Source organism: the organism of the source record quoted next, unplaced genomic scaffold (genome assembly GCF_019419815.1).
Source record: "Pyrus x bretschneideri cultivar Hongxiangsu unplaced genomic scaffold, Pyrus_bretschneideri_v1 Contig4, whole genome shotgun sequence".
NCBI lineage: Eukaryota > Viridiplantae > Streptophyta > Magnoliopsida > Rosales > Rosaceae > Pyrus > Pyrus x bretschneideri.
Window position 1 is genome coordinate 1986319 of NW_025999723.1, and position 54715 is coordinate 2041033.

The 54715-nt window shown below is 37.7% G+C and overlaps 10 protein-coding genes across 13 annotated transcripts; 5 read left to right on the forward strand and 5 right to left on the reverse strand.

Moving 5' to 3' along the window:
- Positions 1–9184: 9184 nt before the first annotated feature.
- LOC103958210 (uncharacterized protein PAM68-like) lies at positions 9185–9955 on the forward strand. Its single transcript, XM_009370453.3, has one exon. The coding sequence runs from the start codon at positions 9229–9231 to the stop codon at positions 9781–9783; it is 555 nt and encodes a 184-aa protein (XP_009368728.2). The 5' UTR covers positions 9185–9228; the 3' UTR covers positions 9784–9955.
- Positions 9956–13253: 3298 nt separating this feature from the next.
- Positions 13254–14454, reverse strand: LOC103958211 (heavy metal-associated isoprenylated plant protein 39). Its single transcript, XM_048565541.1, has 3 exons — positions 14293–14454; positions 14038–14113; positions 13254–13851 (listed from the first exon to the last, which is right to left on the reverse strand). Exons 1-3 carry the CDS (start codon positions 14299–14301, stop codon positions 13538–13540), a joined length of 399 nt encoding a protein of 132 aa, XP_048421498.1. The 5' UTR covers positions 14302–14454; the 3' UTR covers positions 13254–13537.
- Positions 14455–19598: 5144 nt separating this feature from the next.
- Positions 19599–23001, forward strand: LOC103958216 (protein REVEILLE 6). Of its 2 annotated transcripts, none has more exons than XM_009370458.3 (8): positions 19599–19901; positions 20657–20714; positions 20877–21000; positions 21085–21261; positions 21374–21487; positions 22047–22156; positions 22366–22425; positions 22531–23001. In XM_009370458.3, exons 1-8 carry the CDS (start codon positions 19672–19674, stop codon positions 22627–22629), a joined length of 972 nt encoding a protein of 323 aa, XP_009368733.2. In that variant the 5' UTR covers positions 19599–19671; the 3' UTR covers positions 22630–23001. The 2 variants fall into 2 exon arrangements, with proteins under 2 accessions (XP_009368733.2, XP_009368735.2); XM_009370460.3 differs by having other exon boundaries at positions 21383–21487.
- Positions 23002–23565: 564 nt separating this feature from the next.
- Positions 23566–26672, reverse strand: LOC103958215 (heat shock protein 83). Its single transcript, XM_009370457.3, has 4 exons — positions 26381–26672; positions 25986–26127; positions 25399–25679; positions 23566–25312 (listed from the first exon to the last, which is right to left on the reverse strand). The coding sequence occupies exons 1-4, from the start codon at positions 26516–26518 to the stop codon at positions 23762–23764; spliced, it is 2112 nt and encodes a 703-aa protein (XP_009368732.2). The 5' UTR covers positions 26519–26672; the 3' UTR covers positions 23566–23761.
- A 3380-nt stretch (positions 26673–30052) lies between these two features.
- Positions 30053–32943, reverse strand: LOC103958214 (probable polygalacturonase). The gene is made up of 5 exons (XM_009370456.3): positions 32797–32943; positions 31884–32207; positions 31370–31665; positions 30922–30992; positions 30053–30803 (listed from the first exon to the last, which is right to left on the reverse strand). Exons 1-5 carry the CDS (start codon positions 32818–32820, stop codon positions 30100–30102), a joined length of 1419 nt encoding a protein of 472 aa, XP_009368731.2. The 5' UTR covers positions 32821–32943; the 3' UTR covers positions 30053–30099.
- Positions 32944–36068: 3125 nt separating this feature from the next.
- LOC103958212 (beta-carotene hydroxylase 2, chloroplastic) lies at positions 36069–38745 on the forward strand. Its single transcript, XM_009370455.3, has 7 exons — positions 36069–36582; positions 36694–36753; positions 37015–37086; positions 37389–37523; positions 37771–37896; positions 38299–38355; positions 38499–38745. The coding sequence occupies exons 1-7, from the start codon at positions 36181–36183 to the stop codon at positions 38574–38576; spliced, it is 930 nt and encodes a 309-aa protein (XP_009368730.2). The 5' UTR covers positions 36069–36180; the 3' UTR covers positions 38577–38745.
- Positions 38746–42836: 4091 nt separating this feature from the next.
- LOC108868011 (UDP-N-acetylmuramate--L-alanine ligase-like) lies at positions 42837–44492 on the forward strand. Of its 2 annotated transcripts, none has more exons than XR_007251302.1 (3): positions 42837–43183; positions 43425–44078; positions 44151–44492. XR_007251302.1 is itself a non-coding variant. In XM_048565799.1 (3 exons), exons 1-3 carry the CDS (start codon positions 43166–43168, stop codon positions 43831–43833), a joined length of 231 nt encoding a protein of 76 aa, XP_048421756.1. In that variant the 5' UTR covers positions 42837–43165; the 3' UTR covers positions 43834–43872. The 2 variants fall into 2 exon arrangements, 1 of the variants encoding a protein (XP_048421756.1); XM_048565799.1 differs by lacking the exon at positions 44151–44492 and having other exon boundaries at positions 43425–43630; positions 43827–43872.
- A 475-nt stretch (positions 44493–44967) lies between these two features.
- Positions 44968–46348, reverse strand: LOC103958218 (septum site-determining protein minD homolog, chloroplastic-like). Its single transcript, XM_048564894.1, has one exon. It carries the CDS (start codon positions 46202–46204, stop codon positions 45221–45223), a length of 984 nt encoding a protein of 327 aa, XP_048420851.1. The 5' UTR covers positions 46205–46348; the 3' UTR covers positions 44968–45220.
- Positions 46349–48260: 1912 nt separating this feature from the next.
- LOC103958217 lies at positions 48261–51031 on the forward strand. 2 transcript variants are annotated; one of them, XM_009370461.3, is made up of 2 exons: positions 48261–48443; positions 49633–51031. In XM_009370461.3, the coding sequence occupies exon 2, from the start codon at positions 50044–50046 to the stop codon at positions 50686–50688; it is 645 nt and encodes a 214-aa protein (XP_009368736.3). In that variant the 5' UTR covers positions 48261–48443; positions 49633–50043; the 3' UTR covers positions 50689–51031. The 2 variants fall into 2 exon arrangements, with proteins under 2 accessions (XP_009368736.3, XP_018505635.2); XM_018650119.2 differs by having other exon boundaries at positions 49636–51031.
- A 277-nt stretch (positions 51032–51308) lies between these two features.
- On the reverse strand, positions 51309–54439 carry LOC103958220 (deSI-like protein At4g17486). The gene is made up of 4 exons (XM_009370465.3): positions 53872–54439; positions 52957–53218; positions 52519–52586; positions 51309–51871 (listed from the first exon to the last, which is right to left on the reverse strand). Exons 1-4 carry the CDS (start codon positions 54004–54006, stop codon positions 51587–51589), a joined length of 750 nt encoding a protein of 249 aa, XP_009368740.2. The 5' UTR covers positions 54007–54439; the 3' UTR covers positions 51309–51586.
- Positions 54440–54715: the final 276 nt, after the last annotated feature.

The window sequence follows — 54715 nt, forward strand, 5'->3', positions numbered from 1 at the left end:
TAGTAGTTGTGATTTTTGGATAGTTGACTCAGGAGCTTCAGATCACATGACTAACGATGCATCTTTACTAAATGATTTTCAAAACTTTTCCACTCCTTCTTTTGTCTTCGTAGCTAATGGCACCAAAGTTCGTATAGTAAGCAGAGGGAAACTCAAAATCTTCTCGAGTCAAAAAGAATCCCTTGTCATGCATGTCCCTTCTTTTCCTTTCAAACTATTGTCAGTAGGAAAAATAACACATTTGCTAAATTGTCTTGCAATTTTTTCAACTCACTATGTGATTTTCCAGGACCAAGTTTCGAAGGAAACGATTGGTAAAGGGTTCTTCCTCAATGGACTGTACTATGTCAAATTCTCTTCAAGTTTCCCAAAAAGTTTCTGCGTAAACTCAAGCACTGTAAACAAGGAGCAGCTATGGCACATGAGATTAGCTCACCCTTCTTCACATGTTATGTCTTTTCTTTTTCCTAGTTTCTGTATAGTGATTCCAGATTGTGAAGTTTGTCAAAAATCTAAGTTCACCAGGTTACCCTTTCCCCGCTCTCTCTCTAGAGCTACCAAAGCCTTTGAAATAGTCCATTCTGACATTTGGGGACCTGCCACCTTAGAGTCCTTTGATGGTTACAGATTTTACATATCGTTCATTGATGATTTCTCTAGAACTACTTTTGTGTATTTACTTAAATTCAAGCATGAAGCTTTCCAGTGTTTCAAAAATTTTCATAAATTAATTCAAAATCATTTTAACTCTAAAATTGGCATCTTAAGGTCTGATAATGGGTCTGAGTACACTTCCAAAATCATGACAACTTACTTAAGTGAGCATGGAATTTTGCAACAAACAAGTTGTGTAAGAACGCCACAACAAAATGGCATTTCAGAAAGAAAGAACCGAGATTTGCTTGAAAAAACACGATCACTAATGTTACAAGCAAAAGTTCCAAAGAAGTTCTGGTCTCAAGCTATACAAACCGCTGCATACATCATCAATCGCCTTCCTAGTAGAATCTTGAAGTTCAAATCTCCTTACCAAATTCTCAAGGGGAGAGAAATTGACATAAGTCATCCCCGTGTGTTTGGATGTGTATGCTATGTGCACATTCAAACTATTCACCGAGATAAACTTGATCCAAGGGCTATCAAATGTGCATTCGTAGGTTACTCAACTTCCCAAAAGGGATACAAATGCTACGACTCTAATACCAGAAAGGTATGTGTATCCAGGGATGTGCGTTTTGATGAAACTCACTCATTCTTTCAAATGCATGATGATGAACCTCAGGGGGAGCTCTCATATGAAGTGTTTCCTACCCCTCTCTTCCTTGATGATACAAGGCTGTCAACACCGCAAAATGAAGCTGTTGAGATAGAGTCAGCTCCTGAAAGTATGGAAGCAGATAATGAAGAAGTCATTCTCGAAAGGAGAGAGCCTCAACTTGAATAACCTCCTCCTCCACGAAGGAATCCTTCTCGAAACAGACAACCTCCAGCCAGGCTTGATGATTTTGAAATCTACACGCCTAGACATCCTATTGGACAAATGGTTTTTCATAGCAAGAGTTCTCCATCTCATGTTGTCTTTGTGACCAAGTTATCCCAAAATTCTGAGCCTCGATCATTCGAAAAGGCACACCAATCTCCTGTATGGAGCATGCTTGAAGAACTGAAGGCACTTGATGAAAATCAAACTTGGAGCATTGTTTCTCTGCCAAAAGGTCAACGTGTGGTTGGGGCAAGATGGATTTATAAGACCAAATTTCACTCAGATGGAAACATAGAGCGGCACAAGGCAAGGTTAGTTGCAAGAGGCTTCACACAAACCTTCGGAGTAGATTACAAAGAAACCTTTGCCCCTGTGGCAAAGATGAACACAGTTAGAGTGCTTCTTTCGGTGGCTATCAATTCAAACTGGTCTCTACATCAAATGGATGTAAAAAATGCCTTCCTACATGGAGAGTTAGAAGAAGAGGTATACATGCGACTACCACCTGGTCATGAACGAGAGAAAGAACAAGGAATAGCCTGCAAGCTTCACAAGGCTATTTACGGTCTCAAGCAATCTCCAAGGGCTTGGTACTCAAAACTTAGTTTTGTCCTTATGTCATCCGGCTTTAAACGAAGCAATGCAGATTCTTCAATGTTCACTAGGATTGGTACGCATGGAAGATTGGTGGTACTTGTTTATGTTGATGATCTTATTGTCACGGGAGATAATCCAGAAGAAATAACTGCTCTCAAAGCCACATTACATTCAACCTTCAAAATGAAAGATCTTGGCAGACTTCGATACTTTCTTGGAATCGAAATGGATCAATCTCCAACTGGTTTGTTTCTAAATCAACAAAAGTACGTTCTAGATCTTTTAGAATAAGCAAATATGATGCATTGCAAGCCTGCCAAAACACCACTACCAACAAATTTCAAGGATGAAACCTCAGGCATCCAGCTTGAAAATGCATCGGAGTATCAAAGGTTGGTAGGAAAACTTATTTATTTGACTATAACCCGACCTGACATTGCTTATGCTGTTAGCTTTGTCAGCCAGTTCATGCATTCTCCCTCATCTCATCATTTGTAACTAGTTAAAATGATCATTCGATACTTGAAAAGCTCAATATCTACTGGGATTTTCATGCAAAACAACGGACACTTCACCATTGAAGGATACACAGACTCTGATTGGGTAGGCAATGTCCTTGATCGCAAATCCACAACTGGTTACTGCACTCTTGTTGGTGGTAACCTCGTTACGTGGAAGAGCAAAAAGTAATCTGTTGTAGCTCGGTCAAGCGCAGAAGCTGAGTACCGTGCAATGGCATCGACTGCATGCGAACTAATTTGGCTAAAGAGGTTGCTACGTGATCTTGAAATCATCTCCTCCAAACCAATTCTTCTTCACTGTGACAATTAAGCAGCAATGCATATTGCTGCCAACCCCGTCTTCCATGAACGCACAAAGCACATCGAGGTTGACTGTCATTTCGTTCGCAACCAAGTTCAGTCCAAGCTATTACAAACTGTATTTGTTCGTTCCAGTGATCAACTTGCCGATGTGTTCACCAAGCTTCTGCCTTCTGCACAACTTGATCGTCTTCTCTTCAAGCTTGGATCCAGAAGAACTCTCGATCCAGCTTGAGGGGGAGTATTGAAGTATCTATTATTATTGGTGGTAGGGTTTGTCTAGTTGTCATTGTTTAGTTGGTGATGGATAACAACTCATTGTCATCTTACTTTCGGCTAGGGTTAGCTGCTTGTTTGTTTACTTTAGGCTTATTTAAGAGCAATATTCCCTCATCATGTAAAGCTAGGTATTAGTTTAAGTTAGAGATAATGGAGGTCAGGTCTTCACTCATGCTTGCTGAGCTGCCATCCCTGTCCGCACCATTCCTCCACTTTCTTTCTTGTATTCCTCTCCTATTTATGGTTGATGTTGTAAACTATTTTATACATGATATATACATAAAATTGTCCATAGTTTCTCTCCCTTTGGTTGATTGATGAGCTAATGATGACATGGATCAGGATCTCTGGGACACAATCGCTTTGACTCACTGTGAGTTTTGCTTATATGCTCGTATGCACGCTTTGGTTGTCCCAGATGAATTATGTACGCCTCTTCATTTCTCAATCCGATATTATATATTTCTTCCTTGGTTGTTTTGACCAATAATTTGTTAAAACTTACTCTTCGATCAAACCAAACCAATAACAGAAAAACATGAACAACGGAAGCACACTTTATTGATTGAATAAAGGAATACAAGAAAACTCACACATACAAATAGTTTTCTTGTCACATAAGTCTCTCACACACTATATCCACATTTTTTATACCCTAACGTTAAGGACCCTTTTTATACTAAATCAAAACCTAATCCAAACTGAGTTGGAATCCTAAACCTATCTGAAACTTGCGTCCAAGTTTCCCATACCTATTACAATTAGAACTCCCACACCAGTTAGGAACCCTTCTCGGATTCTATACCAACTTCTAACAAACTCCACCTTGGTAAGAACTCCGCCTCGAGACTTCTTCTGCTTCCATCGCTCCACCATTTTCAAGTATCAAACCTGTCTTACATGCACCAAACCCAGACAATGACTGAATTTTGATGCACCAACCACCTTTGTTAACATATATGCAGGATTATCAGCTGAAGCAATTTTCTTTACAAGAATCTCGCCTTCAACTATAATCTCCCGAACAAAATGATATCTTACATCTATATGTTTGGTTCTTGCATGATGCACTTGATACTTCGCCAAGTAAATAGCACTTTGACTATCACAATGCACATCTATCTTGCGCTGTTTAACTCCCAAATCTGCTATTAATCCCAGTGTCCAAATAGCTTCCTTAATTGCTTCTGCCATTGCCATATATTCAGCTTCTGTAGTTGATAAAGCAACAGTTGGTTGTAGAATTGATCTCCAACATATAGGACCATTCGCCATGGTAAACACATATCCTGTGGTAGATCTTCTTTTGTCTAAGTCACTAGCAAAATCAGAATCTACATATCCAATAGAGAACTTCTCGATTCCTTTATCATTCCGCTCAAAACAAATTCCCGTGCTCCTTGTTCCATGCAAATATCGCAGTATCCATCGAGCAGCTTCCCAATGCATTTTTCCAGGATTATGCATAAATCTACTTACTAATCCAACTGCATGAGCAATATCAGGTCGAGTACACACCATGGCATACATCAACCCTCCAACCAAACTAGAATAAGGAATGTCCTTCATCTTAGTCCTTTCTTCATCAGACTTAGGGCATAACTGCGTGCTCATCTTGAAGTGAGAGGCCAGAGGTGTACTTACAGGTTTGGTTTCATCACGGATGCCAAACTTGTGTAGCAATCTTTCCACATACTGTTTCTGTGATAAACACACCAGCCCTTTCTTTCTATCCCGTGTGATTTCCATCCCCAAAATTTTCTTTGCTTCGCCAAGGTCTTTCATCTCAAACTCATTTTGCATCTGAATTTTGAGTTTTGAGATTTCTGTTTGATCACTAGAGGCAATGAGCATATCATCTACATAAATCAGTAAATATACATATGTACCTTCCCTTGTTTTCTTGTGATATACACAGTGATCGTATTGGCTCCTAGTGTAGCCAAAATCCTTCATAACCTTGTCGAACCTCAAGTACCATTGCCTCGGTGATTGCTTCAAACCATATAGAGATTTGTTGAGCTTGCATACTAGATTCTCATTTCCTTTCTCTTCGTATCCTTCTGGTTGACATATGTAAATTTCTTCAGACAAATTTCCATGCAGAAACGCAGTTTTTACGTCCAATTGTACTAATTCGAGATCGAACTGTGCCACCAATGCTAGGAGGATTCGAATGGATGAATGTTTCACCACGGGAGAGAAGATTTCATTGTAATCTATTCCCTCTTTCTGAGCGTAGCCTTTTGCTACTAATCTGGCTTTAAACCTTACTGAACTTGCATTATTTATTCCATCTTTCTTTGCATACACCCATTTGCATCCAATGGCCTTTCTTCCCTTAGGTAGCTCCACCAGATCCCAAGTTTTGTTCTTCTTTAGTGACAACATCTCATCATCCATAGCTTCATGCCAATTTTTAGCTTCTTTACTCCTTGATGCTTCTGTGAAATCTGTAGGGATGTCTACTTCGATTACTGGCAATGCGTAGGCTATACAGGAGACTCAATCTTTGAATTTAGCAGGAAGCCCAACCTCTCTTTTTCCTTTTCTCTTGGCGATACAATCTTCTTGATCTGGTACATCATTAATCATACAGTCCTCTTCTTGTTTTTCTTCTTGATCGACACTGATTTGACCCTCATTGTCGTGTTTGTCTTCATCTCTTGAATGTTCAGTTTGTTCTTTTGCTAGCTCCACCTCTTGCACAATCTTTCGATCTTCTCTTAGTTGCATATGGGTTTCATTAAACGTCACATTTCTGCTTATTACAACCTTCTTGAGTTCTGTACTCCACAATCTGAATCCCTTGACGCCACTGTTAAACCCTAGAAATATAGCCTTCCTTGCTCTCGGGTTTAATTTATTTTCTTTCACATGGTAATACGCATCACACCCAAATACCCTTAGTCTGTCATAATCTTGAGCAATTTGTCCTGACCATACTTCCATTGGAGTCTTTCCGTTTAAGGCTGAAGAAGGAAGACGATTTAGAATGTGGCATGCATAACTCAATGTTTCTGCCCAAAAACGTTTATGCAGTTTTGCTTGTGACAGCATACATCTGACCTTTTCTAACAGTGTTCGATTCAACCGTTCTGCAATTTCGTTCTGCTGAGGAGTTTCTCTAACACTGAAATGTCGTGTTATACCTTCCTTTTTGCAGGTTTCAAAGAAGGGATCAGACATATACTCTCCCCCATTATCACTTCTTAAGACTTTCAATTTTTTTTCAGTCTTCCTTTCGACTGTGTTTTTCCATTCTAAGAAAATATCCAGCACCTCATGTTTGTGCTTCATCATATAAATCCATGCTCTTCGTGAATAATCATCAATGAAGGATACAAACCATCTCTTTCCTCCTAAGGATTCATTCTTTGCAGGCCCCCAGACATCTGAGTGTACATAATCCAGGATTCCCTCCGTTTGATGTATTGCCGTGCCAAAACTTACTTTGGTTTGTTTGCCAAGGATGCAATGTTCACAAAAATTGATCTTCCCACTTTTGGCTCCCTTTAGGACCCCTTGTTTAATCAATCCTTGCAATGCCTTGTTTCCCACGTGCCCTAGCCTCATATGCCATAGACAAGATGTATCTGATTGATCACTTGCTGCTACCATAGCCATCGAAGATTCAATAGTGGTGCCTTGTAACAAATAAAGCAAACCCCTTCTTGGCGCTTTCATTATCACTAATGCTCCTCTTGCAACCTTCAATGTTTGTTTTTCTGAGTAGAATTTACAACCTTGATCTTCAAGAGTTCCAAGCGAGATTAAATTCTTCTTAAGATTTGGGACATATCTCACCCCTTGTAGCTCTCGGACTACACCATCATGGTGTCTGATTTTAACACTACCAATTCCTTTCGTTGCACATGGATTATCATCCCCCATATACCATTCCAGTGAGGGTCTTGAACGAAGAAAACCAATGACGTTGAGAGGTCATATGATGCGTGCATCCAGTATCAAGCACCCAGTGATTCATATAATTTATTCCGTCTGATGCAGTTAGGGCACAGACGAAATCTTCATTGTTAGCCTCGACAATGTTTGCCTCTGAGTCTTCATATTTCTTCTCTTTGTTCTTGGCTTTGATTTTGGGACAATCCTTTTTCCAGTGCCCTTTCTCATGACAGAAGGCGCACTCATCTATATCGAGAAACTTTCTGTTGCTTGAGGCACCTCTCGAACGAGACTTGCCTTTCTTCTTAGTTGATGGTTTTCTTTCCTTTGATCTTCCTCTTACCATTAGTGCTTCGGAATTGTTTCTCTCTTGTCTGTCTAAATTGCGGACTTCATGATTCATCACTGCGCTTGAGATTTCATCAAACTTAAGAGTTTCTCTACCATAAATCCATGTCGTAACAAACGACTCGTAAGATTCAGGTAGGGAATTCATCAGAATCAACGCTTTATCTTCATCTTTGATCGTCTCTTCTAGGTTCAGAAGTTCAGCAATCATCTTGTTAAATTCTTCAAGATGGTCAATCATCTTAGTTCCTTCCTTGTACTGAAAACGATACAATTTACTCTTAAGATAAAGTCTGTTTTCTGCACTCTTCTTCAAGTACTTCGATTCCAACGTATCCCATAGTTCTCTAGCTGATGAGATATTCATTACACCATATTTTTGTGCTTTTCCAAGACATAGTCTAATCGTGGAACATGCATGTGCATTCAGCCGCTGCCATTCCTCCTTCTTCATTGTTATAGGCATGTCTTCAAGCACCACCAGTAAACCTTGTTGAATCAGTACATCCTTTACTTCGCACTGCCACATAGCGAAGTTATTTGTCCCAATGAATTTCTCGATCTCAAACCGAGCACTTTGCACCGAAGTCTTGGTTACCTCAGTACCCCTATCATCTCCACTTTCAGTTTTTGTCATCGTTTTGATTTGACCACTCAACCTATGGCTCTTGATACCACTTGTTAAAACTTACTCTTCGATCAAACCAAACCAATAACAGAAAAACATGAACAACGGAAGCACACTTTATTGATTGAATAAAGGAATACAAGAAAACTCACACATACAAATAGTTTTCTTGTCTCATAAGTCTCTCACACACTATATCCACATTAACTATACCCCAACGTTAAGGACCCTTTTTATACTAAATCAAACCTAATCCTAAACTGAGTTGGAATCCTAAACCTATCTGAAACTTGCATCCAAGTTTCCCATACCTATTACAATTAGAACTCCCACACCAGTTAGGAACCCTTCTCGGATTCTATACCAACTTCTAACATAATTTTCGAATCGACTTGGTCTTAGAATTGAGAGAGTAAAAACCAAACCTAAAATTAAAAAACAGAAACAACATTAATACTATATAAATCACAAAACATCTCAAGGTAGACATTTCTCTCTGGTAGTACTACACGATATGAAGTTAAACTAGGAAGTATCATGGATTGACATCATAATTAAGTAGGTTGAGTTTCTTCATATCAGAAGCAGAGTTGTAGAAGTATTATGGATTGACATTTTAAGTTGTTTTTCATTTTTTCCTCCCTCAGATCATGCTTCCTCATCCATCATTTTTCTTATACATTTTTGTTGTCACATAGCTCAAGCACAAAAAGTAAAATTAAAATCTAAAAACGAAATGGTTATAAAATATGACCATTGGTGTACGTCGTTTGCAAGAGCACAAGTAAGTCAAGTTGTGATTTACTAATTTGGTTCCTTTCTCACTTTATTATGAGTTTTGCTTGTTCAGTATAGAACAAATTATCCTAGCTTAATTTGGTGATCAGAAAATTTAAAAGGTAGTGCGCACTCATTTTTGCCTTTTACACATCTTTTTAATTTTCGGCCGTCGGATCGAATGAATTGAACAAGAACAAGGGACAAAAATTAATGATGTTGGGACATAAAAAGAGATGTTTGAATAGCACAACTAATTCAAAATCTCAAAATAAATCACAAAATATCTCTAGAGACCATGTCACCACCATTCATTTGTGATAAGGTTTATAGCAATAAGACCATACAACTTAACTTTGACGTCATAAAGAAGTAACCTAGCCTAAGCCATGAAAACTCTGATTTTTTCCTCCCAACCATCTCTCTATCTTTCAAGCTCTTCGCCATGGAAGCCCAAAACCCTAACCTTTCACCCCAGGACCTTGCAGAACCAAAGCCACCCTGAAAGAAGGACGTACGAAACACATGCAAATGCAAAAGGCTTTGGCAGTGCGCAACCAGCCACCACAGAAGAAACGCCGACAAGCAAAAACTCCGGCAAAATTGATAACAACGATGGCGACGAGGAAGTTCCACAGGTTGTTTTCGAGAGAATGCTAGTGAGAATTATCGCCGCCGTGGGGCTGCCTTTGGCCACGGGCTTTGCGTTTTTGAAAGTTTTTGACGCGGTGAAGGAGAACCACTTGTGGGACGTGCCACTTTGGCTACCATTCTTGACGACCTTGTTGACTTTTGGGACATCGGCTCTTGGGATTGCGTATGGGGCATTGTCTACAAGTTGGGATGCAGAGAAGAAGGGTTCAGTTCTTGGATTGGAAGAAGCTCAAAGCAATTGGGTTGAGATGTGGAGGGAGGAAGACGAGAGTAATAATAGTAATAAATGATGGTTTAAGTTTGGTTTATGTAATTAAATTGATAGATTTTGGTTACCATAGCTTCAAGCACCATTAGTTAGTTTTTGTTTTCCCCTTATTCTCTTGACGTAAATTTTTGAGTGTGTCGATTACACGGTATTATTGATTCACTTGTTATAAAATTAGAATGATGTGCCATAAATTTATATGCATTATTTGAAAATAAATTTGCACGTACTATAACATAAATAACTTAATAATATATATATATATACACATACACATACGACATGTACGCTAAAATGATTAATGCTAGAAAAATTAAATTTGCAAACTAAATGATGTGTCACTAATAAAAATAGGCATGTTTATTAACGCTTAAGTAATAATCTAATCATCAACTTTCATATCATTTAACTTTCAAAAATATTATCTACAAATTTAATTTTCCTAACATTACCTTGTGCTAAAATTAAACTTCTCATATGTATATATGTTAACGTGAGTAGGTGATGGTTTGCACAGTTTTACATTCTTCTTTCTATTCATTTAACTTCAATTTAATTGAAGGCTGTAGTTGACTTGCACATTAATCCATGAAAAATATTAAAAGGAAAACTAATGAAAAGAACTTGAAAATTTTGAGTTTTAACGATAATGACAAAATAAAGTGTAAAGTGAATAGTACCATGATTGACTTTTTAGTGTAAAAATATGATTTTTCATTAAAATGAACAGTACCATGATATTTTCGGTTCCCAAATATTAATCATTGAATTGAAAGTTTAAGAGAAAAGCTGTAAGATCTCTAAAATTTATTTTAAACAGTCCAATTGAGCATATTCATGTCGAAAATACTTTATATAATATTAAAGTGAAAAGTTACTTTATAAATTTATAGAATCAAGATTCAAAACTAAATGGTTTAACAGTAAATCAAAGAAAAAAAGAAGAGAGCGAATATGATTTTAAAAATTGAGTGAGTTGAGTTTGAATTGTTAGTAACAAAATATTTAAAGTTTGTTAAAATAAAGAACTGGCCTATTTGATTAATCTGGATTTGACTCTTAATAAGAATAGAAAGATTAAGTTTACTTGATCAATCTGAGAGTAAGGATGTACGAGAGGAAGGGTCAAAGTAACTCAGCTTAAGGAAGATGGGACCTTTTTTGAAAAACAGAGAACGAAGAGATGAAAGAAGTCAAGAATCACTGGTAATATTTTTCGATGCACCCGAAGAAAGTACACAGCAGGTATCCATCCGCTAGAATGAGGATTTTTTTCGGATCTTCAAATCGTGTCCTTTTATCATATATTATACGGTTAGTCATGTACTGTTTATATTTAATTTTAAATAAAAGTATTTAAAATAATTTATGATCGCACAATGTACGATGAACTAACATGATTTGAGGATCCCTAGATCGGAAAGGATCCTCATTCCATTGGCTAAACAGGGCCAGGAGCTACGAGCCTAGGAACTGAGACTTCAATTTTCTTGGTTGCCTTACTTGTTTAGGGCTTAGTCTGACTCATCATGAAATAGTGTAGAGTCATGTGCGAATTTCCAACTTGTTTAGATTCAAATATGTTGTATGAAAAATAAAATAAATTAAGTAGCTCAAATAGTTTTTTAACATTGTTCGCTTGTTAATTTAAAAAATTTGCAACTTTTTTGGAGAGTTCCTAGGTATGTTTAACTTAAGCTACTAAGCCCACTATTAAATAATGAGTTGATGTCACTGCAAGTTGTAATACAAGGAGGTGCTTAGATCTGAGCTCTTACATTGCATATGGATTGATGTCATCTCAACAATTATAAAAAGCTTCTAATGAATCATTTTAAAAGAAAAACTAATGAAAATAACTTGAAAACATTGAGTTTTAACTAAAAGGATAAAAATATGTTATAAGTGAATAATACCAGGATTGACTTTTAGGATTAAAATGTAGTTTTTTGTTAAAGTGAATAGTACCAGAAGCTTTTCGTTAAAGTTCCTCATTTTAAAATGAACTAGACTGACAGTTATGTGTTAATCAGTGTTTAGTGATCATATTATATTCTCTAATTAAGTACTATTACGTTTTCTATTTTCTTTTTATGTGGTTCAATGTGCTAGCTAGAAGAAGTAAAACAAAATACACAACTTAAATTTTTTTTCCTCTTAGTATTACGGTCTAGTGGTTTTCTTATTTACTTGTAAGTGAGAAGTCTTAAGTTCGATTCTTGTCAAAAACAAACTTAAACCACATTATTATTAGTTTATTGTGAGGCTAAGTTTGTCATCTTCCTTGTAGATAATATCGTTTGTTAAAAAATAAATAATCAGTTTGTAGTTTCACCACGGTAGCCCACTCATTCAAGGGTTGAAAAAACTCACAGAAGTATTTCAACCTCCTCTAATCATTTTCGTGTCATTCACGATTATCAAAGATTGAATCCAATATATATTGTATGAAATACAAGTATGTAATTCGTTATTAACCATCAAATCACCCCGCAAACAAATGCACAACTTGATTAGACATAACAAACTCTGCAAACATTAACCAAGCTGCATTGGGAATTTAAAAAGTAACGATATATATGTACCACACAAATAATGGTTAATTAGTACCGACATTGATGATAACATAATGGAACCATCTACTGGCCGGCGACGACGTTTTCCATTCGATGTTGACGTGGGGAGAGATCACTAGAATAATTAACGAACCAACAGGAAGCCTACTGTTATACGTCTGCTTATATCATTACATCATACAGAATCCTAACCTTCTGTGCCGATTGAGACATTTTGCATCTGTATTTGTTTTGCACACACGGAAGTCTTCATCGCATTTGATTTAAGAAATGTGTTATTCACACATTATTTTTTACTTTTCATATATTTTTTTTAATTTTTGACCATCGAATCGAATGAATTGAAAAAGATCAACGGACAAAAATTAACAAATGATATGTGAGAAGTAAAAAGGAATGTGTGGATAACACATCTCTTGATTTAATTAATCAGGCTTTTTAGATAAAAATTGTTATTGTGATTAATATAATTTTTCACATACATTTTGATCACGTCGATAAAAGTAGTTCATGAGTTTGTTCATCGTCAATTATTTTGATCATTCTGTGTAAAAATTTATCAAATTTCTTATTAAGTTAAGAAATTAAATTGATAAAAATACCCTTAAAAAGATATAGTCACTGAGATCGATCAAAAATGATATGAAAGTTCTCAAATTTATGATCAAATATAGAAAAAGTATTGTCCTCTCGCAATCACGCAATCAAACACGTAATATTGCCCCTTAACTTTTAGTGGACGACGATTACAATGTGTGTCGCATGATGTAAACGTCAACGTTGACATTAAGAATCAACCATTAATCTCAACTTTGCATTCTCAAAATCAACAAGTGATTAGCAGATAATAGTGCACTAAAAAAGAAGCGCGTAATCAACAAGTGATAAGCAGAGTGTTTTACACTAAACAAAAAAGTGCGAAAATCATTTTCACTTAAATATTACTTTTTTTTTTTTTTTAAGGAAGACAACTGGTGGCAAGTCACGACTATCCATTCTTTTCGGAAATCGAAAAGACTCACAGAAACATTTTAGCCTTCTTGATCACAAGTTTGGCGTCCACACCAAAAAAAAAAATACAAAATAGTACATAAAAATACCACAGAGACTTCTAGATCATAAAAAGCCAATACCAAATATGTACATCCGATTTCTCCTCTTGAAAAACACCATGCATGTCAATAAAATTTTACCAACCATTCAGCAAATGACGCAAGAATTGGGATCCTCTTCTGCACTTCTTACGCAGTAATATGCAGGCATTGGAGGATACTGAGCTTGGTAGGCCCTCATAGCCTCAGCCAATTCCTCCTTTGGATCTTTCTTCTTCTGCTCCTCCTTCTTTGGCTGCTCCTTCTTTGGCTCCTCCTTCTTCTTCTCCTCCTTTGCCGGTCCGACTGAGACTATCTCAGTATGGTAAAGCTTCCTTAATCTTGCCACCAACTCCACCGGATCTATGTCCCCTGTGACCGTCAACTTCTTGTCCTTCATATCCATGGAAATTGAATCAAGCCCTGCAAAAAGAGAATTCCATTAACAAAATTAAATAAGTTCGTCACTTAATACATGTGGATTCGAACTTGAGAGACTAGCAAACTGCTGTAACTAACTTGGCTACGCATAAATCTGCTAGTTCGAAAAACTATTGAAATCGGAGTAAAATGTTGAAGAAGAGAGTAATATGGCCATGGATTTAGTACCTTCAAGCCCCGACACGGCCTTCATGGCTTTCTTCTTAGACTTCTCGTTGTATACTTCCAATTTCAACACTACTTTCTGTCATGTAACAAAATAGTATAGTTTAGACCCGCAGCAAATTATAGTCAGAAAAAATAAGCAAAGATCAAAAGTAGTAGCCTTGGTCACGCATGCATATCTTTTATGTAAAAAGCATCACATAAAAAAGTTGTCTGCAAAAAGAAAGAGCTTTTGAGCAGAGTAAAAGCCCTAATTACCTTCATCATTTTCTGTGGAGCTTGAGAGATCTGAGAGCAAGAAGTTGAACAAAAAGCTTCAAATATTTAAGCAGAATCCAAGAGATTAAGAAAATAAAAAGAGATTATATTATGGTATAAGTAATTAAGGGGAAGAGAGACGTTGAAAGTCTCTTGGTGAAGTGAAGAGTCCTGGGACTGCAATTTATACCGAAGAACTGAGGAGGGAAGGAAAGAGAAAGAAGGAAGTTACAGAGGAAGGAGCCGAGTCAACGTCATTATGGTCAAGACGCAAGCTACACAACAGAACCGCAGTCTCCGGTCAACAAAATCATGTGCTATTTTTGGCTGCAAGAGAAAATTAATTAAATTTTAATTGGTATTTTGCATCTTCAAGATATCAAATAATACTAATTCAGACCTTGAAGAGAAGGGATTTACATTTTTTTTTTCTTTCCAAATGTGGATTATTCATGTGATTCACTTCACATTAAATTTCAACAATTCGAAACATTTATTTGGTAAGTCTCGATTCATATATCATCTTTGCAAAAATTTAATTCAATTCGAAATTATTTGTCTATTTAATTATCACGATAAAATTGCATTAGTTTTTTAGAAACTAGTGTCTGTTAATTTACTATAACTCAATTATATATCTCAAATATTTTTGATTTGATTAATATTTTACAAGAATGATCTATACAGTATAACTTAAAAAAAAACATTCGAATTGTTGAAATTCGATATGATGCATACTTCACAATTAATCTACATTTAAAAATTAATTAGAAATCGAAGATCCCTACTCCGAAAAGTTTCCGAATACTAATTAAGGCTTACGAAACTTTATTACATCATCAGTGATCTGATCTCCCACTGCCAAACGGCACCCTAGTGGCTTCTTACACTTTTTGACGAGTAGTTCAGTGGGTTTTGAAAAGTATTTTGCAATCATAGAGTTCGTATCCAATTTCCAGGAAGGAACGGTTGGCATTTGCATGAGCAACTTTTTTGTACGATTCCAATTTCTCTGTGGGTCGCCGTCGTTGGTAGGGCTTCCACATCCCCACCATAGCCACCTATTTATTTCTACGATCTCCACGCGTATTTCAGATCATGTCAGGCGATAAACTGTAGAAAAGACTTGACTTTGGTTCGAATTTTGGTTTGATACACGTATCACCCCAACCAGTGACGGATTTAGAACTTGACAAGATCAGGATCTAAACATGATTGAAAAAAATTTAAACGATAATATCAAAAAAGAATTAAACGGTAGTATATTCATTCACGATTCAAGGTAAAAGTAATATTAAAAGCTATAATTGTTCACGGCGCTTCTTTATATTTTGAAAACATTGCATTATATATTTGTTATCAATACAGAGGACCACAAGTTCATCCGAGGTGCTCACCAGTCATATTTCCTATGTTCACGAGTCACCTGAAGACCCAATTTAACCCTTTGTAGCTCCGCCACTGACTCCAACCATGTAGAAGACAAATTCAAGGCATTTTTTTCATTGAATCGACCTTAATGCATGTCAATTTCATACTCATTTAATGAGTGGCCATTGTCCGCACCTAAAAATCCTTCTACGTCTTTATCTATCGCGTCACATGACTATGAAACCATGTACCTCTTTATAAAAAGGAGCTATACTTTACTGCCTTTTCTTCCGTTCCCATCCGTGGTCCCATGGGCTATTTTTAAAATTGTATACGGCCAATCGGACATGAAGGTTTTCTTTTTATGGTAGGGGCGCTCATGGTGTGAACGGTAATTAAGCTAAGGTATCTGGTGTCACATGGGTGGAAGGTATAGTGTCTTCTAAATGGCCTATATCTTTTGCTGGGTTTCTACTTCTGCCTCTAGTAGACTAGTAGATCCTCTATTTTCAAGATTCTCATTGCGTTAACCTGAGCTAGATTAACATGCTTAATTTAAGCAGCAGATAGAAAAGTTTATTATTTGAAATATGAAAATTAAACTAATCATCTCGGGATGATTCAATGGTTAAGAACAAATTTCGAATCTTATTCCACGACACTTTTTGAGTTTGATCCTGGTGCTCGTGAATCACACGATGATGATCAAAAGAAGATTGAAATGTCTTTTTGAATGTTTTTAACTCTAAAAATTGTGAATTGTTGTGTCGAGCCACCAGCTCGACCATTAGTTGCCTTTAAGAATTTATTACACTTGCGAGACGAAGCTGGATTTTGTAAATGGATTGGGCTATTTTCTTCTAATATTGGGCCTTGATAATACCCCAACTTTCTACCAGCAAAACTTGCTTAAATATGAAAAACATATAATTTGATACCATTTCTAATCTTCTATATTAATTAATGAAACTCTTTTTATCAACTAAAAGATGGTGAAAATACTACTTAGTCTTCTATCACAAACAAAAAAATTATGGGCAATAATGTAATTTCACAAGTTTAAATTTTACTGTTTTTTATTTGAAACATCACCTCCAGGTGAAGTTAAAATACCTCCAATATTAAAAAATAAAAACTCAAAAATAAAAACCTCTCACTCCCTCCACGTTCTCTCTCTCCCTCTCTCCTTCTCATTTTCTAAAAAAATATGTTCATACATACAAAGTGTGTAGGCAAATGCTAGTACTATTATTAAGAGAACCCTCATTGTCAACTTTTTGCCATTTTTTCCTATTTTGCCCTCACTTTTGATACACAATATTTACATAATTAGGGAAAAATAGTAATTTTGTATCTTTTGAGAAAATGACAATCATATCCCTATTTTTCCTATTTTACCCTCACTTTTGATACACAATATTTACATAAGAAGGACAAAACAATAATTATGTAATATTAAGATAAAATGTGCACTTATTAAGAGAAATTGTCCCACCATCATTTTTTCATACTCTTTTTAAAATTTTAAAAACTAATCACACTTCTTAATAAATAAAATAAAATAAAATAAAATTATTCACACACACAGAGTGTGTGCTCATCGGCTAGTACTTGATTAATAAAAGCTTGCTGGTGACCAGAAGATTCGATTCACAAATACCTTATTTTTTATACGTGTTTTATTCTTATCCTAATATTAATGTAGATCCTAATTATATTTTGAACTTTGAAACTTCCAATTAACTATTTGTTTGCACATGTGCACTGATTTTATTTCTTATTTAATTTTTGTTTAAAGAAAATATTTCAATGCGACACTAGTCCAGTTACGATTGACAACCTTTTATCATAAAATAAGATGTTTATACACGACCACACGTGCTTTAAGTGCATAGACATGTTTGCAGGGCTGCATAGCCGATTTGTGCGATTGAGATTTTACTTTCTTTGCTCTTAGATATGTACATCAACTTCGAACTTTATCGAAGATGTAAAATAGGAGGCAAAGATTTATCCTCGTTTAAAAAACCAGATACAAAGCCACTTCATAATGTAAACATCACATTTCATATGCCAATTTCAGCAAAAAAATAAGAGGTACAAGTTATATGCAATATTTTACCGTTGTATAGATTTACAGAGGCATAGCTCTGAATGGACCAAGATGGTTCTAGGCCCATCCTGACATTTTTTTTTACGCAGAAAAGTTTAATGTTATGCTTGTGGTTTTCAAGAATTTTCATAGGCTCAAGGACCAATTCAATGTTTTTACTTTAATTTTTTTCATTGGGGTTGATTTGAAGCTAGTGACTCCTATGAAGTTCGGCAATCCGTTGCTTGTGAGCTTTGAGGAGGACTTTGGTCTGGGATTAGTGGAGGGAGAGAGAGGAAGAAAGTTAGAGAAGCATGAGATTTATGTTTAAGGAAGAGGATAATGAGGATGACACCATTTTAGACCCCAAACAACGTTGGTTGGTTACTCATCACACTACAAAGTAATTTTTGTAAGATTGCGATAGCGTTTCGGATTGAGACATTTGGGCCCTCCTAAACTAAAATTCTAACTCCATCATTGTAAATTTTATTTATTTATTTTTATATCAAAATTAACTAAATGTTTTGAATCATTCTATAAAAGAAAAATTGCTAAAGGTTACAAAAAGAAAAAATGATTAAACAAAGTGGCATGAAAAGCAAAGGTGATGGAAATATCATGTGGCCTAGTGTGCGGCCATTCATTTAAATAATACATGGAGAGGGAATGGACCATAGATTTTTCCAGTCTAAAGACCATGTGTCTGCATCATTCGGGTCCCTAATTTGCAAACCCTAATCAAATCAAATCATTTTCTCCACGATCCACACTCTTCTGTTGTCCTTTTGAGTGTTGGTTGGCTGGTAAAAATTGAGAGGTGATGATGCACTAGTTCTTGGCTCACACAAGTCCACCGTTACCACGACCCAACGTATAAAATTAATTTTGGTGGATGGGAACAAAGTTCTGTTTTTTGATGGGAGTGAATTCTGCGTTTTTTTTTTTTTTTTTAATCTTTTGCGTGCCTTTATATTTGATTTTTTATTATTTTTTTTCAATTCAACAATTAAAATAAAATATGTGTAAAACTTATTTTTCATAAATTTAAGATCGTTGATGTCATTTAGTATTACAATATAGTGATATTCTTATTTATTTATAATTGAGAGGTTTTAGGTTCGATTCTCATCAAAGAAGAATTCGAACCATATTATTATTAACTCATTGTTAGGCTAAACCCACCCCATCTATTTTCGTGTAGATAATATAAAAAAAAATGGAAAAAAAAGATCGTTGCTTTGGTTTCGCTACGCTTAACTAATGTCAATTGAATTATGATTGAATGATCAAAACCAATTTGCCAGCCATGTTCATCATGTCGTCCTCCTTTTGTGAGGTGCTCTACTTACCTCATGTCCTCTTCGTAGCTTGGTCACTAATTAGGCATGTTTCTTAATTCTATTTCGACATTGTTCATGCGTTTCGATGGACAAGAATTAAGAGGGATCTTCAAGAAATCTTTAAAATGAAGCTAAAGTCTTTAACCATCTAACTAAACCGCTATTAGATTGTTTCCAAATTTGAAAAAACTAAGGTGATTTTTTCAAAATGTGATTCTTCATAAACTTTATGTCACTTCCTAATTTAACATTAATTTATGTGCTATTATAAAATATTGTGCTAAAAATATAAGATGACAGTATAAAATCTCAATCTTAAGATAATTCCCTTAGAAATTCACTCAAAATTTCCTTGCATCATCAAATAAAACAAAACAAATCAGTCAATGCCACGGGACCCTTAAACGTGGCAAGCAACTATTGGCCAGCTCTGCACCCCCCAAAATCTCCGCCGCGTGGAAGAATCCCCAAGTCCTTATATAAAATTTCCGCCGCCTCCGGAAGAGCCGCAGCTCCTTTCGCTCTTTCAATAAAAAGAAAAATAAAAAAGGGAATCCGACTCTTCCGCAATTTATGGTATCCAAAAACCCGAACCCGCCAGAGGGCTTGTACTTGGATCCGAACGACAACGGCATGCCGTTGCCCGGACTCGGGCCGTTCGCCTCGGTCACTGCGACGACATCGACGACGTCGTCTTCGGCGGAGGATCTGAGCAAGAAGATTCGGAAGCCCTACACAATTACCAAGTCCAGAGAGAGCTGGAGTGAGCCGGAGCACGACAAGTTCCTCGAAGCCCTCCAACTGTAATTGTCATTTCTCTTCATTTTTATTATTATTTTATGCTTTTAATTAGCTTCACATTTCTCTCAATTCTTCAATTCTGCGTGTATGAATTTCTGGGGTGCGGGGGGAGTTGTAGTTCTGAATTGGGTTTTGAAATGTGGTGAAATAAATGGTGTAGATGTTATGTGTGTGTTGAATTTTGTAAGGATTTGTTTGGTTGCTGAGAGAATTTAGGAATGAAATAAAAGGGAGAAAAATGTGGAAAAGGAGTAAGATTTTTTTAGTTTTAAATTGATTTTAAAATGTGGGAAAAGGAATGATAGAGTTTTTGTTGTGTTTTGAAAATTTGTATGATTTGTTTGGTTGCTGAGAAAATTTAGGGAAGGAAGAAAAAACGAGAAGTTTCAGGAATCAGGAATGTGGTAGGATTTAGTGTTGAATAGGGTTTTAAAATGTGGAAAAAGAAATGGTATAAATTTTGGGGGTTTGTGTTTTAAAATTTGTAAGGACTTGTTTGGTTGTTGAGAAAGAGACGGCTTTAGAGGAAAAAGAGTAGGATTTTAGTAGGAAAGAAAGAAAATAGAGAAGTTTTCTCATTAAACTTCTTAATAATAATTTGGGAAAAGAGTAGGATTTTAGTGGCAATTCATTTTCTCAACAATAATTTGGATTATTATTTGTTATGATGCTGAGCCCATTTAAGTTTAAGCTCAATTTTGTTATAAATTTTGGGATGGTTCCCTAATTTTGTTCATGTTCCCTCTGTTGTATTCAGCTTCGATCGCGATTGGAAAAAGATTGAAGCTTTCATTGGGTCAAAGACGGTCATACAGGTTAATTTTCTCTAGTCATTCTATAGTTTTGGATGCAAAGAGGAATAACTGCTTGAGTTCCAACTATAACCAACTTATGCTTTTGGTTTAGTCTTACATCTACAAATTTATAGATTAGAAAATAATGAATTCCCTTACTCATAAGAAGGATTCCTTTCTCAGATACGTAGTCATGCACAGAAGTATTTTCTGAAGGTTCAAAAGAATGGGACGAGCGAGCATCTACCTCCCCCTAGGCCAAAAAGGAAAGCTGCTCACCCGTATCCTCAAAAAGCTTCAAAAAATGGTAAGGATAGTTTCAGTTTTGTGGATCATATTTTTCATATGACAAAGTCATTCAACCCTTACTCATATGTGCTTTGTTTTCCAGCTCTGGCACTTCCGCCGGTATCTTGGTCATGTCAGTCTTCATCTGCTTTACTTGAATCTGGGTTTAATCAAAGGCCAGATTCATCATCAATGCTTATGAGTCCCATCCCCGGCCCTGTAGCCCCTTCCTGGCCTAATGGTTCTGTGCAAACAGCCAATCCATCTCATGAATCCAAAGGTGCGACTATTAAATAAGTTAAATATTCATCACAATGACTTGTTCTCAGTGTTTAATAATGTTGTTGTTTGCAAACTTGATGATTTAATTGCATCTCTTTTTCATGTTGTAGTTGTTTCAGGGCCAACTGTGCCGAACAACAGTTGCAGTACCACAGAAAGCACCCCCAAAGCTCAACCAGTTGGTGGAACAACTGATCAAGTGAACCATAGCCATGCATTGAGAGGTGAGGTTTCAGTCTTCCTGCTTGCATTTTTTTCTCACCTGACAAGTATAGTCACATAATGATTCTAATTCTTTGATATTGAATTTGAACTCCTTTTCACTTGAGGTGGGATAAATTGTGGCAAGAACATGGAATTTCGTTCGTGTATGTGCACATGGGTTTTCTGTTTTGACATGTAATTGGGTACTCAACATATCAAAACTTTTAGGAGGTAAACACAGCCATATGCACTTTTCCTTCATTTGTTCTGTTGTAAACAGTGGAAAAATTAATGTCTTTGTCATCATTGCCTTGATTTCCATTTTTGTTGAGCATAGGGTATGTGTCATACATGAGGAATTGCACTATTTATGTACTCTCTTTCTTATCTGGATAAGTCTACACATGGCATGTCACAATTCAAACCAGTAAAGAATCTGGATTTGTATTAGCAAGGCACACTTGCAACTTTTGAATTTGTATGTCACCTGTTTTGTGTTGTGGCCTGAGATATTGATTGTAATTTATAGCTAGAAAAAAGCTTTCTTCCATGAATTTAATACCTAATTGTTTCTTGCAGTTCTTCCCGACTTTACTCAAGTATACGGATTCATTGGCAGCGTCTTTGACCCTAATGTTACAGGTCATCTTCAGAATCTGAAGAAGATGGATCCGATAGATGTTGAAACGGTACTCTTTTCTCCTTTATGACCTCACGTGCCATCAGTTTTAAGTTATGATTGTAGTCTATATATTTGTTTTTTATCTAATCTAGTGTTCGTGAAGAAGTTACCGCTTAATCTTGAGCATTATTACTGCCTCGTAAAGGATTCCAATTTTTTTTGTAATTGATAATGACATGGTTGTGATCTTATTATTATTCTTTCACTCCTCTTCAGGTGTTACTGTTGATGAGAAACCTGTCCATGAATTTGACCAATCCCGAATTTGAGGATCATGTAAGTTTCCATTTCACTAACCTCTGATTTGCTCTTAGCTATAGTTTGTTTAGTTGATGATGTCTTAAAAGCAAGTATATTGATGAACTTTTAAATTGGATCCAGAGACAGTTGCTTTCATCCTACAAGATGGATGCGGATACAGGGAATCTCAGTGATGCAACTAAAACCCTTTGCGACGATCAACAGGAGAAAGTTGCTTAAGTGGTTGTTCTGGAACTTCAACGCTTTCTTCTCATCCCGTTGGCAGTGCTTGAATTTCGAATCTAATCTTTGCCCACCCGGTGTTGGCATCCAGCAGATGAATTGTTGGGGAAGACCTCAATTAGTAGAAGCATCAGGTTTCATCTAGGTATTGACTTGTCGTGATACCGCGTTGTATGTGTAGCGAGCTCAACGACCACAAAGCATGTCAACTGGTATGGCATTCTGGTGTGGTTGTATATATCAAGATAAAGGTAATGGAATTTTGTATAGTTCAAGTTTATCTTGTACATCCTGTTGTATTTAAGTTTTTAGTTGTTGACTATGTGATGCTGGTGCGGTATTTGCGTGCCTGTTTGAATTCCTCTTGAATTTCTGTATACTATGATATCGGTTTTCTTTATGCGTATTATCGCGCCATAAGCCCTTGCAACTCGGGCAGCATCCTTACAGATTGGTAAAATCTGTGCGTAAGCTGATGTCCAAAAGCTCGGTTTTAATCTAAATTTCACCCCTATTTTTCAAGAGTGTTAAAACACCCAATTTTGGTTTTCACTCTACTCAATCTTTAACAATTCCTACCCTTATTTTTAAAGAGTAGTAAACATCTTGTTTTACTTTTCACACTTTTCTTATCTTTAACAATCGAGTTTTTCTTATCTTAATTTTTTATATTTATATATATATTTTTTTTAATTTCTTGAATCGAATGAATCAAATTTTAAACTCTCAAATCGAAGAATGAATCAAAATTTCAACTCTCAAATCGAAAAATTCAAGGGTTGCTCAAGTCAAATTTCTAACTCTCAAATGGAAAGATTCAACAGACGCTCAAGTTTATTTTTTCTCTTCTCAAATCTTAATTTTTGAATAAATATTACTCAAATCAATTCGACAAATACATATTAACACTACGTTAACAGTACGCGTGCACAATAAATATGAAATATGAGACTCAAATTCATATTAAATATATAACAGAGATCCGGAATTCACCACCATTATGTTTACAGACTCAAAACTAACAAAAGACACAAAATAAAGACGGCGATTGTCACACCACGCCGTCAACCTCCCACCGACAAGATCGCGACAAATACCCGAAACATACACAAACTCAAACCTAATCTCATTAGTCCACCTCCTCCATCTTGCTCTCCTCAGCAGCGTCTTCCTCCAAAGCAGGCATGTCATCATCATCGCCGGCGGTCTCCTCCTCTTCAATGCTCAGCCCCAGCTTCAACATCCGGTGAATTCTCGCCGCAAAAGTGTTGGGGTCATCCAGGCTGAAGCCGGAGGTGAGCAGAGCAGTCTCGAAAAGCAGCAGCACAAGGTCCTTCACAGACTTGTCATTCTTGTCAGCCTCCGCCCTCTTCCTCAGCTCCTCCATGATTCCATTGTCGGGATTGATCTCCATCGTCTTCTTGCTCGACATGTAGGAGCTCATGCTGCTGTCCCTCAGCGCCTGCGCCTTCATGATCCTCTCCATGTTGGCGGTCCACCCGTATTCTCCCGTCACCAAGCAGCACGGAGAGTCGACTATTCTGTCGGAAACCACCACTTTCTCGACCCTGTCGCCCAAAATGTCCTTCATTGTCTTGCAGAGGTTCTCGAATGACTTCTTTTTCTCCTCTTTGGCCTTCTTCTCTTCCTCCGTCTCATCGTCAAGCTTGAGACCCTCCTTGGTAGCAGACACCAGCTTCTTGCCGTCGTATTCCTTCAATTGCCCGACGGCATATTCGTCTATGGCGTCCACCATGTAAAGAACTTCATATCCCCTCTTCTTCAGCCGCTCCAAGAACGGGGAATTCTCCACCGCCTTCCTCGATTCACCGGTGATGTAGTAAATATCCTTCTGACCCTCCTTCATTCTGGTCACGTAGTCCTTCAGGCTGGTGAGCTCATCGCCGCTCTTGGTGGAGTGGTAGCGGAGGAGGTCGGCCAATTTCGCCCTGTTCTGGCTGTCCTCATGGATGCCCAATTTCAAGTTCTTGGAGAAGGCTTCATAGAACTTAGTGTAATCCTCTTTGTTCTCAGCAATCTCATTGAACATCTCGATGCACTTCTTCACAAGGTTCTTCCTGATCACCTTCAAAATCTTGTTCTGTTGCAGCGTCTCACGAGAGATGTTGAGAGGCAAATCATCCGAATCGACGACACCCTTCACGAAACCAAGATACTCTGGAATCAGCTCCTCGCAGTTGTCCATGATGAACACCCTCCTGACATAGAGCTTAATGTTGTTCATCTTCTTCCTCGTGTCGAAAAGATCGAAAGGAGCCCTCTTTGGAACAAAGAGGATGGCCTTGAACTCGAGCTGGCCTTCGACTGAGAAATGCTTGACAGCAAGGTGCTCCTCCCAGTCATTGGTCAAGCTCTTGTAGAAGGCAGCGTACTCCTCCTTGGTGATTTCTTCGGGCTTTCGGAGCCAGATGGGTTTCTGCTTGTTGATGAGCTGCCACTCGTGAGAAACCTCCTTGATCTTTTTCTTCTTCGATTTCTTATCCTTGTCCTCATCAACCTCCTCAACATCTCCTTCCTCTTCCTTCTTGGTTTCCTCTTCTTCGTCATCGCTGATTTCCTTCTCGGTAGTCTTCTCAGTCCAGAGATAGATTGGATAGCTGATGAACTCAGAGTGCTTCTTCACAAGGTCCTTGATCCTCCTCTCTTCCAAATACTCCAACTGGTCACAACAACCAAAAATTAGTACCCAATTTTTCTCTTTAATCATATAAAGGAAATACTTAATCAATTAGCTTGGTTCTTTACCTGATCCTCCTTCAGGAAGAGGGTGATCTTGGTGCCTCTGCCGAGCTGTTCGCCACTGACATCCCTTGTGACAGTGAAGGAACCACCGGCCTGTGACTCCCAGATGTATTGCTCATCGTCGTTGTGCTTGGTGGTCACAATAACCTTCTCGGCAACAAGATAGGCCGAGTAGAAACCGACACCGAACTGCCCAATCATGCTGACATCGGCTCCGGCTTGCAATGCCTCCATGAACTCTTTGGTTCCAGACCTTGCAATTGTACCCAAGTTGTTCACCAAATCTACAGAAACCAATTACCATCAGATTCACAGCTTATTAACATAAGCATAGACGACTAAGTCACGATCACAACTTTTAATTAACAAAACACCAAGCATAATTAAGCATTCCATAACCAATATTTTGATTTTTGGACAATTTTAAGAAATTACAAATACAATAGTTTTAAACAGGGGAGTAAGCTTAAATACAAGATGCAACTTTTACTAACAAAAATATCTATGCGAATCAATTTTCTAAGATTTTCTCGGAAGACAAACAGATCAATTAGTGAACTAAAAGAAATGAAATTTACACAAACATTTACCTGCTTTGGTCATGCCAATACCACTGTCGATGATGGAGAGGGTTTTGTTGACCTTGTCAGGCACAATCCTGATGAAAAGCTCCGGCTGAGCATCGAGCTTGCTTTTGTCTGTAAGGCTCTCAAATCGAATTTTATCCAAAGCCTACAAAGACACAACCAAATTCCATCATTTCCAAAATCCTACAAATTCCTGGTCATGCACTATCGCCGAAACAGATTTCAGTGTAGAAACAAGATCATTGAACACAAAACATTGCGATTAATCTCTAAAAATCAGGGGTTTTTAACGCAAAATACAGCAATTCATAGAAAATTAGAGAAGAAAAATCGATCAAATTAGAGAGAATCAAAACGAACACATGCAAGAGAGAGGGGGAGGAGAAGAGAAGACTCACATCAGACGAATTGCTGATGAGTTCGCGAAGGAAGATCTCCTTGTTGCTGTAAAAGGTGTTGATGATCAAACTCAGAAGCTGGTTGATCTCGGCCTGGAAGGCGAAGGTCTCAGCCTCGCCCATCTGAACGTCCGCCATCGATCGATTAATTACTCCGAGAAAACACGAGAAAGCGAGAGAAAATTGGAGCTTGTTTGGAAGAAAATCGAAACGTCGCGATCGAGGGTTTGAGATAAAGACTGTGAACTCTGATTATCTGCTGGATTAGGGGATGGGGAGTGAGGAGGCATTTATAAGGACGAGGACGATGACCATGATTCTGGATGCTTCTACTCTTCTCTCGACTTGCATATTCTCCCGCGTATGGTTGGGTTTCAAAACGATGTCGTTTCGGGAAGAAGCGTAGGGGTTTAATGGCTATTACGGCGTCGTTTGGTCGGGTTTAATCAATTCAAATCGAGAAAGTTCTGCTCCGTTCGGCAACCTTCTCTACCCGTGAAAATTATGTGACGTCATCGTGGGCTCTCCCACTTATTTAATGGCACGTTTACGTAAGGGTAATCAGAATAACGAAATGAAATTGAATTCCGATTACGGAGTATTTCGGTGTTTACTATTAAGGAATAAAAAAAGTGGTGGAGCCCACATGAAACAAGGAATCCAATTCTTGAAATTGGAGGAACGAGATTCTCTAGTTTTGTGAGGTATTTGAATTCCTTGAAGGTAAGGGAATCGGGAATGCATCTTTTATTCCTATTATGCCCTCACTTGTTTCTTATTATCCCAACATTACCCTTCATTTGACACTCATTATGTCATTTTTAATAAATAAATAAAACCTATTTATATATTTATATATAGATAATTTTATTATATAAATTTAATTAAGAATTTAATTTAATTAAATAGTATGAAAATAATTTATTTATATAAGGGCAATATAGTAATCAACCTAATTTTTATTCCGATTGAAGTGAATTAGTAAACAACTTATATAGACTCAGCATCATTTCTACTCCGATTCCATACAGTTTCAGTAAACAACTTCAACAGAAATTTGATTATGATTCCATCTCATTTCAATTCCTCCTCAATCAAATTCCCCCTTAATCCAATTCCTCTCAATTTGATTACGGATTAGTAAACGCGCCATAAGATCTAAGGCCATTTCCAACCAACTCGGTCAAAATGTCATAGACTAAAAATAACTCGGAATGACATGAAAATCATATTTAACAGAAAATTAGGCCAAAGGGTTTGTGGCTCCACCAAACCAAAACCCGCAAATTAAGCTAGCGGGCTAGCCATTTCCAACCAGCCAACTAACCTATCCCTCTAGCGTCAGAATGTCAAGCTTGACATTTTGCCAGCCCTCCAGCTCATTCCATTTGAATGCCAACGGCCATCTAGCATCAGCATGACGCCAGCCAGCAACCTCATACTATCGTCGGGTCACCGTTGGAATTTGAATTTTTTTTCCTATAAATACCTAAGTCATTCCTATACCATTTGTTACATATTTTTCACCGTTCCATTTTATTTTACCTTATTTTGCGGAGTCAAATTATGGGATTTGCTTGTCATCTTCATAGCTCTATTCACAGTTATCACTCTAATCACTCTATTCACAGTTATTACTGTCGACGAAAATCCTCCAAATCCAACTTTCGTTTCCCCAATCCCATTGTTTCCAAAACCACACACAATGTTTATTGTAATTCGTCCCTGGAGCAGAGGCTGCTCTCGCTAAACATGTCTGAGATTGAGATGAACAGCGGGAAGCTGCAGCAGCACGGGCGTGTGTTTTCCGATCAGTTGTCATGCAATAAGGCTAGTGGGAGAATCCGAAATGGTAATGTGATGGAGTTGGGACCGGTTTCTGTGCGCTCGCAAATGGTTAAGGATGTGTGGGGGGGGGCAGTAAGTTTAGTCTCAAGGAGCTTGAGGTTGCCGCGAATGGACATTCCAAACAAAATCTGATTGACAAAGGGGACTATGGAGTTGTTTATCATGGCATTCTGTCCGATACTTGCGCGGCAGTGAAGAGGCTAGTGAGTGACAGGTACTCAAGTTTATCGAATCTATATATTTTCGGTGATTATTGTCAAGGTGAATGCTACATATTCTGTATAAATCAACAGATTCCAAGTTGAGGACTTCACAGCAGCGATTGTGAGGCACAAAAATCTCGACAAGTTGCTTCGATACCGCATCGAAAGAGTGTACAGGTAAGAGAATTTTTCGACATGGCACAATTTTAGATGTTCGAAAGACAGCTAATGATTTGATTTTCCTCGCAGTAGATTGCTTGTGCATGAATATGTAGATAACAAATGTCTGCACCACTGGCTCCATGAATGCTCTTTGGACTAGTCAGCTAATGATTTTATTCAACACACGAACTTGTGGTCATATGATTTCAAGTGATGTTTTTGCAGATTGGCCTACCTGCACGAGGATATTGAACCGAAAATCCTACGTAGAAGCCTAATATCTAGCAATGTGCTGCTTGATCACCAATGGGATCCTAAGGTCTCCGAATTTGGCCTTGCAAAGCTCTACAGTCCTGAGTGGGGAATCACTATAATGGAATCATTAGGGTTAGTTGGCGGAAAAATCCGTATGCATATGCCTGCTGATGTTCACTATTGGAACATTATTAATTGTTAGTTGTCGATGATTTTCTTATCGTTCTTGAATTGCATGAAAGTTCAGTTACATTGCTCCGGAATATGCTTCTACTGGTGCTTTCACTGAGAAATCCGATATTTATAGCTTTGGAGTACTCGTAATGGAGATCATAACGGGGAGGAGCCCTACAGATCGCAGTCTAAGTATGAGTTCTTAATTTCGAAACATGTAAGGGTTTGTTTTTTTTCGTTCAAATGTGTGATACTTACATAATGACTACTCAACTGCAGCCATATCTGGTTGACTGGTTAGAATCCATGGTTGCCGGATAGAAAATTGCTTGCGTGGTTGACCCTCAAATGCCGGAGAAGCCATCTTCGGAGGAACTCAAAAGTGTACTTTTGGTTGCTCTTCGTTGTGTTGATCCCGATTCAGAACATAGGCCTCGATTGGGAGAAGTTATTCACATGCTTGAGCTGCGTGGCTTGCTGCTTTGCAATTTAAGGACAAGTATTTCCTTTCAATTAGCCCAAATTTGCAGATACGAACTTGATTTTCTGCCTAATTTTTGAATATATTATGTTTCATTTTTTTTCTCTGCAATGAGAAGGATCAATGGCTTAAGAGACAAACTTCTTCTCGTTCTATTTGCTGAGAAGAGAGCTTCTGCAAGACCAGGTGATCGGATCCCTAGAAAAACAAACGTGCAAAGCAGCTGCAAAATCGCTACAAGAAAATCGTGTTGAAGTTAAAACAGTAATCCTGAAACTCCGTTGAAGTTAAACGAATAATCCTGAAACTCTCTCCAGACATAACATTCATCAATCAGGGATTTTCATCCAAAGGCAAATGGAATAATCGGAAATCTTCCCAACAGAACAGAGATTTCTTGTACATTCGTTTTATGCAGTTGAGATTGTTAATTTTCTTAGTTTTCCACCAATTAAGACTGTTTGCTTGTGGTGATTAATTAGTAAAACGATGGAGCATAAATAGTCTGCAGAAACAGAAATAACGAAATTTTTTTTATGGTTATTAAAGTTCATACTGCAATGTTCTTTTAGTATAAGAATTCCCATCTAATACACTCAGAAGAAGGGGGTGCTTGCAGAGCAAGTCACCAACTTAACATCCTCGATCGCCAACCTATCCTCAGGGAAAGCACAATCAACCACTTCTTTCTGCTCGGGCAACAAATCGCACGCCTTTGGGGTCACATTACTTGTGATTCCCTCAACATTAGTGCAGTTCCATTGCAATTTTTTCGGCTTCTCAGTTAGTGTGATGGTCACATTCGAAATGCAAATTCCCTTAAAAGGATCATTAGGGATTCCGTCCAGCCTTGCGGAATAAGTAACATTTTCTGCCACAACCTGCTTGTAATTGATGTTTGTAATCTCAGGCAACGCTTTAGGATCAAAGCTGGGGTCAGGGTGCGATCCATAAGAGCCGGTCATCCAAAAGACATACTTCATTGTCTTCAAGGTCATTCTTCTCACATAAATGTCTTTGACATAAGCTCCTCTTCCTACGGCAGTTTTGATCCTCACACTCGATTGAGTGTCAATGGCTGTGATGTCCTCAGCTCTAACATCGTGGATTCCACCCGACATTTCACTACCTAGGGCAATGGTGGCACTGTCAGGTGAAATGCAAGTGAGCCTTCTGATCACAAGGTGCTCCGTTGGGATTCCTACTTTGATTCCGTATTCGTCCCATCCACTCTTAACTGCAATGCAGTCATCTCCAGAGACAATGTAGCAGTCTTCGATTCTTGTTTGTGAACAAGAATCTGAAAATTAAGCAAACAAAAAGGGTGAGATTAAGAGCTTATTAACCATGTTTATTTCCCAATTAAGCACTAATGACCAACAACAAGAACAAATTAAGTGGTAGCAAAAATTAGGAACCTGGGTCAATCCCATCGGTGTTGGGAGAATCAACTGGTGCAAGGATTGTGAGCCCTTGGATTGTTATATTGCTGCAAAATTTAACCCAGATTAATGTTAAAGCACATTGACAAATACACATAATATATAGGGAACTTTAACGAACACATTGACAAATACACATAATATATAGGGAACTTTAACGAAAACATCCTGGTACTGTTCACTTTAACGAAAGATTACATTTTTACACTAAAAAGTCAATCATTGTACTATTCACTTTACCCTTTATTTTGTCCTTATCGTTAAAACTCGAAGTTTTCAAACCATTTTCAATAGTTTTCCTTCATATTATATATGCATGTATAGTGCGAGAAATTTTTTAGAACAGCCGTCACATTGTCACGTGAGTACCACTACATGTCGATGCGACCGTCGTGCATTGATTATAAAACAAGGGGCACATTACCTGCTGTATATGGGATGGACAAACCACGAAGGGGAATTGACCAAAGTGAGATTAGAAATTTGAATCTGATTAGAGTACATGATCTCGATCATGTATGGTCGGGTGAGGGTCAAGTGACCTTGTTTGAACTTTGCCCACCAAGAAGCACCTTGGCCGTCGATTGTGCCGTTGTTACCGGTAATTACAACGTCGGTGAGGTTTGTTCCGAAGACGAGACTGCTGAACCTTCCACCGGGGGCATCTCTGCCTCTCCCATATGAAGGCAGTACTGGAAGATGAGGCCACTCTGACTCATCCTGTGTTCATCAAAAGTATGACAAAAATATAAGTTCAGTGAAATAGTGACCAATTGATAAATATACACGAAAAAAAATTTGATTACGCGATTGTCCAATCACCATAAATATGCGTCGGTTATATATAACTTCTTCTAATTACGATCGAGCCCAAAATATCTACCAAAAAAAGGTAATAACTGAAGAAATATTGACAAAAAAAGGGAAGAAATACAAACCTGAGTCGCAAGAATCACGGCATCCTTTTGGAGGAAGAGGGTAAAGTGGCTAGTGAGGTTGAAGCTTCCGGTGAGCCACCTTCCCGGCGGCACAATAAGCTGCGCTCCGCCGTCGGATGCAAGCTGACTTAGATGACCAACGGCAGCCTTAAAGGCCTTTGTGTTGGAAGTTTTTCCGTCTCCAACGGCTCCAAAGTCGGTCAAAAGAGCACTATGTTTTCTACAGTTTATGGCCGAGTAATTGATCGTGCCCGAAACCGGTTTTCGACATTCTGCCGCTGTTAGGAAGAATAATCCCAGCGCAACAATAATCGCAGAAGCAACCTGTAATTGTTTAAAACGACATAAATTTGTTAATAATAACAGAAAAAAAGGAATTAGCCTTCTAAGCGAAACATACGGGAACAAACTAGCCCTCGTTGGCTAGATCATCCCCTCCCAATAATTTAGTTTAGATTAAAATAAAATATCATATTTAAAAAAAGAAAGAAAAAAATCATCTGGGAATGATTTTGAAAATCCCATATCGGAAAAATTGATAAAAAAAAAATTACAAATAAAATAAATGTTTTTGTTTCTAAAAGGCTACAGTGTAATTAGCAACAAAACCATGTATTTTATTTGTAATTAGACTCACAAAGTCATTTTAATCTTCTTTGACCACCATCATGTGACACACCAATGGTGAGAATCAAAACTCTGGACCTGCCGTGTCAAATACAGGACTAGTATTCATCACCAACTACTAGGTCATCCGGTGGTAGTTAATTTAGAGATAATATCGGTGTTGGATCATTGACCGGTTATTTTAAAATTTGACAAACAAAAATGACATCACTAAAGATTGAACCCAGAAAACAAGCAAATTAACAAAAAAGTAATTGAAATAGTGGTGGAAAGCAAGAGAACTTACATGGAATTTTGAGGAGGTCTCCATCGTTTGAAAAAAGAGGAGTTGTTGAATAATGTTTTAGTGCAAGGAGGAAGGATGTGGAAGTTTATTTATAGGGGTGCAATGGATTTCCTACACATGGTAAGATATCTGAATGAAGACCGAAGGGACGGATACGAAATAATAACTAACCACCTTTTGAAAATTTACCGTATGTATTTGGTATGCCAAATATTCAACTCATCATAATTAATACCTAGAATTAAAGGGAATTAAATCCATGTAAGTGAACAAATTAAACCATTACGTGCAAGGAAAGTTCAGCTTTCCTTAAAAGTATGGGTCTTGTAGCCTTAGCGCCTTGTGTCTTCATCTTACCTTGGTTTGATTCATGAATCCCTTCGCGCTCAAGTCATGTTATTGGCAATCCTTATTGATGGGCGATCTGTAAAAATCCAAAAAGAGGCTAAGACTCCTCTATAAGTCCCCAAAAAGAGCTTTCAATCCTTTATCGAATACAAAGAATACTGCAGTGTTGTACAAATAGAGTAAAGAGAAATATATATCATTTTATATATTTCACAAAAAGAATTTACAAGTATTAAATACAGTTTTGACTGTTCCAAAGTAACAGAAAACAAGTCATTTAACAAAAGAATAATCAGTTAGCAGTTACAATAGACAAGTAAATAAGAAGATAGTCAATCGTGAATTAGGTGTAATTGCCATGATTTGAGATTGTTGACATTAGTGGAGAGGTTTTTGCCATGATTTTAGGACAGCCCTTCTATGTTCATTGAGTGGTTAAAACAGATAAGGGACATGACTTTAACTCGCTTATTGTTTTTCAAGGAAGTGGGTCGCTTGTGAAAACGGCCTTGCTAAAAGCAATCACCGTTTCAAAAATTTCCGCTTAGTTCCATTTAGGCCACGTTTTTGCTTAGCGTCGTTTAGGTCATGGCTAGTTGCTAGACGATTAATCATCGTCTCGATTAATTGTAGGTGTTTGAAAATTAAGAAATTATGTCTATACTTAATTTGCTAGGTGGTGACTCTCACTTAGACAAAAAATCGATAACTTTCAATTTGCATTTTTATTTTCAATAAATTGTAAGAAATTTGTTGAATACTTGGATAAACACATATTATGTACTAGTTTCTCATGTTTTAATATGTGCTAATACTTTATAATATATGTCAATTTATTTTATAATTTATGTATCTCAATACAATTATGTACTTTAAAAAAAAAATTAATTAGATACTTATTTATATATCATTTGTTAATTTCAATGAAAATTAAAAAATAGCATAAACGTCTGGGCGCTAAGCCTTTGCAAGGCGCTAACCATTTAAAACCTTGGAAGTAGCTAATCTAAAGAGAAGTGAGATACAGTGCCAAAGTTGAAGCTCTTTGGGCCTTTGGGCTCAATTCGATGGGGTTAAAAAATTTCTCTAATGCACATCACTAATTACACATTTTATATTATATTATATACACACTAGCGTATGGGCATACATAAAATGTGTGGAAAATTTTTTTATTTTTGTTTTTGAAATAGAAGGAGATAGGAAGAGAGTGATAGAAAATGTAGGACTGGGAAGTTTTTTTTTTATTTTTTATTTTATATATATATATATTTTAATTAGAGATATATTAGGATTATATGTAGGTGAGGTTTTAAAAAAAAAAGAAAAATTTGATTGTGTGAAATTACATTTCTGCCTCATATTTCTTATTCATTTTTTGATTTAATTAGAGGGTTAAATTGGTAATTTCATAGGATTTTGATTGATAATTAATGTTTTATTAATTTGTAGAAAAGAGATATAATAAGAACTGTCAGATTAAAATGGACGGGCGAAATGAAAGCTTTAATTCAAGTTAAAACCGGGGCAAATAAACCCGACTTGCAAACCATAAAGTTGAAGACCCGGTTAACATCACTCCCTATTTTCCTCCCTCTCTGGCGAGGCCCATTGGGCTTAATGGGCCTTCCAAAGGTATCTTTTTCGGCCAGAAATTAATGCATGCACGTTTTTTTTTTTTTTTTTTTTTTTTTTGCTTTCTCGTAATTATGGACAAAACAAATTAATGACCATTGACTCCCGTTATCAGCAGATTGTCCACGTGTCGGTCTTCGACTACTAGAAATTTGCCACGGTACCTACCTACCCGTCGAGCCCAACATTCCCCGCCAATTAAAATCCCGAAATGTGCTCGATCCGTTAGTGTGTGAATACGCAAACTGCTACGTGGCATTATCCAAACAGATAGCAAACTGGAACCCCAAAAAGGGCCAACCCGGTGTCGTTTTGTATCAACATGTTGCTGTGATTCGCTGTCTTCTTCTTCGCAATCCTTCGGTGGCCCATCAGCCTCACATTTCTTAGACCTTGCCCGGAGAAGGGAGAATAATTTATATAACGGATTAATTTTTATGGTGTATTTTTTATCTATTAATGTATTGTTATGCGCATAATCATTTTACGCTTAATAATATCTTATTAGATTGACACGTGATCCGATAAATTTGTTTTATGTTAGTTTTTTTTCTCTTGCCTAACAAATTGCATCCCCGCTTTTCTAATTCTCACCCTTCTTGTTCACACTAAATTACCAAAGTGGCATGCCATATTCAAACCGTTTGTTTCCCTTTTATATTTCATGTGTTTTGCTAATTTTATATGTGAGTTATGTCAGCTAATTAAAGTAGTGTTAAAAAAAGTAATAAAACTTCAGTTCAGATTTCTATTTTGAAAATTATAATAAATTGGAGAAAATACTATCCCATTCATTACAAAAATAAAATCACTCACTAACTAGTAAGATTTTACACTCCTCTTTTTCTCTCGTTCACTACCTACTTAATGAGAAATTTGTTAGTCCATTGAGAAAACAGTATGACATACCAAATATTATGACATAATTAGAGGTACGTTTAATTGTTTAATGTCTAGTCACTTATATTACAACACTTCATACATCAGATCGTAATCACGCTAATCTCGGAAACTAAATTGACTAATTTTGGCCACGTGAATGGTTTGCAGTAATTTGGCCGACTGGCATCATTTCTTTAAAAGTTTTTGTGACTTTTGTCCATTCGAGTGAGAAATTTTATATTGTGACGGAAATATAGATGGTACATTATGTGTTTTTACGTAAGTGGTGGAAAATTTTACTTTTTAACACTTATATCTCACTATTTGTATAATAACACGTTATTTACCATTTCGTGTGTCAGTCAACCTCTTCATTCGACTAGTATTTAAAGACGTTATGGTTGCGTATTGTAAGTTTTGAGGGACAGAAACTTGTGGTCTCCCCTGACTCCAATTCCACCCACCTTCAACTCTCTCTCTATCTCAACGCTCAGCCTCACCACCAACAAGTATACTTCCATGGCGGTCGGACTCTTCGCCGTCACAACCCCCACCCCCTTCCGCCTAATCCACTCCTCCTCCTACCACCTCCCAAAACCCAACCGCACCACCGTCTTCTTCCCAAATCTCCGCCACCAGAAGTCAGCACTCCACAGGGCTCGCCGGAAACTCTGTTTCACCGTCTATGTAGTGATGGAGGACCAAAAACAGATAACCAACCTCGACAATTCCGCCGGAAAATCCCCGGAAGCCGCCGATTCTCAGATTCCAATTGTAATTCCGTCGGTTCGCGTGGCGGAGAGGCTGTCGAGGAAGAAATCGGAGAGGTTCGCGTATCTTGTCGCTGCCGTGATGTCCAGCTTAGGGATTACTTCCATGGCTGTCATGGCTGTTTACTACAGATTTTACTGGCAAATGGAGGTAAATTTTTAAATTTCCAAGTTTTAAAATTTCTCTCTGCTCTCAAAATTATAAATCCCACAAAAAATCATAGATTATTATTATTTTTTATATATTTTATTTTGTTCATAGGGTGGGACTGTGCCATTGTCTGAAATGCTGGGTACATTTGCTCTATCTGTTGGTGCTGCTGTAAGTTCACTCACCGCTTCTTTTTTACCAAAAGCAATATTCTATGCTACAAGCAAGAGTTTAAACTGCTTCTGGTTCATGCAAGCGCTTTCTATAGAAGCACTTTCAAGCGTCCTCAAGGAATCATTTAGATTTCCGATAAAAATAATACAGTTATATCAGAAACGCTTATAAGCAGAAGTGCTTCATTCATAAGTAGTCCTAAGACAACTTCTCAATTGGGGAAAATGCTAAGTTGAATTTGGTTTTGTATGTTTCTAGGTGGGAATGGAGTTTTGGGCAAGATGGGCACATAAAGCTCTTTGGCACGCTTCCTTATGGCATATGCACGAGGTTTGTACCTTCAAATTTGGCTTCTTTTCACTTCTTAGGAACCCAAAAGATTGAATTTTTACTATTTTCTTTCGTTTTCGAGAAGCAAACATGCAATAACAAATCCAGTCTTTTACTAAGATTTCAAATACCTGTCGCAAATTCAATTTGATTATGTTTCGCCTCTTCATCGGAGAAAGATGATCCAATAATTCCCTCTTAGCAACCAGACAGTATTTGATATGGTTGATACGAATATGTTTTTAATACGAGCGACATTCTACTATAAACTAATTTAAACTACGCGATGAACTTCAATGCAGTCGCACCACCGACCCAGAGAAGGTCCGTTCGAGCTTAACGACGTGTTTGCGATAATCAACGCCCTTCCGGCAATAGCCCTTCTCAGTTATGGTTTCTTCCACAAAGGCCTTGTTCCTGGCCTTTGTTTTGGTGCTGTAAGTCTCCCACTTCCTTCCAGTATCTTTATGAATACATGTGTTTACTGTTCTATTAACGATCTTAAAAGAAGTGTTATTAACACTTCAAAAATCTCATTTTAAATGTATTTTTCTTTTTAAATAGAGAAATTTGGAATATAAAATGAGAATTTTGAAGTGCTAATAACAATTTCTGACTTTAATCATAATTAATTAAATTAATTAATCTAATTTCTGCTGTTAATATATTGACTTGAAACGACAGGGCCTTGGAATTACGGTGTTTGGGATGGCGTATATGTTTGTCCACGATGGCCTAGTGCATAAAAGATTCCCAGTGGGGCCAATAGCCGACGTGCCCTATTTGCGAAAGGTTGCTGCAGCTCATCAGGTAAACTATACCCCATACGGATTTGGATCTCATTCGGATTCAAATTGTGGAGATTTTGAAGATTTTCATATTTTAGCTATTTATTATACATCGTGCAGTCAGAAATTATTTGATTTTTTATTTAAAATTAAACACAAATAGTACCTAACGAAAATTGATTGTATGATGCAATCAGTTAGGATGTGAGGATCCCTACAAAATAAATCCGGAGAGGATCCTCTCTCCCATACACAAACGCACACTATGAAATAATACTTATCGTATTAATTTACGTACTTATCATATTAATTTGCGCCCATAATTATTGATTAATAACATGATTAGGCATTTAAGTATGAATTTCTGTTAAACTGAATTTAACTGTCAAGATTTTGTTTTGATTTGGATGTTTTGGACCCTCAGCTCCACCACTCGGAGAAGTTCGAGGGTGTTCCATATGGTTTGTTTCTTGGACCTAAGGTTAGTCATCAACTTTGTCCCTGTCTTGAAAATATTGTTTTTAATATCGAACTTGAGTGCAAATGGAGAAACAAATTGATTTCATCAACTTGACTAATTTCAAGTCTATTATTTTTTATTTACTGTGTAATTTGCGGTTGTAGGAACTCGAAGAAGTGGGAGGACTAGAAGAATTGGAAAAGGAGATCGATAGGAGAATCAAAGCATACAAGGGCTTATAACTAGATCGAAATTTTCAGTGTAAAAAAAATGATAGAGATAAATTAAATGTGTTTTTGTGATCAATAGTGTGTTACATGCATGGCTCAGCCAGCCTACTTGCATATCTTTGTATGTTTTGCCAATCTGCTGAGTGTATATTTTGCAATGAAGAAAGAAGGCATTTGTGTATTTTGTTCCACTTACGTACCATGTCGTTGGACCACCATTTTTCAGTTGTACACAAGTTAATATTTAAATGAGTAGTGAAGGGTGCATTTTCTAACGCCACGTAAGGTCATAGAGGGTAAAAGTAGTCCTTGATTATGTTTTTATTTTATTTTTAGAACAAACGATATTATCTACGTTAAGATAGTGGGATAGGTTAAGTCTCACAATAAACTAGTAATAATGTGGTTTAAATTCTCCTTTGACGAAAATTGAACCTAAAATCTCTCACTTACAAGTAAAGAGGAATATCATTACCCTGTAGTGCTAAGTAGCAATCCTATGGTCATTGACTACGTTTTAGTCTTTAAAAAATTAATATTTTAAATACTATGTTAGGGTTAAATTTTTTTTTTTATGTCCAAAGGTGCATGATTGTGTTTTATTCCTCTTCATTTTTTATTACTTTATGTGGTTAAATGTCGTCCGCCCTGAAACTACATATTGCCTGCTGTCCTGAGGTCAAACTTAGCCTGATGCCCTTTTGATTACAATTTTATAGGTCAAAAGGTTAAGTTAGTTCATGGATTATCACATCCATGATCAAATATGCTATCACTTTCGCCGACGTTTTTAAAAATGTTACTTCTAACTGTGCATGAAATGCGATGAGGACTGAGGGAAGACTTATCTTTAGACCATTTATTAATTTTGTTTAAAAAATATTATTATTAAAGAGATAGAGAGTTCGAAGCTATCATCTTAAAACATTCGTTTATTTATGAGTGTTACATCTATTGTCGAACAAACTCGTACAAAACTTACAATTGTATGTGCAAATTAAGAGAATATTTGGAAGGACTGCTTCGAATTTAATTTATACATTTTATGCATGAAACATTTTGGGGAAGAGCTTAACTTTAGATTTAGACGTTCGTTCATATGTATACAACTTACAAGGAATTACTGTGAGTTAGGCCTCATCATGCATATTGCGAGCTAGTTTTTAGGTTTTTTAAATCTCACCAGTACGAAGGGAGTTTTATTGATAATAAAAAAAAAAGTTATATCTAGTCAGATACGACATAAACATCTTGCAAACTAGCTAGTTGCTCCATAGTAAACGTAAGTAATCATGTTTTCACTAACTAGGAAAATTGATTGGAACTTTTTCTTCTTCTAAGCCATCAAATTGATTTTAGTTGGAGGCCACTTCTATTTTTCTAATGAGTAATCTAAAACCTATTTATCCGTTAAGTAGCTAGATTGACACCCGAAAAGGTCAAGATTTAGGTTTGGTTTATGTTGGTTAAAGATCAATGAAGGATGGAGGAGCTTGTGTTTGGTAGGTATGCTTTTGTAGAAAATTGGACATGCAGCCCACGCGTCGAAAGCTTGTAATAAAACATTCAATACTCCTCCATAAAATAATCTCACAGGAATATCTTCAACTGATAAAAAAAGACGACCTCAAATCAATAAAATTCTCTACTTTTTGAGAGTCGGGAGATGAATGTCTATCTTATACAGCGCTATTTCTGCAACTCGAACTCGTGGCCTTTGATCACAAACAAGCAAGTTTTTTGTTGCGTCAAGGCTTGCGACGCAAAACGGACATCTCTAACTAATAAACATAAAAAAGTGAGTGTGTGTGTGTGTGTGTATAATTTCAAAGAAAAAATAAGAATGAGTCGTGTTCATATCAAGTAGATATGATATTATTTTTTTCCAACTTTATTGTGTTTCAATTTAAACTACGTCTCTCAATTTGGTCTAATTACGAGTAAGTAATATCGCTTATAATAAATAAAATCAAAGTGTGATTGAGTTTGAACAATTTTGAATTTTAATCATGTCCTTTTCGAATAAATAGGGTTTATGTGTGATTCAATCGGGGAAGAGAGGAGATCTCTTCCATCAAATGTTTAGAATCAAGTGATCCAGATCGTTTAAATTTGATCAAACGGCTACAAACAAAGAACTTTTTTAAAAATTATAATAATTATAACCGTTGGATCAAATTTTAACGTCATGCGGCTTTGACCGGAACTCTTCCCATTCAATTATGCAAAAGCTTGTGACATGAAATAAAGTATAGTAACTATAGTTACTCAGATATACATCCAATATTTTGAGGCTACGTATTGTATGGAGGTCATACTCCAAACTCTAGGTTTCGTGGTGCTGACTCAACTCAACCGTGCATATAGTTAACCTAATTCATATCGTGTGTGTGCTGTTGCGTCATGAAGCTACCGCGTTTTGTCCATTTTGTTTGGTCATGCCATTGCTCGACGTGTGGAGTCTCGTGCGTTTTGTGTCACAAATGATGATGTAAGACTCCAATAATTTGAATATAATTGGATTAATATATACAGTTGACTTCCAATCGAGGGAGAAACTATTTGTTGTTCAAAAAACGAATTCGTACAAAGGATGTAATTTTTGTCGGACGGCTGGTTGAGACGTGAATCCAACTCCAATCTAATTATTTAATTTGCTTTTTATGATATGTGAGTAACTTGATTAAGTTGACGTAAACTCAATTTTAGTTTAGCCTAATAGACGTATATTTAGCCGAGTTAACTAGAACGATGTGTTCCACTTCTATACTTAAGTTCGAATTAACTCGCAATTGATCTAGATTGGACTTGGATTATCCAAACTATTCGAATAACTCGTTTGACAAGTGCTTTTAAACGACAAAAATCGTTTTTAAATAAAATGTTTTTGGAATCAAATTTTAGTAAAAATGCAAGTTAATTTTGGAAAAGCACTTGAAGTATTTCCAACAAGAAACACAAAACTAGTATTTCTAGCAGGAAACACTTCAAGTACTTTTGAAACTCAAAAACATTTTTTCTAAACACTTTCAACCATTTAAAAATACTTACAAAACAAGCGTTAATTAAGCATAATCAGCTTATGAGTGCATGGTTTGGAATACCATAATATCTTTGGTGCAAGTCCTTTTCCTTCTTTTACCAGTAGGAAATTAGAGTTATCCATTAGGTAAAAGTATCTTGTTACGCATCTGACTTTATATGACTAGTGATTGTTTGAAAAGTTTTCATTTTGTTGGTTAATATTCTTTTATCTTTTTTTTTTAATATTATTTGTACTAAATTTTACACTGAACTAATCATAATAATATGATTTAAATTCACTTTTAACTGAACTAATCACAATAATATGATTTAAATTCATTTTTAACGAAATCAAATTTAAAACCTTTTCCTTAAAAATAAAAAAGAAAATCATAATTTCAAATATTTGGTTTGATGTGGTCAAGGTCGGCGGAAATTCACCACCGTGGGACCAAATAAATTGACAAGCAAATTTCGGTTGGGGGCCTTTGGAATTGGGACCACGTTGGTCAGTTGGTCTCCTACTGCCTCACAGCCTCAGGCCCAGAGTAATGAATTCACGAAAAGCTTTTGCCACGTGTGGTGGTGTTATTGCTCAATCAAATTAACAAGCCGAAAGTTTTCACAAAAATAAATAAAAAAAAAAAAAATAATAATAATAATAATAGCATGCTAAATTGAGTAATATCATTATAAAATTAGTATTTTGTTTTGTCCATTTTAATGAATCGGGTGCGTGTGTGGAGGTAAAAATAATGTGGTGCTCGTAATGCAATAGTATTTATTTTTATTTTTTATACAACGATAATTTATTAGGCGATAAGGTATTTGAGCTAAGTCACTATGCCACACAACTAGAACGCCACATATGGTATTGCACTCATTATTTATGAGAGTTGAATTTAAAAAATTTCACTTACAAGCGAAGATAAATAATAATGAATACCGTTGTCTTGTAACCATATTTTCCTTTTGTTTTAATTAGTGATTATTTTTTAATTCGAGCAAAATTTACAGTGAAAAGAAGCTATACACTTGACTGTATTGATTTAGATAATAAAAATTACAGAAAATAAAACACATTGTTTGAAGTTAAAAAATAAAAAAGGTAAACTGGGCCTTTTGGATATTAACTTAAGTAATAAAGAAGGATTGGGAGTTATTGGGCCGATGTAATGGGCTTTACAGCCCATTTCAGATTGTTAAACTATCCATTTCTATATCTAGGAATCCACGATCCAACTTCAAAAGCCGTTACTTTCCCGGGAAAATCTGTGTCAGTGTCACACCAATGGATTTCCCGGCAAAATCAACGCCCAAAACCCTCCATTTTCCGGCCAATATCATCCGGAGATCGAAGATCGACTTCTAGATATTTATCAGGGAGAGCTTTGTCCAGTGCAAAAGCAATCGAATGTCGAAATCCGTGCGATCCTCGAGTAAAAATAGCCGCGGCAGCATCTCAATCTCGGCGGCGTTCTCGAAAGATAGTTATCGATAATCCGGTGGTTTGAGAAACGAAAAAGGGCTTGATTCACTTTGTGGGGACTGGAGGTTGCGGATTGTCTGCGCTGCCCATGGTTGCCCTGCAACAGGTAAAGTGAAGCTTGATTGAAGCCTTAATTCTCTGTTTGGTTGCTGAGAAAATGTTGGCAAATGACAGAAAATGAAAGAAAACAGTGCAATTCCTTAGTTCAGGAAACAATAAAAACGTGATGGAATTATTCCAATGTCATTTGACTTGGGTCAATTTCAATGAGTGTAATAGACTACATAGAACTGCGCAATTTTTAGGTTTCTTGAATTCAACACTTTTTTCTTTGAATTTTTTCGTAGGGTTATGAGGTTAGCGGCTCGGATATTGCTTGGAGTAGCTTCATGGACGGGCTGCAGGAAGCAGGGGCATTGTTGCACACAGGCCATTCGGTGGCTAACACACAAGGGAGTGGCGCCTCGAGATTACCTGGAGCTGCGGTTGTTTCAAATTCTGTTCCCCATAACAATGCTGAGATTTTGTATGCAAAGTCCGTCGGAATTCCCGTGTGAGTACATCTCTGCTAATTGGTATTTGATTTGAAGCAATTAGAAGTTCTTTAGGTGTGTAATGTTATAACACCGAAAACTTCGACTAGAAACTGTAAATCTGAATTCCAAATTATTAGTCTAGCAGTTGTGCGAGGTCGAGTTTGTAGATTGTGTGCAACTGTATATATGACGATTACGCTCATCATCCAACAGAATTTAGTGCAGTTATTCAAGCTGCACGCCCGAGGTTCCCTGTCAAGTCTCTTATGGTCGTATTCCAGCCTCGTACGTACAGGTATTCACTCAAGATGAGAACAATGCAGAATCCCTTTAAGCAGTTTCTGGTATCACTAGCACGATTCATATAATTGCGCTAGACTGATTGGTGATACGCAGTCGTTTAGCAGCACTGAAGGATGACTTCGCCGATGTCCCCGTGGTGCAGATCATGTCGTAGTCGCAGATGTAAGTTGCCTTGGCAGAGTCCTTGGGTTGTCTTATAGCTAAAGAGCCAAATGAAATGGTGTATGATGTCAGGTTTATGCTGCTAGAGAAATAGATGTCCAGAATGTATGTGGAAGGGAGGGAGCCCGCCATCTGAATACATCCCTTCTCTGGTAATACCAATGTTTTCAAATTGTTTAGAACACAATTGTTTCTGAATTGCACGCAAAATATGACTTTAAAAGATAAAAATTCACACGTCAGGATCAAACGAAAACTCGTTCGTGCTCCAAATGGTTACCTACGAAGGATTCTGGTAACCGGATGATTTGAAGATTGTTGAACATGAGGTTTGGTGGCTTTACAGGGTGATGTGGTAGATATGTTAGTATCACAAATATTGAACAAGCCTCATCGGGAAATCGTTGTTTTAACGCTTGGAGCAGGTACTCAATCTTCTTATAACTAATCTCATAACATTATGATCCGTCGAAAGGGTCTTGCTCCACTGCTCTGCTTCTCCATAGATTCATCACTAAATTTGGAGACTGAGGCACACCACAAACCGGAGATGCAAAGTATGTGACCCGTTCGGAACTACTCTTTCGTATACAGGAAGAAAAAGGTTACTAAAGTGGTCGTTTGGAGGAAGCAAAAGCAAAAGCTTCGACTTTGGCTGAAAGAGATCACCATATAATCGAAACATACTGTCCGGAAAACTTATTGTGAACGTTTCAAGAAGATGAAATCGACACCATAAGAACTCTGTAGTGAAGAGGAGAAGCGGAAGCCAAGCGATGAAAGTGATTGGGTTGGAAGTTAAGCATTTGAATCGGTGCGACGAAAAAGAGAGCCATTCGATAACAAATTCATCAATGGCAAAGATCAAGCATGAACTTTTCAATACGAATAATCGAAAGAGAGGTACCAATTTTACTTGTTTCTCAATCAATGTAAATACATCACACTAATCCTTGCATTCCCTAAAAATAAAAACTAGAAATCTATAATTCTAGCGATCACTAACAGAGACACAATCACAAAATTGAACTGACTTACTCTGTACACAGCTTCACTCAATTTCCCTCCACTCCTGAACATTCATCTGCAGATAAAAAACACAAGCAAAACAATACTTGCAAGCTTCAAAATTGCAGCACTTTCTACCCTCCGAAAAACGAGAAGAAGCCGCGCTTCTTGGGCTCTTCCTCCACCATGACAGCCTGCATACTATCCTGCTCAACAAGCCTCCACGCTGCCTGCTCGAAGGCCAGTCCTGCCAATGTGGGCGGCCTATTCAAAACCAGAGGGTACCCTCTGTTGGTGCTTCTGATGACCTCCGTGTCCTCCGGAATCATCCCCAACAATGCCAATCCCAACATCTCCTGCACATCGAGCACCGACATCATGTCCTCCCCTTTGATCATATCTGTCCGGACCCGGTTCACCATCATCTTTATATCCCTAATTCCATCACACTCCAGCAGCCCAATGACTCTGTCAGCGTCTCTCAAGCTTGTGATATCCGGCGTGGTCACCAGCACGGCCTCATTGGCCGGCGTAATGGCGGTGATGAAGCCGGCGTCGATTCCGGCGGGGCAGTCAATGAGGATGAAGTCCGGGCAGCCCTCTTGCCTGGCTTTCAAAGCGTCGACGACCCAGACCAGGGCCTTTCCGCCGAACCCCATCGGCAATTTGGACCGGGGCTTTGAGATGCAGAGCAATTCGAAGTTGGACCAGCGCTTGTCCCTGACAAGCGCCTGGTCGAGGCGGCAGTCGCCGTTGAGCACCTCAACGACGGTGTAGTTGACGCGGTTCTCGAGGCCGAGGAGGAGGTCCAGGTTGCGGAGGCCGACGTCGGCGTCGATGGCAACCACGGAGAAGCCGAGGCGGGCGAGGGAGAGGCCGACATTGGCGGTGGTCGTGGTCTTGCCAACGCCTCCTTTTCCAGAGGTGATGACGACGACGCGGGGGGTATCGCCGGACAATTGGGGCTTCCTGTTGTATTGGAGGATGGCGCGGACTGTGAAGGTGGGAGAAGGTTTGGGTTTTAGGGTTTTGGGTTTAAAGGTTTTTGGTGGGTTTGCGGCGGTGAGGGAGGAAGGCTTGGGGCTGAGGAGGGCGGGGAGGAGTTGAAGAGAGAGCATTGCGGCTTTTGTGGCCCTTGGATGATGAGATCAGGTGGGATCATCAAAACGAAAGGAAGGCGATGAAGGTGAACATTTTGGTGGGGAGTCTGGGGACTCTGCGACTGCGAGTGATCGTCGACTATTGAGCAAAAGGATGAGTTGTTGTAACAGCAACCCCACCCTAAAAATCAAGTTGGGTCTATTCAATCCATCCAAATAAATAGTAATCGATGAAGTGCATTTCTACTTCTAAATTAAATAGCCTAATCAATTTTTATTAAAATATTATTATAAAAGAATAATTGTATTTTTAATTTCTGACATTTTCTTTATTTATAACAAAAGAATTTATTAATTTCTGACATTTATTTATTTATAACAAAAGAATTTATTAATTTCTGACATTTATTTATTTATTTTTCAAGTTTTTTTACCAAAAAATATGGATTGTTGATCATAAATCGAACGGTCCAGATTATGCCATGTCACTAGCCGTTGGGTTTGAATTTCATTTTTTTTTTTATCGTTGGAAATCCAACGAACATGGATGTGCCACGTATCCCACGCCCAGCATCTTGTAGTGCGCCTGCACGGCAAGACCCCCTCTACGAGTTGTCGACAACACACGGCCACGTGAGCGTGTTTTCTACGTGCCTGGCGCAATAAAGAAAAGGGTTCACATGGCAAACTTCATATGACTCTGTTTCTTGCTTAGTCCATTATGTGGTGGGCTCAAAGCTGACCTTCACTTTAGGCCAGCCTATTGGGTGGGGTGGAGTGGGTTTTGGGTGGACTAGGATGGAAAAGTGGACTTTGGGCCAACTCATTTGTTAGGGATGAACTTGCTTGGAGACAATGATTGAGAATTTAAGACCCACTCAGCATCTCTATGTCCTGAGCTTGCGGACCAAGAGATGACTCTTATTAGCCAATCTTACTAACCCACTTTACAATAATAATAATAATAATAATAATAATAATAATAATAAAAAATAAAAAATTGAACGACTCAGATCTCTTTCCTGTCTCTCGAATGATCCGAATTTCTTACGCTCTGTACAAAGAAATCAGAAGTGGATCTCATTCCGTGACAAAAATAACACTTCAACAAGGATTGTGTAAATTAATGAGCATAATTAACCTTCGTCATACCAATTAATAATTTTACACATCAAAATTTGCAAATTGATTCATTCAAAATTGTACGAAATTTGACTTTATGATTATTTTTTTGTAAAAATTTGTAAAACCGATTAAAAATAACAGTGGAGGCAAGAACGTAGCCTGAATGGAAATTTTCGGTCAGAACATCTAAAACATTAACCTATGATACGATGAAAATGTCACCAAAACTATTTTTATGACGACTTTGTGTGGAAATTTGCAAATACAATTAAAAAGTGTGAGTTATTGCTCCTATTTTTTTTGGTTAAAAATTTGCCATTTTTTAGCTTTTACAATATCTTTGTAGGTGATAGAGATTTTAGAAAAAAAGAGGTAGAGAAAGATATAAGAAAGTTTAGAAAGAGATTGTAAGGGAAAATATGACGTACTTGACGCAAGCCTGCTTTGACGTTCTAGAATTCATGAAACCAACTTCACTTAATGCAATAAAACTCAGTTGTTGTTTGAGTTTTTACAAGATGTTCGTATGCGTTACAAGTTATTTGAAAGCAGATCTGATATTTATTGAGTCCCACCTCCTTATACCTAGGAGTAGGCCCGATGTAGAGGCCTTCTGCCATTACCCCATCTACATCACAGCCCCCCCCCCTTCTTATTCCTGTACTAGAATCCTCACCGTCGATCCAAATCCATAATCTTCAGATCTGTAATCCACACCGTCAAATAAACAAGCCAATAGAAACGCTTTGACGGAAAGCAAGTGGGCACCCACAGATTGCCTCGCCCCCCAACAAACCCATGAACTGAACCTAATCCCTAAAGACCAAAGAAAAGACAGATATTCCAGATTTTTACCCTTTCAAAGATCAACTCCCCCGTCCTCCCGCCACGTGTCCCCAACCAATACTTAAATTACACGATGACCCCCTTCAACTTTAATCTCTCTCTCTCTCTCTCTCTCTGGTCGGTCGGTTATCAAAATCAAAACAAACACCAACTCCCTGTTTCTTCCGTCCTCTGTTTCTCCCTCAGGAATCCGATTCCTTCCCCATTTTTTTTTTTTCCGATTTCGTCATTCCACGGATGAGATTCCGAGCTTGAGGCCCTTTCCTCTACCTTTGATTTCAATCTGGTTCGCTTTCTCTCTCTGTACGTTTTTGATTTCGTGTATTTGAATTTGGATTTAGTTGTTGATTTTTGTTTCGATTTATCTGTTTGGATTAGTTTTTTATTGGATCTGGATTGATTGGTGTTTGAATTTGATGCTGCCGTATCGGAATTGATTAGATCACGCTGTTATTTGTACGGATTTGTGAAGCTGTGCTGATTTTTTGTACGGATCTATCTGGTTTAGTGTGGATTTGAACGAATTGGATACTAGAGTCTGTTTGGATGATGAGAAAATGGAGTGGAAGTTCAATTTGTGGTTATTGAATTGAGTGAGAGAGCTTATTCGTCGGTTTTTTGTGTGTTATTTCATCATCTCACCTATACAATTACGATTGGATTAATTGGATTGGTGTTGTTTTGTAATTCATAATCGAAGCCGGTTTACGGAGTTGACTCGATTGGTATCTCTTGTTTTTGTGAGCTTTTTCTCTACTCTTTGATCCAGAGCTTTATGACTAACAAGTATCCGATGTGTATCTTTACACTTAATCAAATGATTGTTAACTCAGTGTTTGTTGGGATTTTGGATCTAGCTTGCAAGGTCTATGAGACTATGACGACGTTATTTAGATCCAGTTTTCGGTTATTCAGGTCTCTTTCCTGGGAAGCTTGACTTCACTTTTAGTTATGATGATTGTTGGGGTTAGGCATATGTTGGGGAGGATGCATTCCTGTTTTATGTTGCTTGCATTTGTTGCATGTGCTTCTGCCTGTGAGTGTCTATTTTCGTTTTCAATGGCGCAGCGCGCTATGTTCATGGTCGTGATTAAGAGGTGTTTTCTTCCTTGTTGTGGTCGGCTAAGTCTTTTGGGCTATGATCTTGATATTATGTGTTGTTTCTTTGGATAATGATATTTGTGTCTATTTTTTGTTATCTTTTGCTTTCATTGAGAAGATCGGATAAGTTGTTTTTAGATTCCCAAAACTGAAATTGGAATTGAACTGCTTTCTGAAATGTTTTCAATTGGGTTCTTTCGGTGTTGGTTGTGGTGTTTGATTGTCGATGTTCAGACACCCTTACAAGACGGGTTGCACGTCTGTTAACTGTGTCTTATTTGTTTATTTATTTCGTTACTTTTATGTGTGCATTTTAATGTTTACTGAGGTAGAAGTTTTGGTTTAACTTGTTACTCTCTTTACTATGTCTGCAGCAGGGAAGGCCATGTGAGCTGTTTGGAACAAAGTTTCGTTAGTGCTTCCACATTTGGTATTGGATGATCAGTTCCTCTGGTATGCTCAAGATGGGTAAATGCAAGGGTTGTGGGAAATTAGGAAGAATGATGCCGAGGGGTGGATCTGTGAGTGCATATCGGTTTTCCCTTCGGTTGTCACCTGTTGTTTCAGTTTGGGATTGCATCATTCGCAAAATGAGGTACTCTTACGGACCTGAGTGGGTGTAGTTGTTAGGATTATAGTAATTATATTAGTTTTCAACAAGAAGATAATTAAGTTTATTTACTAATATAGAAAATTAAGGGAACACAGTTATAGGAAAATGTATACACTTTAGGGGAATTCTCGGCAAGTTAAACAAAGGCAACGTTTTGGAGGTTGTTAGTTGAATGGATAACATGGAGTGTAATAAATTGCAACCTGTTGTGAGAAAAGTTAAGAAAAAGCAGGTGAAGGACGAATTGGATCGTCAAAAGCAGGCTGAAAAAAAGAAGAGGCGCTTGGAGAAAGCCCTTGCTACTTCAGCAGCCATCATTTCTGAACTAGAAAAGAAAAAACAGAAGAAGAAAGAAGAGCAACAGAGGCTTGATGAAGAAGGCGCTGCAATTGCCGAGGCTGTTGCGTTGCATGTCCTACTTGGTGAAGAAGACTCAGATGAAACATGTGAAATTGTTCTGAACAAAGATCAAGTGTTCAATCGTTGGAATTGTCCTAGCGACGTTGACCTATTTATGGGTGGAAGGAGGGCACGCTTTCCTTATCAAGACTCTGCAAAGTGTTCACTCGAAGGGATTGGGTGGGTGTCCAGTGCTTACAGATCGGGATACAAGTTGGGCGGCATAGGGAACAGTGAATGGTCGCTCTCTTCTGGGCCTTATGGAAGAGAGTACCCTGAATCATTTTGTGAGGATGGAGGTTGGGGTACCACCGGATTTGCAGCTGGGCTCATTGCGGCGCAGGCTGTTTCATCTCTACGGATCACAGAGGATGCACATGAAGGCACACTAGTGCTCGATGGAATGCTAAGACGGTAGATGGACATTTCAGTCAAGCTGCCATGTTACTGGAAGAGCCCTCAGCTGTATTTCGTTAACAGTGTTATGTATATAACTTCGTGGATGTGTACTAGGTGTTTATCATAAACACGCGTATCTTCTTCGGCTTGAAGAATGTTGCAATGTCATGCTCTTGTGTTTTCTTCTTCTGTTTTCCCGTCGAGGGCTGCTATATTTTTACGTGCAGTGACATTTCATGACCTTGAGGCATCAGCTGACTCATCTTTCCGATATTTTTTTGTGGATTGTATCAAAACTAATGTAGTTTCAATAATGTTAAGATCTTTTCTGGTATGAAATTATTGTGATTTATGCCGGTCTACCAGTAACTTGTTGATTTTGTGTTACATCTTACCATGTATGTTCTTCGTTTCTAAGACGTACCTCAAATAAATACGCCAAATTATATAATTCAATCCGCTCATAGGTACCAAACGAGCCATCGGTGTTAAAAGAGTGAATTAGATTGGATATCCTAACAAATTCAAAGGAATGTTCCAAGTAAATAAGATAATTTACGTAAAACTAGCCACACTACAGAGGGCTCTGATAAATATACAGCTGATCAACCGCATTTTGCGGCCGATGAGAAAATGGTGTGCGAAAATCATTTTATATGCACAATTAACCATTCAACAAATACCATATCAGAGCTTCCCTAACTCTCTTGAAAACTCAGCTATATATCAAATCATCTAATGAAACCAACTACAAGCTGAGCAATCTAATGAATATATTCCAGTTCTTTGGGGACATGAATGGGGCATAATTCTGTTCAACAAACAAAAGAAATCTTTTCATTGGTACACGACGAGGGGACTCGTCGAAGGCCCTTGCTTGGATTTGACTAGTGCACATTGGCAAAGTGTCCTTGGAATTACATACTTTGCCATGTCCTAGAATTCTGCTGCAGCGGCGGCTCTGCATCTGGTTGCTGGTGCTGCCGGAGTGCATCTTCTTCCTTGGTCTCTAGATCTGAACTACTAGATGGCTTTGCTCCTGTGGTGATTAGGTTTTTAAACCAAGCTGCTTGAAATCTAGGAGCACCTCTGTTTGAATTTCCTGCAGACTCAGGAGAAGCTGTGGCGTTATTAGTAACACCCACAAGGAAACGATATGCTACTTTGCTAGCTGTAACAATCTCTGTCTTCGCTTGTCTAAACTGCAACGACCCAAGAAAACTATCAGACTGTAAGCACTGTAGCAACCAAAAGTATAAGAAATTATTGTAAACCGTGGTAACAGGTAACCAAATTTCATGTGATTATGCAAATTATCATTAAAGCCACACCAACAATGAGTTGAATGCCGAACAGAAGGATTGGAGGCAAAGTCAAGCAAGCATGGTTATCCACATCTCATGTAACTCGCCAAAGTATTATCAAAGTAAAGTGAACTGTAAGCACAAGGCAAAGAGGACGACAAAGAAGTAGGCCGTGCTAAGTATGTTCATGGGACTCTTGGATATGTTTCAGATTATTATGCTGTAAATTACCCTTTTCCATGATAAAACGTTCACGTGAATATGATATTTAGCATATTAGAAGAACCATTGACCAAACAAAAAAGGCACATTACAAAAACTAGGGTTGGTGCTTGAAACCCATGCACTAAACACATGCCTACAATAAAAACTGCAGCTGAATCATGTATACCATGGTAATAATTGGGATTGTGAAACAAAACTAATACTTCTACATAAGAAGATCCAATCAACTGACAATGCCAGACTTCAATAAGCAGAAATGACTCCGAAAGATAAGTTATTCTAAAAGGTTATACAAGTTATGCATTCTGAAAGTAACTCACCCGTACTGCAGTGTTTCCTGCAACTTCCATAGCAGCATCACCAGCATGCGCAAAACGATTAACCCAACCTGTAAAAGAAGCTATAAGAACACATGCCATGTATCTATTTACAAGACTACATTTTCAAATTCAGAGGCACATTTCTTTTATTCTTAAGAAAAAGCTTAAGCTTAGACTCATCAAGTTTGTAACCATAACATTTTTATCAATTTTGTAAGTTGACCAAGATTACGACCAACCAACAACCAACTTGCATATCAATAGCAAAGTCACTGAACAAAAGGAAGTAACACAATTAAAATATCTCAATATAACATACACCATATATGAAACAGGAACAAATCACTGACCATTGTACATAGTTGGTCAAGTACACTCAGTTGCATAGCATATAAATCTTTAGTATAGCCAGTAAACCCTACGATCTCACAAAGTTACCTGGAAGCTTTGGCACCCCAAGCCTTTCACAAAGCTCATCACAAAAGTGATTGCAGTTTTTTGCTAACAGGTCATACGAATACCCAGGCCACTCTCTACTGAGTTCCCTCAAGATTTGGTTAACCTTGAAGATCGAACAATCTGTTGTCCCAAGGACGATGCTTTCACGATATGTGTACATTGGATTTTTTCCAGAAGGGCAACTAAACACACCAGATCCTTGTTCACAATACCCAAATGACCATTCATCCTCACCATAAACCTGTCAAATGAAGCATAAACAATTTTGATCAGAACTTTCTGCTGATAAAGAAGATACCATATGAAAATAAGTAATTAAACGGAACTACATACAAATCTGTTAATTTTCGCAGTTAAAAGGTCTTATGTAACAAAACAAAGAACCAAACTTTAGTCATTCTTCGTAAAAGAGAGCTTCTTGGCTGACCATGAAATTCAACAATAAGGCACTTCCATCATACCACAAAACATCTACTAAGGCAAACTCATAAGCAGTAAATTTCAACACTGATAAATCGCAAGCACAATAATAAAGGCAAACTCAATAACCCATCTGTACTTAGATACCAAGAATCCAATAGAAATATAACTAAATTTTGCGAAAATTTTCACTATTCAGATCAAAATCTCCATCAAGATAAACAACTTATCAAGAAATGTAGTAACTAATTAGCAAAAAATAATCAACATGTCATTTCTATAATCAATTAACATATACACACACAGAATCAAAGTGAAAATTTCCAATTGCCTAAGAAAACCAAGATCTCTCTTCCAAATTCACAGCACTCCAAAATTACACTAGCAATACAAAATTTACATATCTAACTCCAGATTACATACATTCATACACGAGCAAGCGCGAGCACACGAGAAAGACGAGAGAGAACGAACCTGAACGGCGCTGTGGAAGATGCCGCCGAGGCCGATACCGTCTTTGAAGATCTTGTTGATCTGCAGAATGGTGCTATTCGTCTTGTCCGATCCACTATTCGTCACATCGTATATATGCAGCACCACCTCCGCCATCTTCTCCAAATTCTTCACCAAAAACCCTAAATCCCTAACCCAAAACTCCCCCTCCCTCCTTCCTCCCAATTCAAATGACAAACCCTAATCCTCTCTGAAACGAAGCAATTCAATTCAATTCGAACAAAAGCACACCACTTTTCGCTGCCTCACGATTTGAATATTCTCTCGTCTCGATTTGCTCAATTGCTTTTCTCTTTCCTTTCCTTTTCTTTTCCTTTCTCGCTCTAAACTGGTCCAAATTCTTCAACTTTAGAGAGAGAAAGTGTCTAGTGAGAGAAAGTCTGCGTCTCTGCGGGTGGGTGTGTTTACCAAAAAATCTCAGAAACCGGGATCGTAAGGTAATTTTCGCGGGCGGAGGGGTAACTCGGAAACGAAACAGACCCCGGAAGTTGCGAGAAATTACGGAACTGACAGCCGTTGGGGCAACCGTCCAGTCTGTCTGCCACTGCGGTGCGCACCTCGGGTTATCATTAGCGCGACTTGGATAAGTGGGGCCCACGTGCCCACGCCACGCAATTATTAACGGCAAAAGGCACCGTCTGCTTTTTGTCAAATGACCGACCTGCCCTTGTCTTGTTCCCCGTGCAGCCAGAAAAGTCTGCACCCGTCGACGTCGGTGATCTGAGATCTTTTCGGCTTTGCGACACAATTGGGCATCCGACGTCGGTTTCATACTATTCCTCATTTTGTTTTTTGTTGTTTTTTT

Coding starts and splice junctions, on each gene's coding strand:
- LOC103958210 (XM_009370453.3), top strand. CDS start 9,229: ATGAAAACTCTGATTTTTTCCTCCCAACCATCTCTCTATCTTTCAAGC.
- LOC103958211 (XM_048565541.1), bottom strand. Junction 13,852..14,037: donor GGCCGTGTCGGGGCTTGAAG/GTACTAAATCCA, acceptor CTCTTTTTGCAG/GGCTTGATTCAATTTCCATG.
- LOC103958216 (XM_009370458.3), top strand. CDS start 19,672: ATGGTATCCAAAAACCCGAACCCGCCAGAGGGCTTGTACTTGGATCCG. Junction 20,715..20,876: donor GGTCAAAGACGGTCATACAG/GTTAATTTTCTC, acceptor TTCCTTTCTCAG/ATACGTAGTCATGCACAGAA. Junction 22,157..22,365: donor ATCCGATAGATGTTGAAACG/GTACTCTTTTCT, acceptor ACTCCTCTTCAG/GTGTTACTGTTGATGAGAAA.
- LOC103958215 (XM_009370457.3), bottom strand. CDS start 26,518: ATGGCGGACGTTCAGATGGGCGAGGCTGAGACCTTCGCCTTCCAGGCC. Junction 26,128..26,380: donor TCATCAGCAATTCGTCTGAT/GTGAGTCTTCTC, acceptor GTGTCTTTGTAG/GCTTTGGATAAAATTCGATT. Junction 25,313..25,398: donor TCTTCCTGAAGGAGGATCAG/GTAAAGAACCAA, acceptor TGTTGTGACCAG/TTGGAGTATTTGGAAGAGAG.
- LOC103958214 (XM_009370456.3), bottom strand. CDS start 32,820: ATGGAGACCTCCTCAAAATTCCAT. Junction 32,208..32,796: donor AGACCTCCTCAAAATTCCAT/GTAAGTTCTCTT, acceptor AAACAATTACAG/GTTGCTTCTGCGATTATTGT. Junction 31,666..31,883: donor CCGTGATTCTTGCGACTCAG/GTTTGTATTTCT, acceptor TGATGAACACAG/GATGAGTCAGAGTGGCCTCA.
- LOC103958212 (XM_009370455.3), top strand. CDS start 36,181: ATGGCGGTCGGACTCTTCGCCGTCACAACCCCCACCCCCTTCCGCCTA. Junction 36,754..37,014: donor CTCTATCTGTTGGTGCTGCT/GTAAGTTCACTC, acceptor GTATGTTTCTAG/GTGGGAATGGAGTTTTGGGC. Junction 37,897..38,298: donor AGGTTGCTGCAGCTCATCAG/GTAAACTATACC, acceptor TTGGACCCTCAG/CTCCACCACTCGGAGAAGTT.
- LOC103958218 (XM_048564894.1), bottom strand. CDS start 46,204: ATGCTCTCTCTTCAACTCCTCCCCGCCCTCCTCAGCCCCAAGCCTTCC.
- LOC103958217 (XM_009370461.3), top strand. CDS start 50,044: ATGGATAACATGGAGTGTAATAAATTGCAACCTGTTGTGAGAAAAGTT.
- LOC103958220 (XM_009370465.3), bottom strand. CDS start 54,006: ATGGCGGAGGTGGTGCTGCATATATACGATGTGACGAATAGTGGATCG. Junction 53,219..53,871: donor TCTTCCACAGCGCCGTTCAG/GTTCGTTCTCTC, acceptor TTCATTTGACAG/GTTTATGGTGAGGATGAATG. Junction 52,587..52,956: donor TGGGGTGCCAAAGCTTCCAG/GTAACTTTGTGA, acceptor CTTCTTTTACAG/GTTGGGTTAATCGTTTTGCG.